The sequence below is a fragment of the Aegilops tauschii genome, chromosome 3 (assembly GCF_002575655.3).
Source record: "Aegilops tauschii subsp. strangulata cultivar AL8/78 chromosome 3, Aet v6.0, whole genome shotgun sequence".
Classification (NCBI taxonomy): Eukaryota; Viridiplantae; Streptophyta; class Magnoliopsida; order Poales; family Poaceae; genus Aegilops; species Aegilops tauschii.
Window position 1 is genome coordinate 506,375,739 of NC_053037.3, and position 63,986 is coordinate 506,439,724.

At 45.7% G+C, this 63,986-nt stretch overlaps 4 protein-coding genes and 1 non-coding gene across 6 annotated transcripts; 1 reads left to right on the forward strand and 4 right to left on the reverse strand.

The window, feature by feature from the left end:
* The first annotated feature begins 37,223 nt into the window (after positions 1–37,223).
* LOC109752881 (uncharacterized) lies at positions 37,224–43,819 on the forward strand. 2 transcript variants are annotated; one of them, XM_020311795.4, is made up of 6 exons: positions 37,224–37,687; positions 37,890–38,022; positions 38,886–39,030; positions 39,432–39,468; positions 41,733–42,006; positions 42,430–43,819. In XM_020311795.4, the coding sequence occupies exons 1-6, from the start codon at positions 37,505–37,507 to the stop codon at positions 42,453–42,455; spliced, it is 798 nt and encodes a 265-aa protein (XP_020167384.1). In that variant the 5' UTR covers positions 37,224–37,504; the 3' UTR covers positions 42,456–43,819. The 2 variants fall into 2 exon arrangements, with proteins under 2 accessions (XP_020167384.1, XP_020167383.1); XM_020311794.4 differs by having other exon boundaries at positions 42,450–43,819.
* A 1,201-nt stretch (positions 43,820–45,020) lies between these two features.
* On the reverse strand, positions 45,021–47,506 carry LOC109752934 (DNA repair RAD52-like protein 1, mitochondrial). Its single transcript, XM_020311857.4, has 4 exons — positions 46,695–47,506; positions 45,932–45,969; positions 45,742–45,836; positions 45,021–45,378 (listed from the first exon to the last, which is right to left on the reverse strand). The coding sequence occupies exons 1-4, from the start codon at positions 46,982–46,984 to the stop codon at positions 45,235–45,237; spliced, it is 567 nt and encodes a 188-aa protein (XP_020167446.1). The 5' UTR covers positions 46,985–47,506; the 3' UTR covers positions 45,021–45,234.
* Positions 47,312–47,506, reverse strand: LOC120962268 (U2 spliceosomal RNA). The gene has a single exon (XR_005753108.1). It is a non-coding gene; the product is annotated as a U2 spliceosomal RNA (small nuclear RNA).
* Positions 47,507–48,104: 598 nt separating this feature from the next.
* LOC109752933 (uncharacterized) lies at positions 48,105–53,468 on the reverse strand. The gene is made up of 7 exons (XM_020311856.4): positions 53,283–53,468; positions 51,173–51,262; positions 50,982–51,095; positions 50,381–50,659; positions 50,163–50,276; positions 48,531–48,603; positions 48,105–48,425 (listed from the first exon to the last, which is right to left on the reverse strand). The coding sequence occupies exons 2-7, from the start codon at positions 51,233–51,235 to the stop codon at positions 48,388–48,390; spliced, it is 681 nt and encodes a 226-aa protein (XP_020167445.1). The 5' UTR covers positions 51,236–51,262; positions 53,283–53,468; the 3' UTR covers positions 48,105–48,387.
* Positions 51,604–53,275, reverse strand: LOC141042479 (pentatricopeptide repeat-containing protein At5g61370, mitochondrial). The gene has a single exon (XM_073510915.1). It carries the CDS (start codon positions 53,192–53,194, stop codon positions 51,719–51,721), a length of 1,476 nt encoding a protein of 491 aa, XP_073367016.1. The 5' UTR covers positions 53,195–53,275; the 3' UTR covers positions 51,604–51,718.
* Positions 53,469–63,986: the final 10,518 nt, after the last annotated feature.

Here is a 63,986-nt window from a genome sequence, read left to right on the forward strand (position 1 = left end):
AAAGCAATAGCAATAAACTGAACGATCATATGCTAAGCTAACGGATGGTCTTGTCCATCACATCAATCTCCTAATGATGTGATCGCGTTATCAAGTGACAACACATGTTTATGGTTAGGAAACTTTAACCATCTTTGATCAACGAGCTAGTCTAGTAGAGGCTTACTAGGGACACAGTATTTGTTTATGTATCCACACATGTATTTAAGTTTCCGATCAATACAATTCTAGCATGAATAATAAACCTTTATCATGAATAAGGAAATATAATAATAACAACTTTATTATTGCCTCTAGAGCCTATTTTCATCAAGATAACTATTGGGTTGTCTCCCAACAAGCTCTTTCTTTATAGCCATTAAGATATGCTTGAGATTTCAATGATGCTCACATGAAAGATAATAATTTAAACACGAATAGAGCATCATGTAGCATCTGAAGAACACATTTATGTCTAACATACTTCCAATGCATAGGTATTTTATAAGTAAACAAATTATCAAGGCAAGCAAAAACTAGCATATGCAAGGAAGAAGAAAGAAACAATAGCTCAACATAACGAGAGGTAATTTAGTAACATGAAAATTTATACAACCATATTTTCCTCTCTCATAATAATTACATGTAGGAGATCACAATCAAATTCAACAATATAGCTATCATATCAAATTTTCTCTTTATGATCCACATGCATAAAAGTTTTATAATCTTCCAAGATAGTGGGATTAACATCAACTAAATTCATGACCTCTCCAAACCCACCTTTATCAAAAAAACTTAGGGATAAGTATATTTTCATCCTCGAACTCTTCCAGGAGTTTACAAATCATCCCTCAACTCAAAACCGGATAGTTTTCATCCCTCAACGATCAAAACCGGATAGTTTTCGTCCCTCACGCAGCTTCAGGCGGTTTTCGTCCGTCATGAACAGTAAACCGACGAACAGTAAATTCGAGAAAAAAATTGAAAAATTTGTGGGATCAAAGTTCCTCGGGTGCGCAAGGTGCGTACAAATTTTCATATTTTTTGGACATTCCAGGTGCTCATGACAAAGGAAAACTTGTAAATATGTACGTCGGTGAACAGTAAATTAAAAAAATAGCAAAAAAATATGAATTGTTTTGGCATCAAAGATGCTTGGGTGTGCAAGATGCGTGCATATTTTCGTGCTCAAATGACATAGGAGGAGCTCTAGCCAAAGAAACAAAATAGTGCACTTTTTCAAAGTTTCTTTCCCAGCCAATTTTTTTTGCCACGAGCTCCCACAATGTCCAGACACCATGAAATTTTGCAGGCACATTGAGCACCCGAGCATCTTGTATGTCAAAAAATTTCATATTTTTTTTGAATTTTGTTTCTATTTTTTTCGAATTTACTGTTCACCGACATACATATTTATGTTTTTCCTTTGTCACGAGCTCCTGGAATGTCTAAATAGCACAAAAAATTTCACGCACCTTGCGTACCCGAGGAACTTTGATCCCACAAATTTTCAGATTTTTTGTCTTTATTGCTATTTTTTTTAATTTACTGTTCATGCGGACGAAAACCGCGCGAAGCTGCATGAGGGACGAAAACTATCCGGTTTTGATAGTTGGGGGACGAAAACTATCCGGTTTTGAGTTGAGGGACGTTTTCTAAACTCTCGGAAGAGTTAGAGGACGAAAAATATACTTATCCCAAAAACTTACAAGGTTGATAATTCTCCAAAGTAGTGTGATCATTATTACCTAAAGTTAACGCTCTTCCAAACCCACTTTCAATATTATTGCAAACATTATTATCAATAACATATTCATCATGAGGCTTAAATAAATTTTCAAAAGATCATAAGAAGCATCATCACCCCAATCATGATCATTGCAATAAGTAGTGGACATAACAAAATCATCATCCCCAAGCTTGGGCTTTTGCATATCATTAACACAATTGACATTAATAGAATTTATAATAACATCATTCAATCATGCTTTTTATTCAAGGAGCTATCATGAATCACCTTATAAATTCCTTCTTCTAACACGTCATCACAATTTTCGGATTCACGATCTTCAAGCAAAAATTCATAGAGATAATCAAGTGGACTCAACCCACTAGCAATTGGTTCAACATAATTGGATCTTTTGAAAAGATTAGCAAGTGGATGAGGATCCATATGTCTTTAATTTTCCTATTTCTTTTTCTGGTATTTGGGGTGTTGACATGAAGGCAAAAAGCAAACAAACGAGCAAAGAAGCAAAAAGGCAGACGAAAAATATTTTTGTATTTTTGTGAAAACGTTTTAGAAGTGGGGGAGACTAAAACAAGAGGCAAATGGAAAATAATGTAAATGCAAGGAGATGAAAGTTTATGCAATGGTACTTGATAGATGTTGATGATGTCTCCCCGGCAACGGCGCTAGAAATTCTTCCTGCTACTTGTGAGCTGCGTTGGGATTTCCTCGAAGAGGAGAGGATGATGCAGTACGGTAGAGATAAGTATTTCCCTCAGTTCAAGAACAAAGGTTATCAATCTAGTAGGAGAACCATGCAACACCTCGTTAGCAGTACCTACACACAAATAACAAATACTTGCACCCAACGCGAACAAGGGGTTGTCAATCCCTTGGCGGTTAATTGCAAGGATCAAATCTCATAGTGATAGATAGATAGCACAAAAATACAAAATAAAATAAAGTAAATAAAATTGCAGCAAGGTATTTTTGGGATTTTAATGTATGATAAAAAGTAGACCCCGGGGGCCATAGTATTCACTAGAGGCTTCTCTCTTGAAAATAGCATATGGTGGGTAAACAAATTATTGTTGGGCAATTGATAGAAAATCGAATAATCATGACGATATCCAAGGCAATGATCATGTATATAGGCATCAGGTCCAAGACAAGTAAATCGACTCCTGCTTGCATCTACTACTATTACTCCACACATCGACCGCTATCTAGCATACATCTAGAGTATTAAGTTCATAAAGAACGGAGTAAATGAAAGGATCGAGATGGACCTAGAGAGGGGGTGAATAGGTACAATTACAAATTTTAATTGCTACTTAGAAATTTTAGGCAATAATGCGGAATATGAAAGTGAGCCTAACAATTGCAAGTATGATGCTAAGAGCTAAGCAGGGTAAACAAGTAACACAAGTATGTGAGTAAGCAAGCACAATATGATATAAGTAAAGACTAAGAGACAAGTATCCACAAGTAGGAAGTTAGGGTTAGGGATAACCGCAACTCCGAGAGACGAGGATGTATGCCGATGTTCACTTCCTTGTAGGGAAGCTACGTCACCGTTAGAGAGGTGGATGTTACAACGAAGGCTCACCCTATTCTCCCTTTGAGACAACACCACGAAGGCGTTTCTCAACCACTAGTGGTAGACCTTGGGGTGGTCTCCAAACCATCACAAACTTTTTGGGGGTAATCACAATGGTCGATTCCTCAACGAATGACTCCTACCGCCTAGGAGTCTCCAACCTCCAAGAGTAACAAGAACGATGGGGAAAAGCTCAAGACTTGATCAAATCACGAATTCCTTTGGTGCAAGGATGGGGAAGGAGTGGATCTATCACTTGAGTGGACAACTTCTCCCAAATGCTCTCAAATCCCTTGGGGATCTAAGATTTGGTGTAGGAGTGTGTGTGTGTGAGAGAGAGAGAGTGAAAAGTGTTCTTGAGGATGTTCTAAGTCAATGGTCAAACCTCTCACGGGATAGGAGAGAGGTATTTATAGTATCCCTCAATAAGTGGTTGTTAGAGCCGCTTGGGAGCAGCAGTTGTCGGACGTCCGAGCCCTCAGCAGACACCGAACGTCCGGCAGGGACCGGGCGTCCGACATTTTGGCTTGGTAGAGAAGCTACCGGACGTCCGGTGGATACCGGACATCCGACGTTTTGGTTCTGTTAATGAAGTACCGGACGTCTGGTGGATACCGGAAATTCGAGGTTTTGGCTTTGTAAAGGAAATGCAGGATGTCCGGTAGACACCGGAAATCCGACGATTTGGCTTTGTATAGGAAGTACCGGCCGTCCGACATGTGTTGGTCGTCCGACAGAGACAGTGTACAGAAGATTGTTTTAACAAAGATCATTTGAGCAAGACTTTCGCGAGACCCCATGTTCCCCTCTTAATAGTGCAGGATACCTATACTCAAGAACAAACATAAAGGACCTAAGCCAGTAGACTTGTTTCTTCGTTCTTGAGGAAGCTAAGTTTTCCGTAGTCATAATCCACACACATGATCCCGAGGGGACTAAACCTGAGATATACTTGACAAACTTTTCAGTCCCCTGTGAGTATATTGTCATCAACATCAAAATATGATTAAGGGCATGATTGCACTTTCAATCTCCCCCTTTTTGGTAGTTGATGACAATATACACATAGTACAAAAAATAAGGTTGTTCTATACTTAAGCCATATTTGTCGAATAAGGTTGTTTTATACTTAAGCCATATTTGTCGAAAAGCATTTCAAGGCCTTGATACACAAATATGAAGAGCTCCCCCTTACAGTGATAATCGTAAAAATCATAAGAGCGTAATATCACAATATCATAATATCTCAATCATAACCATTGTCGGTGTGAAAACCGGCAGATCTCGGGTAGGGGTTCCCGAACTATGCGTCCGAGGATCGAAGGGAATAGGAGACAGGGACATGATGTTTTACACAGGTTCGGGCCCTCTTGATGGAGGTAATAACCTACTTCCTGCTTGATTATCTTGGATGAATATGGGGTTTACAAGAGTTGATCTACCTCGAGATCGTATTGGCTAAACCCTAGATGTCTAGCCTGTATGGTTATGTTTCTGATTGCCTCTATGGACTAAACCCTCTGGTTTAACAGACACCGGATGGACCTAGGGTTGTACAGAGTCGGTTTACAGAGAAATGAATCTTCATATCCGAATGCCAAGCTTGCCTTCCACGCAAAGGAGAATCCCATCCGGACACGAGAGGAAGTCTTCCGTCTTGTATCTTCACGGCCCATTAGTCCGGCCCACGCCACATAGCCCGGACGCCTGAGGACCCCTTAATCCAGGACTCCCTCAGTAGCCCCCGAACCAGGCTTCAATGACGATGTGTCCGGCGCACAGATTGTCTTCGGCATTGCAAGGCGGGTTCCTCCTCCGAATACTTCAAATCATTTGACCCGAAGGGTTATACTCGGCTTTTCATTTAATGTCATACCCTTTGTCTTCTACACTCCTGTTGCTTCTGCTTCCACGTGTCGAGCGAATAGAAAAGGTCAGAGTATTTTTTGCACATAACACCCTAGCCATGTAAAAATGGTGTCTATTTAAAGGGATTGGATCTCAGATCCGATTCCACACCAGGCAGAAAAATCCTTAGAGCTCGCTAGGAGAAACCATCCAAACATGGCTAGCTCTCCCAGTTCTTCCTCCCGCCCCCATGGCTCTGAAAAAGGCGATTGGGAGAGATGTTCAGTATCCCATGACCAGCTGGTTAAGCTCCAAACACAGGGATTCCTTCCCCCCGCGGATCTAGTCCCCGTTCGGGCAGGATTAGCCTCTTTCACTGGCGAAGCTCTGGCGAAAATTTCCCCAGTCCAACCAGGGGGGAACGAGTGTGTTTCGTCCCCTTTTTATTAAGAGGTGTCGGATTTCCAATCCACCCTTTCCTCCGAGGTCTCCTGGAGTACTACAGCCTCCAACTGCACAATCTAACGCTGGCCTCTATCCTGCACATTGCGGGTTTTGTCGCTCTTTGCGAGCTATTCCTGGGATGCGAGGCCCATTTTGAGCTATGGAGGAAGCTTTTCTACCTCGTCCCTTGCACCCAAAAGGGATATGTATTCGAGGTGGGCGGCGCCGAGATATGGCGCATAGCCGGGACCGGATACCTATCCGGCACGCCGAAGAAGGCGTCTGAAGCGTGGCCCTCAGAGTGGTTTTATATTGAAGATGTTGCTCTCCCTGACCCAGTCCGAATGGGCCTTCCCGAATTTTCCAGCACTCCATTGAGGAAACGGCACAGCTGGCGCCCTTGGAGCCTCGAGGAGGAAGGTAGCGCGGAAGTTCAACAATTAATGGGCAAGATAAGGACACTCACCCAGTCCGGATTATCAATAATCAAGGTAATGGCGACTTCCATAGTGCGAGGTGTTCATCCACTCCAATTCAAAGGGCTCCCTATGTGGCACTATAATGGGGAAGATGACGCCTCACACTACGGACGAAAGGGTCCGGACACCCCCGCCGCCCTGGCCACAATATTGGCCGATCTGTACAAAGGGGAGAAAGAGGAGTTTACTCGCTTTAAGTGCCGAGAGGGATTCTCCATGTACAACCCCCCCGGCTGGGTGAGTTTTAATCCCACCACCTTACTCAATCATCTCCTTAAATCATATTTAGTCGATATTAATCCGTCCATTTTTTTATAGGAATGGCGGAAGGTTGTCGCGGGGATCCATAGCCCCGCTCCACAGCCGAAGGACCATAACTGGGACCTCGATCCGGGATTCGCAGAGGATCCGGACATATTTGTAGAGCTCCAGGAGGGAGTCTTCTACCAGGTGAGCTATGATGGCACAGAAGTGGCGATCGTGGCCGATTATCCTGGCCTCCTTCCTGCCTCGCACATAAGTAATCAGGAGACATCTCCTCCGAAAGAGCCTCCTCATCATGCCTCACCCACCGCACTGTTTTGTGCTCCAAAGGGGAGGCGCTCGGCGTGCCACGCTGCACCAGAGGCATCTCGTAAGAGAGCGGTGCCTGCGCCGGACGGGTCTTCAAAGAGGAAGGCAAATGACAGCACGGTCGAGCCTTCATCAAAGAGGTATGACTTTAAATATGCCCCATGGCAGTCACATCGAACCGTGACATTGTCCGTTGTGTTTTACCAGGAAGAGCGTTCGTCGGACTATGTCCGGGGATCCTGACGGTCGCGCCTCTACCAGTCAGGTTTCAGACCCTACCCTTAGGGCGGGGGCTGACACGAGTGTGACGCCGGATTGTCCTCCTTCAAAGGATTCGGATGATGTATCTGTCACAAACTCTGAAGTAGAGAGCGCCATGAATCATCGGCGCCGGAGGGCCGCTCTTCGCGACCCTAGTTTTACTAAAGAGGCGTTCAATGCCTTCAGCTCGGCTGATGCGTACCCCCGAGCTGCTCGGGATGGGCTTGCCAGAGCTACTGACCAGCATTTGAAAGATATGCGGGTAAGTACGCATTTGTATAGATTCGGTAATCATATATACCGGTAGCCCCCAAGACTTGAAGCAGTTGAAACAACTGATTTAAGGATCATTGTGTAATCAGGCACTCATGGAGAAGAACAACATTCTGTCTCGTGAGCTGGAAGAGTATCGGACCCAGCTAACCGGCGAACTGGAGAAATCCAAGGAGGCGCCGCCTGGTAATGTTTTCCTCCATCCAGAAGAATATAATCATATACCAGTAATGTTAATAATGTTGTATTTTCCCTGGCAGGATCGTTAGATCAACTGAAAGAGGAACTAAAGGTCGCGCTGGTGGGTAAACATCAGGCCGAAAAGCAACTGGCCGCTGGCAAACGTGTGTTGACACGAACCAGGGATGAGAAGAACAAGCTGCAGGATTCCAACACCCTGCTGGGCAAAGAGCTAAAAGACGTGCGAGCCCAACTAGCGGATGCCGTAAATGAGAACAGGAGGCTACGGGGCAGCATATTTAGTATGCTTTTAAACCTACCTTCGTGTAGTGCAGTAAAGAAATGAGTTAATAGATTTATGTCTGCAGGTATGCTGACTGGCCGGCCCGAAGAGGAAATGTCCGGATCTCAAGGCGATCTGCTGCAAGAGCTGTCCCAAGTGTACGAGCGAGCTCGGAAGGCGATGCGGAGTGTTGCCCAGGCTTTATGGCCATCCGCGTCCCCTCCAGGAAGTATGGAGGAGCTTGTGAAGCTATTCAAGGGAGCTCGGCGCCGCTTTAGATTATGGAAGATATCGGCTTGTCGGGAAGGCGCGCGAGAGGCCTGGGCCATGGTGAAAACGCAGTACACCGGACTTGATCTGAATCATATGGCCCGAGTCGGGCCTGTAGGATTAGATGGACCAAAGATTCTAGTGAGCTTGGTATATGACCAAGTAAAGATAGCCGCCAAGTTTTCACAACAGGATTGTAAGCTAGACAGCCCGTTAGACGGTATAGAGGAAGAAGCTTTTGAGTCTAAGTGACTATGTACTTCAAGTGACAAATTTGTCCCTAGCCGAATTGTAAAATGATTGTCATGGCAGACCTTTTCGCTTCGACCTCCGGACCCGAAGGTGCGGAGTGTTTCTGAATACCAGACCGGCAATGAAAACCGGGACATGCATGGAAACCAGGCGTAGGGGTCATAGTTGCTTGAACAGACAAGTTGTATTCGGCTAGCTATGTTATATTACTTATTGATTGTAAGAAACATCTTCCAGAGAGAATAGTTCTGTTAAGGGTTCCTTTCCCTGGGTGAGCGTGCGTTAGTATGCATGCCCAAACCGTGATTCAAAAAATCACAGTACACATAATATCTGGGGGTTCATAGTACAACGAGGGTAAAACATCTTTAGTCCGCCGACCGATTATTCCCTTAAGAACGCTAGCTTTCGGCTTCACCAGTCTGAGGTACAAGTCCGGATGACCCGGCTGTAACAATCGCAGAGGTGCTCCCTTTATGCCCTAGCCGAATAAACGAGAACGTAGGGCATAAGCACAGGAGCCAGGCAACCCAGCTTGGCAAAAACTTAAGTCATAAAGGTGCATATAATGGCAAAGAAAAGGTATATGTGAGAAAAGGACACATATGTGGTGAGCTTGACGCTCGGAAATTGATAATGAGCTTCTGTAAAAGAAGCCCCCGGGTATTATGGGCGTATATATTTAAGGAAGTGTACCTCATAAGTGTGCGTTTTAACTGCACAAGAGATATAAAGCTAAAGGAAAAAATTTAAAGAGAGAGAAAATGGAAAAAGGAGAAAAAGGAAATCGAACAATGAGTCTGGCTCTAGGCATAGAATCTTCGGAGTCTGGCGGCATTCCACGGGTTCGGCTCTAAGCGATTATCCAATGCATCACGCAGACGATACGCACCTCCAGTGAGAACTTCATCTATAATGAAGGGACCTTCCCACTTTGGCTTGAGTTTGTCCTTTTTCTTCTCTGGCAAGCGTAGAACGAGTTCACCAACATTGTAAGTCTTGGCCCGCACTTCTCTGCTTTGTTATCTGCGAGCTTGTTGTTAATAGAATGTGGAACGGGCTTTTGCAACATCGCGCTCCTCCTCCAGGGCATCTAGACTGTCCTGCCGATCAAGCTCGGCTTCTCTCTCTTCGTACATGCGCACTCGAGGTGAGTCATGAATGATATCGCAGGGCAAAACAGCATCCGCGCCGTACGCCATGAAGAATGGTGTGTAACCGGTAGTGAGATTGGGCGTGGTCCGCAGCCCCCAGAGTATGGAGTCGAGCTCCTCGACCCAGTGTTTGTCTGGCTCTTTTAAAGATTGTACTAATCCAGGCTTAATGCCGCTCATGATAAGACCATTAGCCCGTTCGACTTGACTGTTTGTTTGGGGTGGTAGACGGAGGCATAATCGAGCTTGATGCCCAGGTTAGCGCACCATGTTTTTACCTTGTCGGCTGTAAAGTTGGAGCCGTTATCAGTGATGATGTTGTGTGGGACACCATAACGGTGTACGACATCGGATATAAAGTCTATCACTGGTCCGGCTTCGGCCGTTTTAACTGGTTTGGCCTGTATCCACTTAGTGAATTTATCTACCATGACCAGCAGATATTTTTTCTTATGGCTTCCCCCTTTAAGGGGTCTGACCATATCAAGCCCCCAGACCGCGAAAGGCCAAGTAATGGGGATTGTTTGTAGGGCTGTAGGCGGCATATGGCTTTGATTGGCAAAACGCTGGCATCCCACACAACGTTGAACAAGGTCCTGTGCATCTGCTCGGGCCGTCGGCCAGAAGAAACCGGTACGGAAGGCTTTACTTACAAGAGCCCGAGCCGCGGCGTGGTGACCACCGAGACCAGCATGGATTTTGGACAGGAGCTGCCGTCCTTCTTCTTCGGAGATATATCTTTGAAGTATTCCGGTAGCGCTCTTCTTGTAGAGCTCTCCTTCATGAACCTTGTACGTTTTCGAACGCCGGACGATGCATCAAGCCTCATTCTGATCCTCAGGGAGCTCTCGCCTATTGAGGTAGGCCAAGAAGGGTTGGGTCCATGGGGCAATTACTGCCATTATTAAATGGGCCGATGGTGTTATTTCGGTGGCTGAGGCCCCGATGATATCGGTATTGTGTTCGGAATCTGGGGGTATAATCGGATCCGGACTAGTGTTGCCGCTCTCATCCTGCCACACCACGGATGGCTTGAAGAGCCTTTCCAGAAAGATGTTAGGTGGGACGGGATCGCGCTTGGCGCCCATGCGAGCAAGGACATCCGCCGCTTGATTACTTTCTCGAGCCACATGATGAAACTTGAGACCCTCGAACCGAGCTGATATTTTGAGTACGGCGGTACGATAGGCCGCCATCTTCGGATCTTTGGCGCCGAAGTCTTCGTTTATTTGGGATATTGCGAGATTTGAGTCCCCGCGCACCTCCATGCGTTGTATACCCATGGAGACAGCCATCCGAAGACTGTGCAATAAGGCCTCGTATTCGGCTGCGTCATTGGAGTCTCTGTATAATATTTGGAGTACGTATTGGATCGTGTATCTTGTGGGGGACGTTAAGACAACGCCCGCCCCTAAACCGGCCAGCATTTTAGAGCCATCAAAGTGCATAACCCAGTTGGAATATGTGCCATACTCTTTAGAGAGTTCGGCCTCTGTCCATTCGGCGACGAAGTCGGACAATACTTGGGATTTAATGGCTTGGCGTGGTTTGTATGTTATATCGAATGGCAAGAGCTCAATGGCCCACTTGGCAATCCGGCATGTAGCGTCGTGGTTGTTTATTATGTCATTGAGTGGTACTTCGGAAGCCACCGTGATCGAGCACTCTTGGAAGTAGTGCCGTAGCTTCCGGGATGCCATAAAGACCGCATATGTTATCTTTTGGTAATGAGGGTACCGGGATTTGCATGGTGTGAGGATAGTGGATACATAGTATACCGGTTTCTTAAGCAGAAATTTATGTCCGTCCTCCTCTCGTTCGACAACGAGCACCGCACTCACCACCTGGTGTGTTGCGGAGATGTATAATAACATGGGTTCGCCGACGTCTGGCGCTGCCAGGATTGGGTTGCTCGCTAGAAGAGCTTTTATTTCCTCCAGTCCGGCAGTTGCCGCGTCCGTCCACTCGAAGTGGTCGGTGCGTCGGAGCAGGTGATATAGTGGCAATGCCTTTTCTCCTAATCTGAAGATAAAGCGGCTTAAAGCTGCCACGCATCCAGCTAGCTTTTGGACCTGTTTGAGGTCTGTTGGTGTAGCCAATTGTGACAAAGCTCGGATTTTGGCTGGGTTGGCCTCAATTCCTCTATTGGAAACGATGAAGCCCAACAATTTTCCGGCGGGGACGCCGAAGACACACTTTTCCGGATTGAGCTTGATGTCGTATGTACGGAGGTTGTCGAATGTGAGACGCAGGTCGTCTACTAGTGACTCGACGTGCTTAGTTTTGATGAAGATGTCATTCACATATGCTTCGACCGTCTTGCCGATTTGTTTCTCCAGGCATGTTTGAATCATGCGTTGGTAGGTGGCTCCGGTGTTTTTCAGCCCAAAGGGCATAGTGTTGAAGCAGAAAGGCCCGTATGGGGTAATGAATGTCGTTGCGGCTTCATCAGACTCCTTCATTTTGATTTGATGGTATCCGGAGTATGCGTCGAGGAAACACAGTGAGTCGTGTCCTGTGGTAGCATCAATGATCTGATCGATGCGGGGGAGGGGGAAGGGATCCTTAGGGCAGGCCTTGTTGAGGTCTTTGAAATCGACGCATAGGCGCCAGGATTTATCCTTCTTTGGTACCATCACCAGGTTTGCTAGCCAGTCCGGGTGTTTTATTTCTCTAATGAACCCGGCCTCAATTAACTTGGCTAGCTCCTCCCCCATAGCTTGTCGTTTGGCTTCGGAAAAGCGCCACAGTGTTTGCTTGACCGACTTATATCCCTTCAATATATTGAGGCTGTGTTCGGCCAATCTGCGTGGGATTCCTGGCATATCAGAAGGGTGCCAGGCGAATATGTCCTAGTTCTCGCACAGGAACGCGCATAATGCGACGTCGACCGCCGGGTCCAGCTGTGCCCCGATGGAAGCTGTCTTCTTGGGGTCTGTCGGGTGAACTTGAAATTTGACTATTTCGTCCGCTGGTTTGAAGGAGGTGGATTTGGGCCGCTTATCGAGGATTACGTCATCCCTGTCCACCGTGGAGCGTAATGCGGTTAATTCTTTGGCCGCGAGGGCCTCGGATAGTGCTTCGAGGGCCAGTGATGCGGTTTTGTTTTCGGCGCGGAGCGCTATGTCCGGATCACTAGCGAGAGTGATAATACCATTGGGCCCGGGCATCTTGAGCTTCATATACCCGTAGTGAGGTATGGCTTGAAAGCGCGTGAATGCGTCTCGCCCCAATAGGGCGTGATATCCACTGTTGAAAGGGGCCACCTGGAAGGTTATCTCTTCGGACCGATAGTACTCTGGCGTGCTGAATACGACGTCGAGTTTAATTTTTCCCGCACATCTTGCTTCCCGGCTGGGAATGATTCCTCGAAAGGTCGTATTACTTTGCTCGATGCGGCTCCAATCCATTTGCATTTTATTAAGCGTGTCCTCGTAGATGAGGTTTAGCCCGCTGCCACCGTCCATAAGTACTTTACTGAGCCGAAAGCCATCCACAATTGGATTGAGGACCAAGGCGGCTGGTGCCCGGACTGACCAGAATTTTGGTTCGTCCTCAGCATTAAAAGTTATGGCCGTGTCGTTCCAGGGATTTATTGCTGCGACTTGGAAGACTTCGGCAAGGTCACGGAATGCCCTTTTGCGCCGATTGTTTGAATCGAAAGTCTCGAATACCATCAATACTCTGAGGTCGTTGTCTTCTGGAAAGTATTGCTCTGAGGTGTTTTTGGTGAGGATATCCTCGCCGCTCTTGGTCACTTGCCGGAGTATCCAACATGCTCTGAGGTTGTGGGTTGGTTCGGTATCCAGTGTAGTGTGTATTTTGCATGGCTTATCGAGCCATCCTTCAAGGACGGTTCCCCATCCCGTAATGGATTTAATTTTCTGGCATACAGGGTCGGGTGCCCCGCGGGGGTGCATCCTTTTTGCCCGCCAGGGAGGTGGCGTGAAGGCCGGTGGTTCCCAGCGAGCTGTTTGAGTTTTCCAGGTGCTTTCCATTGCGCAATACTTCTGTACTATGGTTGCCAAGTTTGCGAAGTGTAGTACGCGACGGCGGTTGAGGGCGTTGAGGATTCCTTCGTCCACGCAATTATTGCAGAATACTGAAATCGCGTCCTCATCGCAGCAATCTTCAATCTTGTCCTTGACAAGGAGGAATCTGGCCCAGAAGTGATGGACTGTTTCCTAAGGCTGCTGCCTTACGTACATGAAGTCGCATATATCTGGGGGACCGGAATTGCTTGGCGAATATTTCTTGTGGTCGGTGGGTGGCGTTAAATCCGAACCCTGACCCAATGTGGAGTCTAGAGTTTGAGAAACTTCCGAGTTTATCAGTTCGGGCTCCGGGGTGTCCAGCGATTCTTTAGGCTCAATGCCTGATTCTAAGTTCGGAGGACTGGGAGTGCCACCCTGCAGACAGGTATCCAGCTCTCCGATCTTGGAAATCCGAATGTAGCTTGTTTTCAGCGTAGGGGAAGAGTTGTTGTTTTGCTCCTCTACGACCGCTATCTGATGGGTGACCAGCGGAGATTTGATTTCTTTCTGATCGGGTTTAAGCCCAATCCGATCATAGTCTGAAGCGACCCCCAGGGCGGCGATGAGATCCAGGAGTTCGTTTAAAGACGACAAATCCGCCGGATCCATCCGTTTCGAGTATTCGGGGTCAACCCGGAGACGATTTTTGATGACTTGAGAAGTCATCGTCGGCTTAAAGGCCGAAGGGGCGTCCATGGTAAAGCTGCCCAGCCGGAGAGTTTGGCCTGAGGCCAGGGCTTCTCCGGAAGTGATACTGTCCTTGATAACAAGGCGAGCCATCAATCCTGTTGTCGACGCCATAGAGGAACTCTCAATGAAAGCACCAATGTCGGTGTCAAAACCGGCAGATCTCGGGTAGGGGGTCCCGAACTATGCGTCTCAGGATCGAAGGTAACAGGAGACAGGGACACGATGTTTTGCCCAGGTTCGGGCCCTCTTGATGGAGGTAATACCCTACTTCCTGCTTGATCATCTTGGATGAATATGGGGTTTACAAGAGTTGATCTACCTCGAGATCATATTGGCTAAACCCTAGATGTCTAGCCTGTATGGTTATGATCCGATTGCCTCTATGGACTAAACCCTCTGGTTTATATAGACACCGGAGGGACCTAGGGTTGTACAGAGTCAGTTTACAGAGAAAGGAATCTTCATATCCGAATGCCAAGCTTGCCTTCCACGCAAAGGAGAATCCCATCCAGACACGAGAGGAAGTGTTCTATCTTGTATCTTCACGGCCCATTAGTCCGGCCCACGTCACACAGCCCGGATGCCCGAGGACCCCTTAATCTAGGACTCCCTCAACCATCGTAAGAGCACAATATCACAATATCATAATGTCTCTTCATACATAAAGTCATAGATAAAGTCATACACCCACTCAAAGCATAATGGTTCAACATAAGACAAGTCTTAACATAGATAGAACAGGAACAATAACTAGCTCTCCCCCTTGGCATCAAGTACCCAAAAGGGATAGAGAGAACCCAAGAGACAATCACAGGTCATCATCAACATCATCGTTATGAGCTCCACTACCACCAGCATCATCTAAGAAATCAGCCCACTCAGGCCCCGAAGGAAAACCAAAATCTAAAGGAGGAGCCACCGGAAGACGCTCATCGTCACTAACATCGGGAGCCCCAGAGTCCTACAGACGAGACTTCAAGGCATTCTTGGAGGTGATCAAATGAGTGACAACATCATGGTTTTGAGTGCAGGAGAAGGTGAAGGCCTTCATCATGGCAGAGTGGGCCTTCCCGAGAAAACGGGCAAGACGCCCAACAGACACAGAGTTGGAAGTGGAAGGATGAGACTGAGCAGCAGACCTACGAGCAGGGGCAGACTTGGAGGAACCCTTGGGAGCCCAATCATTGGCCATGTGAGGAGGAATAATCCACTTTTCATGCACATGAGTTTGGTCAAGAGAGAATGGAGCTACACTCTCAATGAGAGCCTGAATGAATGGGGCATGAGGGAAGGCATGCTTATATTGAAAGCTAGCAAGACGGATTTCATGCCATAGAAAATGAGGAACATTGATCTTCCCTTTGGGGGACTCATAGAGGCGAGACATAAGATCAATGCAATAACTGCTGCAAGATCCCTTGTCACCCATCTTGGGATAGACGGTGCGGATGACACATTGGTAAATGATGTAGTATGGAGATCTCCAAATAGAAACTTAATTCAGATCCTTCATCATTTCCTCCTTAGTAAGATCATCCAGCTCCTTAAGACGATAGCCACAAGTCTCAACGGCTTTGGGTTTGTGGTTGGGGTCATCTTTATGGATCTTGAATCCAATATCAGGAAAGCCAAGAGCAGCGACAAACTGAGCATAAGTGGCAGTGAGCTCGGTGTCAGAAGTCATCCAGGTGACTTTCTTGTTAGGACCAAAGAAGCAAGTGGCATAAAACTGATGTATAACGGCACTGTTAAAGTCATGCTAAAATGCAAATGGAGCGGCAAGACCGGATGACTCAATGAGATCAATAGCACCCGGGTACTTCACAGGATGAGCCCGAATGTACTCCAAGTCAATGAAGTGGTGCAGAGAGAGTCCCTTTGGGAGGACAACGGAGGTGTAGATATCTACCTGAACATTTGTGCGAGAACATTGATCAAGAGAGTCTTGAACCACCTCGAATTGATCAACATCACGACGGAACTTAAGATATGCATGCTTGGGCACTTTGGTGAAATCCTTGAGGACACGCCCATGAAGTTGAGGAGCCTCAAGAGATATGCGACGACCATCCACATTTGGCTGAACCGGAGGAGGAGTAGGCGTGTAGGTGGCCCTCCGAGAACCTGAAGGATGGATTGGAACAGCCACATACTCAGCGCGCTCTTCATACTGCAACTCCTCTTCATAGTCAGAGCCCTCAGAAGAAGTGTCCTCGACCACAGGACGTTTCCCAGCACGCTTGCGCGGACGTTGATGCTCTTGCGAGTCATCAGACCCACCGCGACGAGAGGCTGAAACCAAACAAGGACATGGGCATGGCACAATGAGCCCCGACTAGAAATTGAAATCGGAAAGATGAACAATGGATCGGGTAAGTCAAATTACTGCGAGCGGAGACACCTCTGGAACTCTTGTGGGCAGTGTGTTTCATCCTTGGCATCGAGGGAACCACCCCTATGAGATTATCCAAGAGAGAACAGGGGATCACAAACCGCATAGAGAAGAACGACGGGAGAGAAGAAGAGGAATGGACAGGGAAGTACCAAATCCGCACGAGGAAGGAGGGGGCGACGGAGAGGAGGCTGGAGGCGCGGTGATGCAGCTCCCCCGGTGACGTCGAGCGAGATCCACCCCCTGGCGGCGTGGCGGCGGACACAGACGCGGGGTGAGGAGGGGAGAATATAGGGCAACTGCCCGGTCAGGCCCGTCCCCGGAATTTATATGGGCTACGGATTTCATCAGACGACCGACAGAGGTCGGACGTCCGGGGACAGATGTAAGTGCCAGGCGACGGACGACCGGAGAACCTCTGACATCCGAGGCCTGGGGAGAAAATGGGCTATGCACGATTTCTGCACAGCAACCGGAGATCCGAGCAATGTCGGACGACCGGAAACTGTGAGTCATCGGATGTCCGAGAAATGTCAGACGACTGGTGGCAAAAGTTTTGACAGACAACGCTTTAGAAGTATCTAGATGAACCAAAATACAAGAATGGGTAAATGACAAAACTATATGGGCAATCAGACATGAAAGATACCACATGATGAGCAACTAGACACACATGTTATGAACCCCAAGCATGATTGGACACCCCTCCTACGAGGAGAGTCGGTGGCCAAAGGCCACCATGTGTGAGTATATGTGTCGTGATGCCGCGAAGATATTTTCCTTGGGCTCAATAACACTACTCCATCATTTAGAGTACCGTAGTTCGAGGAACATGGTAACTTTGAGAGTGTTTGTTCTTTTTATGCATTATATAGGGTGAGATTACTCATGAGTTGAGTGTCTCCCCCTAAACATATGCCTACATCTAAACAAGACATGAAGTAAATGCATGCATGGGTACTAGATTTCACATAATGCTGTCAAGCTCCAAGATACTAAGTTCACGCCTAAGTTAACAAAACCTTGCTTCATCCAATGGTTTGGTGAAAATGTCTGCAAGTTGCATATCTGTACCAACATGAGCAATACCAATGTCACCCTTTTCCACATGATCTCTCAAGAAATGATACCTAATATCAATATGCTTGGTGCGAAGATGATCTTTGGGATTCTCAGCAATACTGATGGCACTTTCATTATCACATAGAAGAGGCACATGTCTATAGGTGATACCGTAATCCTTCAAAGTTTGCCTCATCCATAGTAATTGAGTTGCACAACTGGCAGTTGCAATGTATTCGGCTTCGGCAGTAGAGAGGGCGACACAATTTTGCTTCTTCGAGGACCAACTTACCAAGGAGCGTCCAAGAAATTGACATGCACCGGAGGTGGACTTCCGCCCCACTTTGTCTCCAGCTCAATCCTCATCCGTGTACCCAATGAGATCAAACTTAGCATCCTTGGGGTACCATAGACCCAACTTTGGGGTGTGAACAAGGTATCTAAGAATATGCTTAACCGCCTTATGATGACTTTCCCTAGGGGAAGCTTGAAATCTAGCACACATGCATACACTGAACATGATGTCTGGTCTAGATGCACAAAGGTAAAGCAATGAACCAATCATAGAGCGGTAAATAGGTGGGTCGAAAGGGATAACGTTTGTGTCTTCAGTGAGTAAAATCTTTGTTGGCATGGGTGTCTTACATGGGCTAGCATTTGTCATGTCAAACTTCTCTAGAATATCCTTGAGGTATTTTGTTTGAGATAATAAAATTCCTTCTTGAAATTGTTGTATTTGAAATCCGAGAAAGAACTTCAAATGCGCATTGAGTGACATTTCAAAGTTCTTGGTCATGGAAGCCGCAAACTTCTTGCACAAATGAATGTTAGGAGAACCAAAAATGATGTCGTCTACATAGATTTGGCATAAGTTCAAATCATCCTTGTCCCTCTTAGTAAAAAGAGTGGGATTGATCACCCCTCTCACAAAACCATCATCGAGTAAAAACTTCTTAAGATGATCATACCAAGCACGAGGTGCTTGTTTGAGGCCATACAAAGCCTTGTGAAGTTTATACACATAGTCTTTGTGATCGGGATCAACGAACCCAGGTGGTTGTGGTACATATACTTCTTCTTGTAGAGGACCGTTAAGGAAAGCACTCTTCACATCCATTTGATGTAATGTAAAACCATTGAAAGCAGCATAGGCAAGTAAGATGCTAATAGATTCAAGACGGGCAACGGGAGCAAAGGTATCACCAAAGTCCAAACCTTCAACTTGTGAGTACCCTTGTGCCACTAACCTTGCCTTGTTGCGTATGATTACACCATTCTCATCTTGCTTGTTCTTGTAAATCCATTTTGTTCCAATGACATTGTGTTCCGTAGTTGGTCTATTGACTAACGACCACACTTGGTTGCGTTCAAAACTGTTCAACTCTTCTTGCATAGCAACGAGCCAATCATTGTCCATGAATGCATCTTGTACCTTAAGTGGCTCAAAACTAGAGACAAACGAGAAGTGAGCACAAAAGTTTGTCAAATGTTTACGAGTGACTCTACCTTCCGATATGCCGGTAAGAGTTTGATCAACATCAACATGACCGGCCACTCGGGGCATGATGGAGGTTAGGGTTTCACGAGGTTCAACTTCATGTCCATCATCCACATTCTCAACATATGGATCATTAATGTGTGGCGGAAGATCTTCTTCTTTATACTGCATTTGTTGAGGTTCATCATCAATGATTGCACTTCTTGTTCTTCCTCTTGGTGATGATCTTGCTCTTGAAGATGATCATGGTGAGGGACTTGATCTTCTTCTTGTACTTGAACTACGGGCATCGGTTGAGCAATAGGAGCTTGTGGTGGTATGGGTGTTGAAGTGGTTTCATGATGTGTGAAACTTCCATCTTCTTCTTCATCATCATGAGGTTCTTGTTCCATTGGAAGAAGAGCACCAACACCCATGGTCAAAATATCTTGAGAAGAATCTTCTTCACCTACATCACTTAGATCAACTTGCTCCCCATGGGAGCCATTAAATTCATCAAACACCACGTCACAAGTTTCTACAACACATCCATTGGATTTGTTGTAGACTCTATAGGCGTGAGAGTTTGATCCATAGCCAACAAATATGCCCTCAATTGTTTTGATTGAAATTTTCCTAACCGTTCTCTTTTGTTGAGGATGAAACATTTGCACCCGAATACACGAAAGTACTTGACATTTGACTTGTTCCCGGCTAGGAGCTCATATGGAGTCTTTTCCAATATTGTGCGGAGGAAGAGCCGGTTTGATGCATGGCGTGCGGTGTTGATAGCCTCGGCCCAAAAACTATGTGGCGACTTGTATTAATCCAACATGGACCTTGCCATCTGCACAAGTGTACGGTTCTTCCTTTCGGCTACACCATTCTGTTGAGGAGTGTATGGTGCGGAATATTGATGCTCAATCTCTTCATCACTAAGAAATTCTTCCAAGGTATAGTTCTTGAACTCGGAGCCATTATCACTTCTTATTGCCAAGATTTCTTTGTCAAACTTGTGTTGTGCTTGCTTGGCAAAATCAATGAAGGTGATCTTCGTCTCGTCCTTGGACTTGAGGAAAAACACCCACGTATATCTTGAGTAATCATCAACAATGACAAGTCCATACTTTTTCCGACCAAGACAATCCCATGAAGGAGGCCCAAAAAGATCCACATGAAGAAGCTCCAAAGGCCTTGAAGTAGATACAATATTCTTGGGTGGGTGCTTTGATTGATGTTGCTTCCCATCTATGCATGCACTACACACACGATCTTTCTCAAAAGAGACATTGGTTAGTCCAAGGATGCGATTACCCTTTAAGAGATCTTGAAGATTTCTCATGCCGACATGGGCTAGCCGGTGATGCCATAGCCACCCCTTGTCGGTCTTGGCCATTAGACAAGTTCCATGGAATGTGCTCTCTTTCGAGAAATCAACCGTGTAAAGGTTGCCATCCAATTCTCCAACAAAGGCCACTTCGAGAGTATCTCTCTTAAAGAGTTTCACATTAGTTAGGCCAAATAGTGTATCATAACCAACGGAAGCCAATTGACGAACAGAAAGAAAATGGTATTTAAGGGATTGGACAAGCATGACATTTGCAAGAGACATGTCATTTGTGATAACCACCTTGCCCAACCCGAGTACCTGTCCTTTTGATCCTCCACCAAACATAATGCTCATAAATGGTTGAATAGCTTCCATGAACGTAGAGTAATTTGCTATATCCGGTCATATGATTGGTACATCCACTGTCGATCACCCATTTGACTCCACCAGAGAAAGCAAGCTACACACAATTATACTTGGTTAGAGGCACCCATTTTGCAATGGGACCTCTCAAGTTAGTCACAAGGGTCTTAGGGACCCAAATAGCATAAAACCGGAATGCATTTCGAGGAACAACAAATTTTGCATAAACTTCTCCATCCTTAGTTTTACGAAGTACATAGGATGGAGGCATGAACTCTCGTGGCTTGCTGAGAGTTGGCATGCCCCTTGTGGCCTTCCCACTCACAACCTTACCTTTCTCCTTGTGCCCTTCTCGCACAAACGTTTCTTTAAGAGGGGTGGTGAACTTTTGAGACGAAGTCTTCTTCTTGCTTGTGCTTGGATCAAACCCGAGCCCTTCCTTGGCAAACACCTCATTGTGTTGGCTCAATACCTCATTAAGGTTCTTTTGTCCTTGAGCACATGTCATGAGTCCTTTCTCGAGTTGAGCCTTGAGAAAGCGATTCTCCTCAAGAATAGATGCTAGGTCACCACTAGAGTTAGTAGTACAAGCATCAACATTGATAATAGGAGAAGAGTAAGCCTTGGCTAGAGTTTCAAGATAAGTAAGCTTGAGCATCTCAAAACTCTTTGTAAGAAGGGCGAGCTCTTCTTCCTCAGTCTTGAGGGACACGGATAGAAGCTCACAATCCTTAGAGAGAGAAGAATGATACTTGACAAGCTTACTTTTATCATTCATCAACTCCTCGCAAGAGTCCTTAGCCTTTTTCAAGGAGGCAAGTTCTTTAGCATGAACGTCAATGTTTGCACCAATTTTCAAGCATAGTTCATCATTTCGTGCTTCCTCATATTGGACTTTCCGCTCAAGGATTTCATATTTTTCCTTTTCCTCGGTGACAAGGGTTTCGAGTTCCTTAATGGTGATGGTGTGCTTACTCACCATCTCCATAAGCATACGAAACATAGTGAGCTTCTTTCCTTTGAGGGAGCACATGAACTTATTTAGTTTAGCAAGCATAGGATCATCTATATCATCATCATCATAATTATCCTCCGCATCAAGATACTCATCACAAGGAGTAGAAGGAGTGAAAAGAGGAGGGTTTGACCGTGGAGTTACCTTGACTTTGTCAGGAGAGTTTTGGTCCTCTCCATCTTCTACCACGGCCTTTGCCATTAGGCACTTGTGAGTGTTGCCCTTGTAGTCTTTCATGTAGTTGTAGGTGACAACATCACCACTCTTGTTGACTAGCCTCAAGGTGTTTTGAGAATCTTGAGCTACTCCGGCAACACCACTAACATCATCCGGATCGGGTTCTTCATGAGCAACCATTGCTTTCCCATCTCTCTTCTTGAGCTTGGAGTTCAAAGGATTTGGTAACTTCTTCTTTGGAAAGGTTTTGGGAAACCTTGGTTTATCTTCTCTCTTCTCATAAGGGCAATTGTTGGAGAAGTGGTTGGTTTCTTCATAGTTGTAGCATTTTCTCACTTTCTTCTTCTAGAATCTTCCCTTGAATTTTCCCGTGCTAAACTTCTTGACAAAGCGGGCAATGTCTTCATATGAAGGGCTCTCATCGGAGCCAATCTCATCACCATCTTCATCCTCATCATCTTCTTCTTCTTCACTTTGCTCTTCCTCATATACATGCTTGGCCTTCAGTGCAAGATTGATTTTTGATGTTGAGGTACCATGCATGGCAAGATGTTTTGTAGCATTTGCCTTTGACTCTTCAAATAGTTGGAAAGTGGATATGATGTCATCCGGAGTCATTTCCTTGAATCCATGGTGTCGTCTTATGTCCCACGCCATTTGGTGATGATATGGAGCAAGAGCATGAAGCAACTTGTCCACGAGAAATTGTTTAGTCAAGTTGAATCCATCTTGTGTCTTTTCACAATCACAAGACTCGATGTCGGCGGTGAGAGTCATGAGACACTTAAGGAGCTGCTTGGGAGATTCACCTTTCTCCATACAAAAGTTTTGCAATTGACCCTTGGCAATTTCATATTGAGCAAGCCAGAGAGTGGAGGTACTGGTCTTGGTCCTCACAATGCTATCCCATAATTCCTTGGCACTTGTGATGTGTATGTATGGTCTCCTTTGCTTATTAGTCATACCTCTTCTTATGCACATGGTTGCTGTGTCACTGAGATTCTTTTCATATATTTCTCTTGGTGTAAGATTCTTCGGGTCAACAACTTTATAGCCATGCTCCAAGATATCCAACATGTCATCATTTCCATATCGAAGATGATCCTGCATAGCAACTCTCCACAAGGCAAAATCGGTAGTGCCATCAAGTAAAGGAGGTTTTCCTTGAGGGTTATACTTTCGTTTCTCTATTTGAGGTCTTGCATAAAGCCAAGGAACACTGGAGTGATCATTACTAGGAGGTTGTTGGCCAAGTGAAGGAGTAGGCACAGTTGGCCTCGAGGCCGTACCACCCGAAAGTGGTGCAAGCATCGTGGTTAATGTGGCTAATCTCATTTGGACCAAGGCCTCGAGAGAAGCATCATGCTCCTCCTTTTGCTTAGCAAGGGGTCATTCCAGATCCTCAGAAGTAAATTACTTGGCTTTCGTGGAAGCCGCGCCCTTATCCTTCGGATCCGCAACAAGGGGAGTCCCATCGGGGTTCATCTCGCTCTAGGGAGGTTAAGCCACAAGAATAGAGCACGAGGCTCTGATACCAATTGAAAGGATCGAGCTGGACCTAGAGGGGGGTGAATAGGTACAATTACAAATTTTAATTGTTACTTAGCAATTTTAGGCAATAATGCGGAATATGAAAGTGAGCCTAACAATTGCAAGTATGATGCTAAGAGCTAAGCAGGGTAAACAAGTAACACAAGTATGTGAGTAAGCAAGCACAATATGATATAAGTAAAGACTAAGAGACAAGTAACCACAAGTAGGAAGTTAGGGTTAGGGATAACCGCAACTTCGAGAGACGAGGATGTATGCCGAAGTTCACTTCCTTGGAGGGAAGCTATGTCACCGTTAGAGAGGTGGATGTTACCACGACGGCACACCAACGCCACGAAGGCTCATCCTATTCTCCCTTTGAGACAACACCACGAAGGCGTTTCTCAACCACTACTGGTAGACCTTGGGGTGGTCTCCACACCCTCACAAACTTTCCGGGGGTAATCACAATGGTCGATTCCTCACCGAATGACTCCTACCGCCTAGGAGTCTCCAACCTCCAAGTGTAACAAGAATGATGGGGAAAAGCTCAAGACTTGCTCAAATCACGAATTCCTTTGGTGCAAGGATGGGGAAGGAGTGGATCTATCACTTGAGTGGACAACTTCTCTCAAATGCTCTCAAATCCCTTGGGGATCTAAGATTTGGTGTAGGAGTGTGAGAGAGAGAGTGAAAAGGGTTCTTGAGGATGTTCTAAGTCAATGGTCAAACCTCTCATGGGATAGGAGAGAGGTATTTATAGTATCCCTCAATAAGTGGCCGTTGGAGCCACTTGGGACCAGCAGCTCTCGGACGTCCGAGACTCACCGGACGTCCGAGGCCTCGGCAGACACCGGACGTCCAATAGGGACTGGGCATCCGACGTTTTGGCTTGGTAGAGAAGGTACCGGACGTCTGGTGGATACCGGACATCTGACGTTTTGGTTCTGTTAACGAAGTACCGGACGTCCGGTGGATACCGGAAATCCGAGGTTTTGGCTCTGTAAAGGAAATGCCGGACGTCCGATAGACACCGAAAATCCGACGATTTGGCTCTGTATTGGAACTACCGGACGTCCGGTGGGTACCGGCCGTCCGACATGTGTCGGTCGTCCGACAGAGACGGTGTACAGAAGATTGTTTTAACGAAGATCATTTGAGCAAGACTTTCGTGAGACCCCATGTTCCCCTCTTAATAGTGCGGGATCCCTATACTCAAGAACAAACATAAAGGGCCTAAGCCAGTAGACTTGTTTCTTCATTCTTGAGGAAGATAAGTTTTCTGTAGTCATAATCCACACACATGATCCCGAGGGGACTAAACCTGAGATATAATTGACAAACTTTGTTAGTCCCCTATGAGTATATTGTCATCAACATCAAAATATGATTAAGGGCATGATTGCACTTTCAGTAACACCTTAAGCAAGATGACATGATGTAGACAAAGTAAACCCACGCATGAATAAACCCCATATTTTTATCCTTAATGGCAATAATACAAATACGTGTCTTGTCCCCTTATGTCACTTGGATATAGATCACGGCAAGTTTGAACCCATCAAAAAGCACCTCTCCCATTGCAAAAAAACCAATCTAGTTGGCCAAACCAAATCAATAGATCGGAGAGAAATAAAAAGCTATAATAATCATGGATAATCTGATCATAAACTCACAATTCATCGGATCCTAACAAACACAGCGCAAAAAGTCATTATATCGAAGAGATCTCCAAGAACATCGAGGAGAACATTGTATTGAAGATCAAAGAAAGAGAAGAAGCCATCGAGCTACTATCTATGGACCCGTAGGTCTGTGGTAAACTACTCACACATCATCAGAAGGGCAGCAAGGTTGATGTAGTTCCCCTCCGTGGTCGATCCCCCCTCTGGCAGAGTACCAGAGAAGGCCTCCAGATGGGATCTCACGAGAACAGAAACTTGCGGCAGCGGAAAAAGTATTTCGGGTGGATCTCTAATGTCACGGGAATATTTGAGAATTTATAGAGGTGGAATTAGGTCAAGAGGTGCCACGAGGTGCCCACAAGCCTGAGGGCGCCCCCCTGGGGGGCGCCTCCCGAGCTTGTCGCTCCCTCGTCGCTTGTCAGGTCTTCTCCCGAACCTTCTAGGATCTCTTCTGGTCGAGAAAAAGTTAATCCAACTTTTTCCTCTGTTTGGACTCTGTTTGATATTGATTTCTTGAAAAGCCAAAAACAAGCAAAAAAAACAACAGCTGGCACTGGGCACTAGGTTAATAGGATAGTCCCAAAAAAATGATATATAATTGCATAAAAAACATCCAAGATTGATACTACAATAGCATGGAACAACCAAAAATTATAGATACATTGGAGGCGCATCAGTATTCTATTGAGTCACTTGATATATATGTTTTGGTAATCAACTTGGGGATTCCCGTGGTGACATTTGGGTAATCTAGGCATAGAGATTAATACAAGTTTACCTCTTACTTTCTTTGATAGGAACTTTGAAGTGATTCTTTATCGCACGTTGATTGATTGTTATATGATTCAATTATGTTAGTGATGTCGCTTGAAGCTACATCGGTATTTCCCAAAGAGGAAGGGATGATGTAGCACAGCGGCGGTAGGTATTTCCCTTAGATGTGAAACCAAGGTTATCGAACCAGTAGGAGAACCAAGTAACACAACGTAAACAACACCTGCACACAAATAACAACTTCTCGCAACCTGACGTGTATAAGGGGTTGTCAATCCCTTTCGGGTAGCGGCGCCCCCAAGATGGGCAAACGGACGTGAGGTAAATTTGTAGTAGATTGATAGATCGAACGCCAAATAAAATAAATAAGAATAAATTGCAGCAAGGTATTTTTGTATTTTTGGTTTAATAGATCTGAAAATAAATGCAAAAGAAAAGTAGATCGCAAAGGCAAATATATGAGAAAGAGACCCGGGGGCCGTAGGTTTCACTAGTGGCTTCTCTCGAGAAAAATAGCAAACGGTGGGTGAACAAATTACTGTTGGGCAATTGATAGAACTTCAAATAATCATGACGAGGCATCACGTCCAAGATTAGTAGACCGACTCCTGCCTGCATCTACTACTATTACTCCACACATCGACCGCTATCCAGCATGCATCTAGTGTATTAAGTTCATGGAGAAACGGAGTAATGCAATAAGAACGATGACATGATGTAGACAAGATCTATCTATGTAGAGATAGACCCCATCATTTTATCCTTAGTAGCAATGATACATACGTGTCGGTTCCCCTTCTGTCACTGGGATCAAGCACCGTAAGATCGAACCCACTACACAGCACCTCTTCCCATTGCAAGATAAATAGATCAAGTTGGCCAAACAAAACCCAAATATCGGAGAAGAAATACGTGGCTATAAGCAACATGCATATAAGAGATCAAAGAAACTCAAATAACTTTCATGGATATAAAAAGATATAACTGATCATAAACTCAAAGTTCACCAGATCCCCACAAACACACCGCAAAAAGAGTTACATCATATGGATTTCCATGAGACCATTGTATTGAGAATTCAGCGAGAGAAGGAAGCCATCTAGCTACTAACTACGGACCTGAAGGTCTACAAAGAACTACTCACACTTCATCGGAGAGGCACCAATGGAGGTGGTGAACCCCATCCGAGATGGTGTCTAGATTGGATCTGGTGGTTCTGGACTCTGCGGCGGCTGGATCAATATTTCGTCGACTCCCCTGGGGTTTCTGGAATATTGGGGTATTTGTAGAGCAAAGAGGCGGTCCGGGGGCACCCGAGGTGGGCACAACCCACCAGGGCGCGCCTGGGCCTCCTGGCGCGCCCTGGTGGGTTGTGCTCTCCTCGGAGCGCCCCCCAGGCGCAACCAGGGCCCATTATGTTCCTTCTGGTCCAAAAAAATCTTCGTGAAGTTTCGTTGCATTTGGACTCCGTCTGATATTGATTTCCTGCGATGTAAAAAACATGCAGAAAACAGCAACTGGCACTTGGCACTATGTCAATAGGTTAGTACCAAAAAATGATATAAAATGACTATAAAACATCCAAGATTGATAATATAACAGCATGAAACAATCAAAAATTATAGATACGTTGGAGACGTATCAGTTAGCACTGTTGAGAGATTGCACTAGTGAAAGTATGAACCCTAGGCCTTGTTTCTAAGCATTGATGTACTGTTTTGCTCGCTGTTTGCTACTTGTCACCTTGCTGTTTTTATTTATTCAGATTACAAAAACCTATATCTACTATCCATACTACACTCATATCACCACCACTTCGCCGAACTAGTGCCCCTATACAATTTAGCATTGTATTGGGTGTGTTGGGGACACAAGAGATTTGTTGTATTTGATTGAAGGGTTGTTTGAGAGAGACCATTTTCATCCTACACCTCCCATGGATTGATAAAACATAAGTCATCCACTTGAGGCAAATTTGTTGATGTCCTACAAAACTATGTGCTCCGAGGCCCAACAGAGTCTACAGGAATAAAGTTACGTAGTATACATCAATCATGTCATGCAATAATAGGTTCCTTCAATGCATCAAACTTCGCCAAATATAAGAACACACTTGTGGGCAAGATGCTGACATCATATTCATGTCCTGAAAATAACGAGCCTTAAGAACTTAGGCACAAAGAGAATTTGGTGCCATGATGATACGCCAAACTTGTTTCGCAAGAAGTGCCTGGTTGAACATCTGAAAATCTTTGAAACCCATGCCATCTTCCCACTTTCTCGTACACATTTTTGTCTCATGCCACCTAGTAGACCTTCTGTTCACCATCAGCTACCCCCACCAGAATTGAGAAGAGATAGATTTCCGATTCCCACACATGCATCTTCTTGGAAGTTGAAGAGTAACTCCTGGCCGGTTGTTGGCTTTGTTAATTCAAAGCCGAGCTCTTCATGAGTCTTCCTTTGAAAAAAATATGGCCTTAGTGTTGGAAATATGCCCTAGAGGCAATAATATTGTATTATTATATTTCCATTTCCATAAAAGAAAGTTTATATTTCATGCTATAATTGATGTGCTACTGGAATATGTGATTCAGTGGAAAACTCATATGCATGTGGGAAACGATAAGCAGTAAAAGAATAGGTTCCCAACCTTGCCTCTAGGACTGGCTCAGTTGTTGTTGGTGATCATGTTTTCCGGGTCTTAGGATATTGTTAAGTGTAACGATAGTCCTAAAAGAACATTGAGAGTATGACGTTAGAAGAACGATCATATTGAATCGTCCCAATCTTGTTTGTTATACTTTGAGATAATATCGTCTGTAATCAATTGTTATAACATGGAGAGTTAGCATGTGTTTTAGTTCCTCAGACCATCAGAGCACCGTAGTCACTTACTACCATACAGTGGGCTTTGGGGTTGCTCAAATGTCATCTGTAATAAGGTGATCATAAAAACAACTTATGGGTTCATCGGAAAGTTTGACAAGGGACTAGATAGCTCGAGAGTGGGATTTGCTCCTCCGACGATGGAGAGATATTCTTAGGGCCCTCTTGGTGTGACGGCATCCATCATCGTCTAGTGCTACTTGTGAGCTGCGTTGGGATTTTCCCCGAAGAGGAAGGGTGAAGCAATATAGTAGCTGATAAGTATTTCCTGCAGTGAGGACCAAGGTTATTGAACTAATAGGAGAATCACACAAAGCCTAGTGAACAGCACCTACACACATAAGAGCAAATACTTGCACCCAACACGAGCAAGAGGGTTGTCAATCCCCTTGAACTCGTTACTTGCAAGGATCAAATATGGTAGTTGTAGATATACAAATTGCAAAGTAAAATAAAAGTAAATAAATTGCAGCAAGGTATTTTTGGTTTTTGTAATATGATAAAAGTAGACCCGGGGGCCATAGTTTTCACTAGAGGCTTCTCTGTCGAAACATAGCATACGGTGGGTAAACAAATTACTGTTAGACAATGATAGAAAAGCACATAGTTATGATGTTATTCATGTCAATGATCATGTATATAGGCTTTACGTCCGTGACAAGTAGACCGACTCTTGCCTGCATCTACTACTATTACTCCACTTCGAGAGCACTTCTATGCTTGCCTCTCTACGTATTAAGTTCATAACAAACAGAGTAATGCATGAAGTATGGTGACATAATGTAGACAGAATAAAACCAAGCAATATGATTAGACCCCGTCATTTTACCCTTAATGGCAACAATACAAATACGTGCCTCGCTACCCCTTCTGCCACGAGTTGAGGACACTGCAAGATTGAACCCATTACAAAGCACCTCTCCCACTGAAGATAAATCAGTCTAGTTGGCCAAACCAAACGGATAGATCGGTGAGAAATACAAAGCTATAACAATCGTGCATAATAAAGTTCAGTAAAGACTCGATTAATTTTAATGAATAGTTTGACCATAAACTCACAATTCATCGGATCCCAACAAACACATCGCAAAAGAAGATTACATCGGATAGAACTCCATGGAGATCATGGAGAACATGGTATTGAAGATCAAGAGAGACAACAAGCCATCTAGCTACTAGATATGGACCCGTAGGTCTGTGGTAAACTACTCACACATCATCGGAAGGCAGCAAGGTTGATGTAGAAGCCCTTCGTGATCGATTCCCCCTCCGGTAGAGTACCGGAAAAGGCCTCCAGATGGGATCACCAAAGAATAGAAACTTGCGGTGGCAGAAAAATTGTTTCGGGTTGCTCTCTGTAGTTTTCTCAATATTTGAGAATTTATAGAAGTGGAATTAGGTCAAATGGAGCCACGTGGAGCCCACAAGATAACAGGGTGCGCGCTGTTGCGTTGCCGTCTCCTCGCTTCGCGTCTGGTCTCCTCCCAAAGCTTCCAGGGTCTCTTATGTCCAGAAAAGATCATCAAAAAGATATGTAGCGTTTGGACTCTGTTTGGTACTGATTTTCCGAAAAACCAAAAACAAGCAGAAACCAGCAACTGGCACTAGGCACTGGGTTAATACGTTAGTTCCCAAAAATGATATGAAATTGTATAAAAAGTATTTAAGATTGGTAATATAATAGCATGAAACAATCAAAAATTATAGATGCGTTGGAGACGGATCATCTGGGCAGACACACGTGACTACGTTACGGGGATGGTGGAACACTTCAACGAGAAAGAAGAACAATACCGGCAACGGGATCAACGATATAGTGAGCATGTGCATGACTCAGGAGGATACCGATGCACCCCAAGTGTTGTAAAATATTTTGAAGCAAAGGGAACATCACACGATAACCCAAGGTTCACTCAAATGACATTCGCGTAATCATAGGGATCGATATGGACGTCCACGGTTCCGCTATCGGTCATTGAACAAAGGGGCTTCGTTCATGTCTATGATTTACCGAACCTGCGGGGTCACAAGCTTAAGGTAATCACGATCTGCTGAGTGTTAGTAGGGCGAGAGTATTGAGTATTTATTTGTGTAATTTTTTCATTAATATTCAGAATAGTTCCAAGAGGAACAGGAAGCGTTTCGGGGTCACCGGAAGGGTTTCAAAGTTTATCGGGTAATACCCGTATTCCCCATAATTAATATATAGGTGGGAAATGTTTTCGGTGATGTTAAAGTGTATATAAAAGGGTCTAGTAATTATTAAAAGGCTTTTATATTAATTTATATATCAACGGACCTTAAAAGGCATAGAGGTGGAAGGCAACTTGGGCCACAAGGGCCCAAGTGGGGAGCCCCCCCCCCTTCCTCTAGGGAGGCCGAATCCTTGTGGGAGGAGGACTCATCCTTCCCCCATTGGTTGGCGCAAGGGGAGGAGAGTCCTCCCCTCCTCTTGGCCGCCCCTCCTCGCCTCTAAACCTATATATACATGAGGTGTTGGCACTTTTCTATACACAAGTTTTGCAGCCTCCTCTAGGTCATCTAGCCCTAGTTTTAGTTGGTCCTAGTTGACTAATTAGAGATTTGGTATAGTTCCTCAAATCCTCATAATTAGAAGCCCAGTGTGGTTCTATTCTCCTCCCTCTAATTCTCCGGCGACAATTAGCTCTGCATGGCGAAGCGCCGTCAGATCATGAAGATCGTATGCTTGCAACCAATTAGAGAGGATGTGCTTTCTGTCTTCCATTTGAGGGATCGTTCGAGGGTGGTTCGTGGGATCGTCATCAACGGTTCGAGGGACTCCAAGTACGATCCAAACCCTATATGCATCTTCACATTGTTCCTGGATGATCGTAGGGCGATTTTTTTTTCTGCTACGTTTCCCGACGCTTAGGGCATCTCCAATGTTGACCCCCAAATTAGACACCAAATGCGTCCACGGACCGGTGGGGACTAATCCGTGGACAGTGATGCGGGAGCCGGCCATCCAATCGTGCCTGCATACATTTCAAACCGGACGAACTACATCAAACATGACGGAATTCAGCAAAGTTTGGAAAAAATTTACATAAAACAAACGATATTTCGTCTGTTTAACTAAACCAAGCCCGCAACACTCAAAGTAGTTATAGAAAATAGCACAATTCATCCATAAAATAACATGAATATCTCTAGTACAACAATAGTTTAAATTCAACGAGATAACCAAATGTTCAACAAGTTTTTCGAATTCACCGATTCCAAATTCAACGGTACTAGAATCAGAGCCGGCATATGTCGTCCCACACATGCTGCTCCTTGAGCTTATCCTACAACTTATGTGCGTGAATGCCCTCGATCTTGTAGTACATCACGGAAAAGTGTGCAGGATATACAATGTGCAGAGCAACACTGAGTGAATGAACGAATTAACCAACAGTAGAGCAACAATAAGCAAAACTTACAACCTCCATGGTTGATGCGCCCACTGTACACATTGTCTCCACTCATTCAACTGCGGCGCAAAACTTCATGACGGAGTTACACATGGTGTACCATCAATGCAATCTCGACCTCACATTGCGTTCATGGATGATGTGCATGTTATAGGGCGTGAAGTGCTCTCGCACATGAAATGAACCATGCACGTGCCGCCAAAAGATTGAGCCCCTTGAGTTCATGCCTATAAAGTCCGCGGATACGACCAACCACGCATCATACAACAACTTATCCTCCTTCACCAAGTACCCCCGCCATCGTGCTTACTCTAGAAAACAACAAGTAGTTAAAAAAAAAGCTCTATGGCATTGACCAAGCATCTGTCGGGCATGATGTTCGGCATGGGCGTCGTTGGCAGGGGTGTGAAGTGTACCTGGCAGCAGGGGGATCATGGGTAGACGGCGGACAGAGAGGTACACTGGCGGCGTCGAACGAGGAGGCGCAGATGCAAAGCAAGGGGACAGCAGGGGCGGAATGGAAGAAAAGTGGACCGTGAGGAGGATTTGAGTGGGCCGGGGGTGTCGGAGTCCTACGCGGCGTCGATCGCACTCCCGTAACCCCCCTAGTTTGGTTCCGGTTTGCGGGAGAACGGTCTTTCGGACCGCCCCGCAGACCGATAGGGGTACCACGTTGGATGGCAAAATGGGTCCGGACAGCTCGGTCCGGTCGGATGCGGGCGGTTTGAGGTTCAGCGTTGGAGATGCCTTTAGGCCTTTCAAAAAAAATGCATAACATATAATATAGCGTCGGTATTTTTCAAAAGAAAAGTATGTTTTTGGTCCCTTTAGTTCCCCAAAAGTACAGATTTTGCCCATCAATATTTTTTGGTAAACATTTGGCCCTTCTAGTCCCAAAGCCGGGTAAGTTCCGTCCAAAACCAAATTTTGAGCATGTTCACCGGGTTTGACTGCCACGTAATCTATACTTGATGAACCGTAAATTCGAAAACAAATAGCAAACAAATTCATATATGCTCGGTGTGTGCAATTTTTTGTGGCGTTTGGACACTCGAGGAGCTCGTGAAAAAAATGTAAATATGCTCAAGGTGAACAATAAATTCAAAAAAATAGCAAAAAACAATTCAAATAACTCTGATATATTTTAGCATTCAAGATGCTTCGGTGCGCAAGCCGGGTGCAAAATTTCTTCCTCTTTGGACATTCGAGGAGCTCGTGGCAAAAAAAATGGCTCACAAAAAAAGTAGCCATTTTTTTGCTAGAGCTCCTCGGATGTCATTTGACCACTAAAATTTGCATGCTTCTATCGCACCATGGAATCTTGGTTTCCACAAATCTTCAATTTTTTCTGAACTTTTTTGCTATTTTTTTAAAATTTACTGTTCACCTAGAGCATATTTACAGTTGGTTTTTTGGTATAGCTCCTCGAGTGTCCAAACATCACAAAAAATTGTAAGCACGTTGCGCACCCCAAGCATATTGGATACCAAAAAAAAAATCTGTATTCTAGGTTTTTTTGCTTCTTTTTTTGAATTTACTATTCATCAATCACAGATTACGTTGCGGTCAAACCCGGTCAACGTTGTCAAAATCTGGTTTTGGACGAAACTTGCCCGGTTGAGACTGGAAGGACCAAATGTCTACCAAAAAATCTTGAGAAATCAAGTCTATATTTTTAGGAAACTCGAGGGAACAAAAACAGACTCCTCTTCATTTTTTAGCGTGGTATCATTAGTCTAGTTGGTGGTCAACGTTTACGCTTGAGAAACGTGTGGTTCTATTTTGGAGTCGGAGGGAGTAGATGATAGAGATGAGCATGTTTTATAGGATCTCCTCTTGTGTTTTTCTATGAAAAAATTGGCAGGACGGAAAACGCCGTCCGTCCTTTGGATCGGCCGTTCCTACGCCCCAATCCATGGTCCAATCCTCGTATCCAAATCATAGTAACGTGGACCAAACACCCCAGCTGTACCAGGCAACAGAATTGGCTAGACCAGACGCTGACCGGTGCTAGGCCATCCGGGTGCTACCAAATGAAAGGGACAGCCAAGAATTCATTGCTCCCCCTACAGAAAAAGTTCAGACGAATCTGTCTTCGAACAAGGAAGGCAACCTTTTCTTTCGCCGGGAAGACTATCATTCCCGCCGTTCCTAGTCCTACGTCAGTGGCACCGCCCAAAAATCGAGCGCCAGTGGAATCCGAAGCGCTGCGCATGCGCAGCATGGACGCATATGGTGTGCCACCTTTCCCCATGCTGCAGGGCTGCAGACTTCATTGCCGCCGAGCGCCGGTGCCCCTTTTTCCTTGTTCACCGGCTGAACGGTGACCAAATTCCACAGCCATAAAAGATGAGCAACAATCAAAACCACGTTTCCAAACGGAAAAAATGCATGCCGGTAAATATAGTTAGGACTTAAGAGTCTACTCTATATGATATGCATATCTGACCACAGGGAAAATGTTCATCTCATGCAAGACGCCGGGGAGTTTTTGAGCTCAAAAGGCGGCCTTGCGTAGCACGCGTGCATCGCGCCGGCACCGATGATGCAACCACACGAAGATGAACAGTGAGGTGAGGTGAGGACCCTGCTTTGCTTGAGGCTCAGAGCATCCAAAGTTCCAAGCTGCTGCAAAGAGATAAATTGGGTGCGAAGCAACAGTCCAGTCCAGTCCAGTCCAGTCCGGTCCAGCCGCAACCGCAACTGCAGCAACAGCGCGAGCAGCACGCAGAAAATTACGCCGGGGTCCCTGTTCCTCCCAGGCCGGTCCCGGTCAAACCGGTCAACAAAAGACGTAGTGCAGAGCAGTTAATCCAACACTCTGAAGCACGTCAGAGGTTATGTAAACTTGGACCATTAACCTAGTAGATTCCTCCCTTGCTCCGAGAGGGGGGAAAAATACTCCAGCCGATTGCGTATAAAAAGATTCCCTTTGCAGTGAAAGCAGGCGGCCAAATGATTAGGCGGGATAATAAGCATATATACAATGGGTGGACGAAAAGGAGTCTCTAGTTTCTCTGGAATACTACAATTGTCGCCGTATCCTAAATGCGGTACCAATAAGCACTGCATTGATAACAACATAACACACACAAGTACGTAGTATACTTCCCTGATTTAGGCTGGGAGGACAAAATGATTAATTTTTCTCCTCCACTGCTTTGGCGTTCTTAAATCAAAAGGACCATGATTGCCTTCCCGGAAAGAAATATTTGCCACCAAATGCAGTCCCCAAATAAGGTGTGCACTTTGTACCGAATTGTAAGCTGAGCGGCCACGAGTCACTCCCAAGTCTACACTCTCCGTCGGCTAAAAGCCAGGCCATATATATATATATATACATACATCGCCGCCAGAGCCAGACTGATATTCATATTCATATCGTCTGCCAACCTTCTCAAAGCAGACAAGGACTTTCCACCTTTCCTCATTGATTTCCGTAATATTCCCAATCAGCCACTTTATCATACGTATATACATTCTCTTCTCCAACTGAGCGGAGAATCTCTCTGTCTAGACACAGTAATTGGTCATTTCTGATCAATGCAGGAGTTGCACGTCAAATGATTCAATAATTCAACTCCTACTACTGTAACCAACCACAAGCAACAAACCGTCATATTTCCTTGTATTCTCCCATAATTCGTCTAATCGTCTGCGAAAAGGAAGGCGCAACTATTAGTCGGCAGCGATCAAGATATTGCATGGACAGGTACATATATGTATACACACGGGCGTCGGAGATTGTATCGTTGCTGTCTGAGATATTGACACAAGTGATGGATGGACAGCGCTGTTGTTATCAGGGGTGGCTTCAAGGCCAAGCGAGATAAATAGTCAGTAGGAGCTAGACACTAGAGAATAGAGATTGATAGGCCGCGCAAAAGCTTTGGCACAGCGTCCTTGTCCCCGGCCACTCCAACTGGTCTGGGCAGCCCCAGCCGTCCATCTCCAGATCAGATCTGATGGCACATCATGCGTTCCCCCTCGGGCTGCCAGCCAGTGCACATCATCAAATATCCCCCCGTGCTTTTGCATGCGCTTTATGTGCACAATGAGAAGAGAAAAACAAACAAATTAAAGGCTCCACCACAGCTCGCTAGCTGCTCTTGCTCTCGGAGTGGCTAGGACTACGAGCTCTGGCGATAATTCCCAATCATTTGTTCTAGTACTGATTTTCATTCGCGGATGGATGGTACACGTCGATTAAACAGTAACTGAAAACAACCTAACTTTGGACGATTGGTGGACCAATGCTATGTGTGTAGTGGATTAGGATATTGGCGGGTCGGAGAGACGAGCCAAGGGCGACAACAAAAAGAACTACTAGTAACACGGAAGCAAAGCATTACTTATAAACATTAATAAAGGAGTACTCATAAATGATACTTCCTCTGTCTCAAAATAAGTGTCTTAAACTTAGTGCAATTTTTGTACTAAAGTTAATATAAAGTTGAGACACTTATTTTGAAGCGGAGGGAGTACGTGCATAGCATAGCATAGCAAATAACAAACCTGGAGCCGCAGACATGTCGTTGTCGCAGTGGTGAACCTATGCAAACCTCTTGTGTTGTGTCACAGAACAGAACGGAATTTCACATCGGCCAACCCCACCCACCCCGCGCCCTCTTCTGTTGGACGCGAGCAAGAACCCTGCTAAGTTTGCTCCCCTCACGTTGGTGTCACCGGCCGATCACCCATGATTATCCTCCATCTAGATAGCCATGACGACGCACGTAGCTAGTCCAACCAAATACTCCCAAAAAGAAGAGAATCGGATAAGTTCGCAAAGACCAGCACCTCCAGGTACCGATCGGGCGGGCGAGGCCCCCAAATTCCCGTCAGAATCCCGCGCCCGAGCCGCTCCGTTCCGTTTCTGCCACTCCGTGGACAGGGACAGCCTAACGACACCCTGTAACAGCTGTTCACTCCGGCGGGGGCGTTCCGGTCATTCCGCCGTCGGCTGGCTGGCTGGCGGGCGGGGGTGGGTGTGTCTCCCGGCGCGCAGTATTATTATACTGGGAGGGAGGGGCAGCATGGCTTGGACCAAAAGGACAAGGATGGATGGATGGTGCATTATAGCCAGCGCCAGTATATATTTGCCCCTCCTCCCCTGTACACCCCCTTCCCCTCTCTCTCCCCCACCCCACCCCTTTCTCCCTCTAACCTTTAGCTTTTCCTCGCTCCTTCTCTCCACCTCTCTCCGTTCCTCTAACAAGAGCCGCTAGTGTCCTAGCCCAATTCAGATCCTTAGCTGCAGCTGGTTTAGTTGCCTCCCCTCTGGTGCTGAGGTAGAAGAAGAAGAAGGAGGTAGCAGCATCGCCATGAGCCCGCCGAGTGTGATGGGGCAGTTCGGGGACACGACCTACACCAAGGTGTTCGTGGGCGGGCTGGCGTGGGAGACCCAGAAGGAGACCATGAGGAAGTACTTCGAGCAGTTCGGGGAGATCCTCGAGGCCGTCGTCATCACCGACAAGAACACGGGCAGATCCAAGGGCTATGGATTTGTAAGCTTCTTCTCTACTTTTACTATGCACACACACTCTCTTGCTGGTTTTCCCTACCCTTTCAGTTTCAGTGCAGTTTAGCTTGGAAGCAGAATTAAGCTTCTAGCTAGTGCAAGTGTTATTTTTGCCACACTGCACATACTTTTTCTGTTTGCCTGGGCTGCAATATGAACGGACGCACTGTGAATTGGTGGTTTTGTAGGTTACCTTCCGGGACCCGGATGCGGCGATGAGGTCCTGCGTCGACCCCGCGCCGGTGATCGACGGGAGGAGGGCCAACTGCAACCTGGCTTCCCTTGGGGTGCAGAGATCCAGGCCTCCAACCCCACAGCACGGTTAGACATTTCCCATTCTCTCTACCAGCCAGCTACATACACAAAGTCACATTAGAGAAGAGTTAATAGCTAGGTATCCTAATTGAAAGCCTTTCTTTGATGACACCCTCTCTTTAATTAGTTGAACGCAGTTCAACTATCACTAGCTAAAAGCTTTTGAAAAAGAGAAGTAATCGTCATCATTATAGATGCACTGCTAACTCTTTCCATTTCTCTGTGAGCTCTAGCTAGTATATAGTTTCATGATAACCAGCTTAGCTGTTATGATTTTATGCGCAAAAGCACCTTCGTGCAATTAGTATAAAGGAGCTCAATTAGGTCCATAAGGATCTTATTTTGGCATTTAGTAGAGAATAAGTGGCTTAAAATGGCTACCTTTAGCTCGGTGCAACCTGATTTTCCCAAGCACAACAACATCGCTGCCATTTGCTTTGCAGCTGCAAAACTAAATAGTGGCCTTGACAGGATATCCTCTGAGCATTTGCTTGCTGCAGAAAGTAGATAAAGGCGAAACAACATTAGAGGCGCAAAGTTGTTAGTTATCCTCGGAACAAGTGCCTTGTTTCGGATAATGCATGTGCAACGGTAATTAGAAAACCCTAGGGTTAAATAATAAAATCCGACCGAGATGAATGCCAGATTCGAGAATCTTTTACTTCTATTATGTCGTCTTGCAATTCTGAAGACCGAGCCATGGCATGACCGTGAATATATATTCATCTTCATCAGAGGTGCATAGGAACAAGTGCATGCATCCCTTTTACAGCAGTGTGTCTTTTTGCTGATGATGTTAGCGAGTAATGTGGGTGATTAAAAAAAGTTAGGGCTACTAACCTTTGTTTTGCTGATGATTTTTACCACAGGGGGCGCTAGGAGCTTTCGAGTGATGAAGTCCTTTGGGCAGCAGCAGGCTGCGGGGATCCAAGGTGCGCTGGGCGCAGCTTTTCCTTCGCAGGCCACCTTCCCTCATTATGCCATCCCACAAGGCCTCCCTTACCATGTCTATGGGTAAGTTTCTCTCTCTCTCATCTCTCTCTCATGTGGCGAGGAACCTATGGAAAGTGTCTATGGACCAGCTGTGACGGAGGGTTAATCACATGCATGACATGTGCATTGTGACATCCCATCTTTGTTCAATGGCGACTGGAGTGTAACTTTTTAGCTTGCATGCAACACATCTCTCTCACACATATACTCGCTCATAAAAGTGGCAGAGCGTGCTCTAGTGCCACTGCACGTCTGCACATGATCTCTCAGTCTCACACTCTTGCTCCTCACTCTCTCTCTCTCTCTCACACACACACACACAGCTAAGCTAGCTGGTTTTATCAAGTACAGTACATAATTTAATGCATCATGATTAATTTGTAAAAACATAACTAATGCTTCTTTCTCCTTCACTGCTGCAGGTACTCTCCTTATTCACCAGACTACGGTTATCCCGCAGTAAGTTCAGTCTTTGCATACGCAATAAGTTATATTAAATCAAAGTTTTATCATTAATTTCAATGAGGTTGATTTGTGAAGACGAGAAAAAGAAAAGATAAAGCACATGGCTTTATTATTTAGTTTGCATTTCATAATACCAGTATATGTAACTGTTTCCTACTCGTAGAATGCATTCATCATACTCCCTCCGTTCGGAAATACTTATCATTGAAATGGATATATCTAGATGTATTTTAGTTCTACATACATCCATTTTGATGACAAGTAATTCCGAACGGAGGGAGTACATTTTATCATAAGAACCATGATACTACTATATGTGATAAAAGGATGCATGAAAAATAGCACTACATAAATGCTATTTGGCTAAAAGTGAGCATCATGTATTCATGTTACATAAGATATGCTTCTGGATCATAAAATGCAATGATGTGCAATAACCAAAGAAAGAAAGAAAAATGCTGACCATTTTGCCTCTGCAACTGCTAACTTTCAAGCCAACCTGGAGGATTGGTGTTCGCACTCTTTGTCTGTGCTGCAAATAAGCCCTGCACAGGTTTAACTGAAAACAGAATGCTTGCTTTGTTTCTATATTAATGGAAACCACAAAATTAACAGTAAGCTATCACCAGCAATGGCTTGAACATGCATAATAAATTCTAGTAACCCTCTACCACTAGATAAATATCTCAATTACCTGGAGATAAAATAACAGTGATGTCATATCCACAGTCATGTCTCAGCTTTCCTATTGGAAAATCTCAACCCTCCTTGTGATTTGGATGTTACTGAACCATTACAACTGTCACATCCTCAACATAAATGATGCATGGCCTACTCGTTTTGTTCTGTTGCTGATCCTGATTTCTCTTTCTTCCTTTGGTGAAAATGAGAAGTATAGATTTCCTTTGACCCAGGAGCACAGTAAAATGAAAAGCATAGGCTAGTACAAGTGTACAGCCAGCACAGTGCTACTGAAGTAGTAATTTTTAGTTGCAAAAACTCTTGTGACAGAGAGTACTTCTTAGCACAAACAAACAAAGATGAGGCAACTGCTCTTAAAAGATCTCCATCTTATGCCTAGCTGCCCTTCATATTGTTTGACAGTAATACACCCAGATAGCCTCTTAACCACCCTTCCAAAGCCATTCCCTTTCTTCAAACAGATATAGTTGCCATGCTAAGTATAATTTCTACACAAGGATAGATGGTTGTTTTTCTATTTTCCCGCCAAAAATGGCTGCATATGATCAAAGGTGCAGTGCTAAAGGTACATATAGTGCTTTGTGGTCCTATCAACTTCCATCTTACCTTGTACAGCCGCACATGGCATGGGCCCTGGCTGTCTAGACCGAACCTGCTAAACACTTGATCCATCTTTCCATCAACAGCGCGCCCTGTTAACCCAATAAACTTATGGCGGCACATGCCTGTGTCCCCATCCCCCGAGTCTATCCAAACCGCAACCTCTTACCTCTGTTTGGCTGCATATAAAGGACCCAAATTACCAGCTGGGACTCTGAATCTTGTGAATCTTGGACCGGCCTGTAGGCCAGAGCACACAGGTTTACAGTTAGTGCCTGCGACACTCAGCTATGGCTCTGGCCCAGTTGGATCCAGCGCAGATGGCACATGCAGAGGCAGGCAGCCAGCAAGCAGGCCCTCTGTTCTACAGGCCAGTGTTTTTTGTTAGTTTGGAGTCAAATAAGAAGATTTATAAATCTAGGAATATCAATAGGTGTGAGGTAGACAAAGATCTGGGGTATATCACTACAGCAATAGAACTAGAGGGAGATGGTACTGATTTTAATATAGCAGGATAGTATATATACTGGCATAGTGTAACAGAGCATGGTTTATGAACAACTATTGAGATTGCAGGAATAAGATTCCTTGGTAATTATCACAGGTCACAGCACTATTGGCCTACCTAGACAGATATACTGAGAATGCTTAAAGTTGGGAAAATAGACCACAAATCTTTTTTTCTAATCAACAGATGCTATACTAATGTTATGTGTCAAATGCGACAGTATCAGAAACACCAACACAAAGCACTATCTGGTGAAACTTTGGGCAGTAAGCAAGCAAATTGACAGAAATGTAGCAGCATGAATACTTAAATTAACATCTATTTGTAAGCTAAACAGATGCAAACTGCATACAAACATAACTCAAGAGTAACTTAACCTGTACATAACAGATATCCTAAGAGACATCATGGCATAATACTTATGTATGTTTCTCCTTCTGTTCATCAGAACTACTACAACATCTATGGAGGAAACCAGTACCCGTTTTACGGAGGAGCAGGAACTGGCATGGTGACTGGAACCAGTCCCTTCTATCCATATTTCCAGTTTGGCCAGTCCGGAAGCACTACACCCAACTATGCAACTGGACAGGGCTACAACATGCAATTCCCACAGATGTTCCCCTTCTCAACTGTGGCTTCTACAGCTGCTGCTGTAACTGGCTTTGCACAGCAATACGGAGGGCCATTGTCACTTGCAGCGAGTCCTCAAGCCCAAGCAGGTACTACTAGCATCTTGTATACAACTAGTACTTTACTACTTTCTAAATGTTTGGCTTTCATTATTCAACCCCCTACCATGGCTAGCTAAATAAAGCTAAGTAGAACTATATAGAGTTAATGGCATATATCTATTGATAAAGAAAATGCTACCCAAAATATTACTACTCCCTCCGATCCAAAATAGGTGTCGCAGTTTTGAACTGGGGTTAGTTCAATACTGCGACATTTATTATGAATCGGAGGTAGTAGCTTATATTGCAATATAATATATCTCACTCTGCTCTAGCGAATTACTAAGAACAAATTAGCTTTTGGTATGGATTTCAGCAATATAATCCATTTGCAAAGATAGCCTATTATATTCTCAGCAATTAGTAGATTTTCTTTCTTTCTGCTCAGTTCTGGTACTAATATCTTGACAGTGTGTATCCCCATTAAACAGGCATGACTATGGCTCTCACAGCACCAACCTTGCCAAGTCCAACTCAGGCTGCTCATCCTTACCGGCTCGTCCCCTCGCACTTTGCTGTGTCTGCTGCTCCAGAGCAATCCTTGGCCTAACCATGGTCTCCATCCTCATCGTCACCGTCTCTTTTTTATTTCCTATGTGTTAGTCCATGCATCCATCTCTAACACCAAAGGGTGTCACCAATGTCGATCCCATGTGGATCACGTAAGTGCCCCTCTCTCCATATCCCACATGGTTATGTGATGAATGGAGACCAGCTTGAGCCCCAGGATGGGCTCAAAGCTTGATGCCCCAAGGAAGGGGATGTACTAACAGTCGGGCGCAAAACAGCCGTTTAACCAGTCCAAGGAAGGACTTCATCCAAGAGAGTTAATTTGAGCCCTAGCAAGAGATGGCTACGGGAAAAAGCGACCCTAACAATCAAGCATGACCCTAGGGAGGGTTCGTGCTGATACAATCCAAATTGGACAAAACTGACATGTAGACAACCAATTGAGCTAGCATGCCACTCCAAAACTTCATCAGTGGAATTCATACTGTATTTAGCTTAGGCCAAGTGCTTCTGGATGAAGCATGAGGCATTTAGCAGATCCTAATATTCTATTCACGGGTGTTATCTAGAGCAAATAAAATTTGACATCTGACCAGTCTATAACTTCATTTCCACGCATACTCACACCCCCCTCCCATCACCACCAGCAACTTCACAACAACATCCTGTGATAACTTCTTGTGTAACCAACCACTCTAACTTTTCTATGCACTGAGTAGATGCACCAACTAACAGTTCTTTATCCTTCAGTTTATAGCTTTGCATCTAGGTGGCTCAGGCTCTAAGGAGAGCCTGTGCCCCTCATCAGAGACAGGTTCAGGAGTGCTAATGTTAGTTTTTGGCACTTGGCACTACCTCCTGCCATTTGTAACACAGTGATGGGACTCCAAAGAAGGCTTTGGAGATACCAAAGCACTGCTGTGCAACTCAATAACCCCAATGGACCCAGGCATATTTTTATTGTCTTGGGTCACCCACTCATCTAGATGTTCATCTTCCCCAATGTCATTACCATGGTTAGGTCCAGGACCCACTCTCTTTCTCTCTCTGGGCAGAGAGGCTTTGATGCTTTTTAATGTAATATTATCGGTCACGATGGTTGTAATAATAAAGTAGTACTATGCCACTTCTAGGGCAGGAACTCTTTACTGTTTTATCAGTCGGATCTAGCTAAATATTCTGTCAACCTATAATCAGTACCTTCTCTATCGACATGGTAGCTCGCCATATAATGCAATGTAAAATCTACCTGTTCTGTTGCACATTTCTTATTCAATGATCTTTTATCTAATTTTGTCACAGTATACTTAGTAAATGAAAGAAGTAATGTGAAATGTGTGTTAACAACATTCTCCCTTCACTTTATATGATGCATCAGATGCAGACTTGACGGTTGAGAGTTTCAAAGCAAATTTCGTACCTGTCCAGTAGTAGTTTAGATGTATGAATTCCAGACATTGGGTGGGCTAATCGTTTGGTAATAAATCAGTTCCTTTCGAAGAAAATCAATCCAGGCGCCTTCTCTGCTATAGAGATCGTACCAACGTTCCCACAAGAGTAAGGACTTTACAGGAAGCCATGCTGAATAGACAATATGTTCAGAGTACTACGAGTCTACGATATAAAGAAAACATATCCATTGACAGCTACCAAGTACCAATGTAGACCATTCATGTGCCCAATTCAGTTTGAAGATGGCAATAACCAGTTTATAATAACTACAGTACATGCCAAATTCTACAGTTCTATGACAATGACGCAAAACAGCTTATAATAACTACTCCATCTGTTCCTAAATATAAGTCTTTGTAGAGATTCCACTATAGACCACATACGGATGCATATAGATGCATTTTAGAGTGTGATTCACTCATTTTGCTTCATATGTAGTCCATAGTGAAACCTCTACAAAGACTTATACTCCCTCCGTTCCTAAATATTTGTCTTTCTAGAGATTTCAATAAATGACTACATACGAAGCAAAATGAGTGAATCTACACTCTAAAATATGTCTAAATACATCCGTATGTTGTAACCATTTGAAATGTCTAGAAAGACAAATATTTGGGAACGGAGGGAGTATTTAGGAACTTAGGGAGTACATTCTTAGCAACCTGTAGGGTGCTAGTTAAGACATTCTGAAGTTATATGTTAAGATGACAAGTTTAGACTATTCACTAGTCAGACAGCATGGCCCAGAATGGCTTCATGTTATATCATGAAACAAATTGTTTTTTTTTTAAGGAAACAAGTCACCAGTCCTTAATATAAGGTCAACGAAAATATAAGCTTTGACCTGACAACAAATAGAACATATGGCCATAGGACAATGTGGGATCAAATAGTTATTTAGCAACTAAAGGAGCAACGAACAACATGCATAATGTATCCCCTCAATAAGCAACCTGCTAGCACGTATAAGAACATCCAGATAAAGAATATTATCAGAAAACGTAGAATCAAGCTTCCCTGAAAATTGGTGGAGAAAGAAATTTAGAAGATGAAACATGCCGGTTCACTCATAAGCATACCATTCAGAGCAGCAACCACCTTAGTAGCTTACATTAGTCACCTAAACGATAACCTAGAATACTTAGTTTTATATGCTGGCACATTCATATCATGTTCAGCACAAAAGGGTAGCCTACTGAACGACAAGTGTCTGCGCACTAAGAGACATGAAGCAGAAGTCCAGACCACAAACATCTATGACATATCTTCATGATAGAGATGAAGCCCAAGACCAAGGCGGGCACAAGCTCGGCGAAAAGCCATTCCTTCAGCCTTCTGAACAGGATCTCCAAAGCCTTTATCCTCAACAGAAGCAGTTCCAGTAGCCTCTCTGTAGATCTGAAAATAAGCACATCCAGCAAAAATACATTAGATGTAGCCCTTACTTGAGAAAAACCACGTACATCTACAGCAGTTTATCACCAGAATCTGTCACCAGCTGGAATGTAGAATACTTAAACTATCAGTTTATGTAATGCAAAAACAGAGATGAGTTGTATCAACAATGGAACATTGAGTGATAGCTAGGCCGCTCTACATCACTCCACATACAAATCATATGATCCATCTACACATTTTCAGCATGCATAGTCCATGATCAAAGAACTGATTATACACTCCAATACTGAGTACACAAGATCAGCGTACACCCAAACCAAGATCCAACTGAACCAATTATGACTCCCAGGCAAAGAAGGGTACCTCTGCATCAGTTCCATAGAGAGTCACACGATAGACAACAGATACAGATTTCCCATCAGATGAGTAGACAATGTTGCGAACCTCCCCAGACCATTCTGCAAAGGGTTACAAAATGGTAGAAGGAAAATAGGGAATGCATTTTAAGTCCTCCTAAAAAGGACATATAGATATAGTCTGTCGAGAAATTTACCTGGAGCGTGTGCATTCAGAATTTTGTTAGCAAGGTGCCTGTAGAAGGCATAAAAGGTGAGGTCACAAGTACACAAGATTAAAAATACATATACAGCATGTATGTTCATGATCATGTGAATTGAAGCAATTTCAGCAAACAATAAACAGAAAAATGACGGATTAAATTAGTCTTCCAAGGGTTCTAAGGTTCTCAGGAGGGCAAACAAACACCAAAACAATGCAACGTTCAGTTTATTTATCTGATAGGAAATGCTCTCCAGTTATATTAATACAGTTATCAGTCTATAAACTGAAAGGCAGTGTTATGCATAACAGTTCCCTTGAATTTCTGCTGCAAGAGAACCCATTTGGGTGACAACAATAGCCAGTGCGCATTAATATAGACCCAAAATCAATTCAGTAAACCAATTGATCACAAGTGTTTCTGATGGACTTCGTCGAAACTAGGCTTTCGTCGGCATCCAAATTGATTTTACCGCTATTGAAAAATCACCAACTGCAACACTGGGAAAATAACTACAGATGTAAGCAACGCTTTGAGTTGACCTTAGATGCAATTCCATATCTTAACACAAAACTGCGGAGTAAAGGACAGTGCTCAACATAACCTAATGATTATGCATAAATTTGCATATACCACTACCACCAAATCATCATTCTAGAAGCAAGCAGGAATCCCCAAATTAACCAGAGACCTAAATCGCACCGCACACTAAAAGCTAGAGTCCGGTGAACGATCACTGGTGACGGAGGGGGCTCACCATGGGATGTACTTGAGGGCAAAGCCATTGTCCTCGAGGCGGGTCTTCAGGAGGGACTCGGGAACCCTCTTCCCGAGCTCCTTGAGGATACCGGCGAGCGGCTTGCTGATGCCCTCGGTGGGGATGGGGGCGGCCTCCCCGCCGCTGGTGAAGTCGTCGTCCTCCTCCGACAGGGGCTCCGGCTCCGGTGCCCGCTGCGGCGCGCGGGCCTTCGCGGCGAAGGGACGCGCCAGGAGCGGGGACGCTGCGCGGCGGCCGATGATGAGGCGGGCTAGGGCACCGGGAGCCATTGTGGGGAGGCGGAGGGGAAGAGGGGTTTGGTTGGGTTTTGGGAATGGGGAAAGAGGGGTCCCAGATATATCGGAACTTGGAAATTCCCCACCAAGTTTTGTCTACTATGGGGCCAGAATATGATTTTTGATGCCAAATCTTGGTGAGATTTACAAATACAAATAGTTTTTGAACGAATTTGGCCCAGGTATTTGTGCAACAAATTAAATTAAACCGACTGAAACTGTAATGCCAAACTTCAATCCCATGATATCCTAATGCTGCTTAATCACCACTAGATAAAAGTTTGTGTGTAATTTTCAAAGAAGATAAATTGGATTGATTTGGTGGGGTGCGCCAGCCCAGGCTGTAGTGCAACGCCTGGGCGACACCCGAGGGTCCCAGTGGCAAGCCACTGTGGTGGGCCCTCCCCATAAAAAATAAATTTAATATCGTTGTGAACACATGGCCCACATATCAGATATTAAACTGATAAGAACAGATACTACACTTGATCTTAGCCAAAAGGCCGAGAAAGGTATGAGTTGGAACGGTGGCCACCCCAGCTCTTTATAGCCTCGCGGCGCTGCGCTTCCTCCTCGCTAGGCGATGTGGTACTAAACGAGTCGCGTAGAACCAGCCGAGAGGCGAGGATGGTGAACTGGCTCCGCGTGACCTCACATGGGCCTCCGGGTTAGGCCAATACCCTGCTGAATTGGGCCTTTCTGGACACCAGTAGTTGCGGCCACCTCTTCTAGTCTAGAGTTTCGTAAAAAAAAAACCTCTTCTAGTCCATCTAGAAAGAAAAAACAGTAGTTGCGGGCCCCGGTGGCAGTCAGGTTGGAGTAACTTTATAGGCTTTTATAACAATTCAGAGTATGCCTAAAAAAATTCAAGTGATGATTTCCTGTGTCTCAAAAAAATTGATGATTTCCTGTCCCTCAAAAAAAGTGATGATTTCCTCGCAGAAAAATAGAACAGTTGAAGTGGTGCGGAAATTTTTCTCTGACGCAGAAAATTCGTGGGAAAATCACTATGATTCAATCTGCTGCTCGGCGCAAAGTGATTTGGCAGTATAAGACTGGTGCGACAGAGTTTATGTTTCGTTCAAACTTCTGCCAATGCGGAGAACACACATGGTTGTAATTTCAATAAATTACATCAATTCACATTTCACCAGATGCACCGCAACAAAGTAAATGTATCAGTTCACTAAGATACACAACGATCATCCAAAACTCACAAGTTAAAAGAGTTGGGAGATATATGATTCCTAACGGAAGTACAACAAGCAGTGTTACAAATGATTCACTTGACATCCATTTCAATTCTGCAAGAGCCAATTCCGCTGAACCGCTATAACACACACAATGGATGGTGATGCAAGTTCAATTCGTAGCATTCAGCAACTGCGGGTCAAGTTTTACCCAACCATTGTTCGCTTTCTGCCCCGCTGCCTGACTGAAAAATCCATGCGAAGAACATAAACAAGCCAAGGGATTAGGTTAACACAAGACAGCAAATGGACATCATACTTTGCAGAAGGGCCATGACCATGTATCATACCTTGAGCTAGCTTGTTCGTAGTGGCACACCACTGCCTTGATGCTTTTCGGTACGCAGCGAGGATCTTCTCCATCTAATTCAAAGCAAAAATGGGTGACTGTTATCCACAAAACTGGAACAGTAATAATGGCAGTCCATGTCAGTCCATGTCGAGCACCGAAAGTCCCATGGCATCAGACTAACTGCTAATATATTCTGATTTGTCAAAACCCATGTTATTTTGGAATACCATTCTTCTAAGGCAGGGTGTGAAAACCAGCTAGGAAGTCACACACAGACACACCACATAAATATCTCCCGAGGATAAATGAAGTAGATGCACTAACAATCGCAGAATAACAATTATGACAAATTAATTTAACCTTACTGTCAAGTCAGCCTACCACCTGCGCATAGCAAAGAACCGTGTTAAGACTGGACAGCCGGAATCTTCCTCGACAGTCGCCAACCACAAGGAGTGGCTTGCCCTTTGGGACACGGGGACTCCGAATAAAACAAAAATTCATACTTGGCGACTAATGCGCAATGGGCTCACTGTTGGAGCCGAGCTACTTCATGTCCAGAGGAAACGCCATACTGGAAGTTCATGCGCTCCGAAGTCCTCATTCGGCACTGTTCTGGAAGTTCGTGCTCGGAATTGGGAGCTCTGGTGGCGATCCCGCCGGTTTCGGCAGGCTCTCAGAGCATACTATCTAGATGGCTGCTATCGTGGTTTGCTGACGCTTCAGAAGAGGAAAGAGCCACAATGGTGCAGAATGTTTATGCAATCTAGCTAGCAAGGAATGATATGCGTGAAGGCAAGAAGATCGCAGATGCACATGCGATAGCAGGTTCGGTGATGGCCTATACGGAGGACTGGAAGTCGGTCCATGGAAACAAAGAGAGGAAAATGCATCAGGCGACGGCGGAAAGATGGCGACCACCTGAGATCGGGTGGACGAAAGCTGATGTGGATGGTGCAATGTCAAAAGCTGGGGACAAAGGGGCAGATGGCATGGTCTTCAGGAATCACAACGGCACATTCAGAGGGGGTGCCTGCCATGTCTTCCCTTCGGTTTCCAACCCCGAGTGAACTTCTCACATGCCGGCATGCTGTCAAGCTTGCAGTGGAGATGAACATTCTGAAACTTCATGCCGACATTGATTGCAAGGCTGTGGTATGTATGCTAAATGATCCTATGAAGAACTTGTCAGCCACTGGGCCAATCGTTCAGGAGGTGAAAGAGTTGCCGTGCACTCGAATGGAGTTCAAAGTTAGCTGGGTTCGGCGACCGGCTAATGGTACTGCTCATGCTTTAGCAAGAGAGGGAGTGAATAATGATTTGTGAAAGGTGTGGGCTCATGCTCCACCAGACTGTATTCTGGGTACTGTTTCTGGTGAGATCCCTGAACTCTTTGAATAAATAGCATGAATGGTGATTTCAAAAAGAAATCCAAAAGGTGGGCTGCACCATATACAATTATATATGGAGGGGCTACTTGTAAAAATGGCCCCCTATATACCTTTTGCTCCACAAAAAAGTAATTTATTGTTTTTGGACACATTTAGGATATCATTGATATGGTAAGAGTCATGACTTAGTAAACAAAGACACAAAATATTCTAGTACATGATTTACACAATTCGCTTACCACATCCCCACATGAAGAATGCATGGAAATTAAAGCTCTCTCAAGGACATAGAGGTCCACTGCCTTGTCCTCTGGAATAGTTGATGTAAAGCTCAGACCAAAATCAATAAGAACCTGCAAAATGAAAATATAACATGGTAAATTGATAGCCAGACTTTTAAGTTAACACCGTGATAGATGAATTAAAACAGGGGGAAAACAAAGAATATTGTGCGCACCAGTTGATTGGTGCTGTTCTTGATCATCATATTTGAAGTTGTCAAATCACCATGAACAAGACCTCCATCGTGTAGTTTGCCAACTGCATTCCCTATCTGTGTGGCAATATCATTAAGACGTTCTTCATTTATCCCATTTGACCCAAATCCAAGAAGAATATCTTTGACGCACAAGCCATCCACATACTCAAAGGTTAATGTATGTGGAAGAGGGTCCACAGCATACAGAACTGGTGTAGGAACACCAAGCCGTCTTGCTTTTGTCATGCATCTAGCTTCCTACAGATGGAAGGGAGACTGAGGTAAGCCGAGTTTTAATACTATCATTTGTACATGTTACAACCTAACACGTGACTACAGATCACTCTATGGTTCTATCTTCTTCATTCAATATGAAACTGGACAAGAGTTATAATTCTATCCTTAAAAGCATATGAAACCCTTTGCTGCTTGATAAACAAAATAAGAAAGAAATTTGGTACCAATACGGCAATACTATACATCTTTGAAAGAATGTTTGTACAATTAATCTTAACGTAAAGAAAACTGGAAAAGGGGTAGATTATCTCAAAAGAAAAGCACATAGGTTAAGGAGACTGACAGCATTTAAGCGTTTTAGAGTCAACTTTGAGTCCAGCACTGGGTGTCGATACTTCTTTGAAAAACGCTCTTTGATTACGCATTTTCGTCCAACAAATGTCGAAACAAATACCCTCTGCAAACAAGCAAACAAACTATTGAAAACAGGTAAGGGAGAAATAGAAACTATACAAGTCTGGAGTTTTGACTCACTCCTTCAGCCCCCTGCTTTAGTAGCACACCAAAATCTTGTTGTTGCTCCTCAGATATGTCCATAAAGTTCAATGTGCACTCAAAACAGAACTGTAACGGTGACAATAAAGAAAAAGGGGAAGGTCAGCAAACAGATAAAAACTAACCATAACAATATAATTTATGATAGAGAACTTCGAGATAAGGAGGAGAGTTGCTACACCATACTGCCAGAGTGCCAGTCATTTTTGCAAACTAGAGTACTATAATGGGCAGATGGCAATAAAATACTAAAATCAAAAGTAACAGCTTCACTGAATTATAGTAAGTTCACTTGACTTTATTAAAACAGTAGTCATGGAACGGACTCCACATAAAAATAGGGTAATTGCATGTAGGTTCCAGGAAAGGTTTGACAACTGATTACTTGAGTTTACTAAGTAACAACTAAAACAAGGGTCATCATCACATAGTTCCAAACCAAAGGGTTAGAAGCAAATATGCTCGGATAAGTTGACTTAGTCCCATAGTACCTAGACTCCCTGCTTTGTCCTGGGACAGAGTATCCTACTTATTTATTGCTCCAGCAGCAGTACCCTTCTTAGTTGGGATCAAGCTCTTACAGTTCTGAGAGGTCTGTCTTTGTGCAGGACGAACTGGTCTGAATACTTCTGTCTTCAAGGGATCCAACAGATCCGATGAGCACCCTAACACAATGCCATTCTTAGTAGCATCATCCCATAACTCCTTTGCAACCTCGAATCTACCACTCCTAGAAAGCTTTTCTATAAGCAGATCATATGTATGAGTGTCCACTAACCCACAACTCTTCATAATTTTGAACATGTCAAGAGCATGATCAACTTTCTCTGTTCCACAAAGGATGCCGATGAGGCCATGGAAAAACTTTGCTGTCGGAAGCACCCCACTTTCAAGCATATCTTCTACAAGCCTTTTCCCTCTGATAATTCTATCGGTCAAATAGAGGACCTTAACTACAAGATAGTAGCTAACCCAGTCAGGTGAGCACCCTTCTTCTCCTTCCCTCATCAAATAGAGGATTTTGTATGCCTCTTTCACTCTTCTTGCTCGTCCCAAACAAGAGAGTAAAATGTTGAAGCTGGAGGAATCAGGGGTAACACCATAGGACCTCATCTCAGTTAAGATATCCATGGCCTCAGAAACAAGCGCAGAAGGATTAAACTTGAGATTTCTGTGGCACACGCAGTTTAGAAAGTCGTTGAACGACGGCAATCCCAATGGGCAGCCTGAGGACTTGATATCATCAAGGACTCTCCGAGCTTCCTTAGCATTTCCATGGACACACCATCCATGGAGGAGGCTACGCTGAACGATGCTGACCATGGGCTCCGCTGAGAGCTCGCTCTTATGGTGCCACACAACACCCTGCGCCTCGCGAGCATAGCCCTTCATGCACAATGTCTGGACCATGGCAAGGCTGCTGCACCATATGCCTTCCCCTCCAGCACCCGGGCCTTGCTGAGGCAGCAATTTCTGCCTCTCCAAGCCTCTGAACAACCTAACAGCATCATCCTCCTTCCCTGCCTTGACAAGAGCCTCGACCACGGCGGTGAACGTCTCCGGGGCCATCCTCCGCCCATCCTTCTCCCCATCTCCAACGGCGATTTTTATCGCAGTGAGGTCACCCATCCGTGCAAGCACCGCAATCGCCCTGTCGTGCTCCTCATCCCCCAATCCGGCGGGGTCCTTGGAGCGGCACCACGACAGGAACCGCAGCAACCTCCTGCCCGAATCACTCCTCTCGCTACACGAGTCGATCACCCGCCTGACCAGGGCCGGCGATATGGCAAAGTTCAGGCGATCCAGCCTGCTTCCCACCTCGTCCAGGCTCCCGGAGCCGAAGCACACGACGTCGCGCACCGCCGCCTCGGACTCCCCGTCCTGCCACGCGCCGGAGCACATGGCGCGACGGATTCGGCAGCGTCCCAGCCTCGAGCTTGGCGCGAGGGAGCTCTGGCTCAGGCTAAGTGCCGTTACTGATCTCCTCATCACCATCGCCATCACGGCCCGGTGAATCCCCAACCCAATACGGTCACAACTTGGTCTGGAGCAGAGAGGAAGGGGGAGTGGTGGGTCGTGGAGAACTGACCTTTATGGGTTTACACGGCCTCCGCCGCCAATGACGCTGCTCCGCGGCGAGGCTGACGGAAGAGGAGGGCGGCGGCGGCGGCGGTGGGGTTCAGGGTTCGGAACAGAAGCACTGCTGGCCAACCAGGAGAACCTAGGCCTCAAAGGCCACACGGCCTTTGGGTGAGTAACTGGGCCGGTAAGCCGTAGCAAATCCTACCACGTGCAGAGAAAAAATAGAATTCACACAAGAGTTTCAAATAAACAAGAGTTCATAATTTCCTAAAAAAGTTCATGAGACTTAAAGAAAACTTCAGGTGAGTTTATATTAAACTAAAAAATAGTAGAAAAATCACCACATTTGTGCTAACGATTGCCATAAGAGCCATTGCACATATGATGTAAACATTGACCAGTTAGGCCTACTTGTTGGGCCACGCTGTGATTGTAGCCTTTACGTCACTAAACCTGTGACGCTCCCGATTCAATCGTACACTAATCATACACGCAAACGTGTACGATCAAGATCAGGCACTCACGGGAAGATATCACAACACAACTCTAAAAATAAAATAAGTCATACAAGCATCATAATACAAGCCGGGGGCCTCGAGGGCTCGAATACAAGTGCTCGATCATAGACGAGTCAGCGGAAGCAACAATATCTGAGTACAGACATAAGTTAAACAAGATTGCCTTAAGAAGGCTAGCACAAACTGGGATACTGATCGAAAGAGGCGCAGGCCTCCTGCCTGGGATCCTCCTAAACTACTCCTGGTCGTCGTCAGCAGCCTGCACGTAGTAGTAGGCACCTCCGGTGTAGTAGGAGTTGTCGTCGACGGTGGCGTCTGGCTCCTGGGCTCCAACATCTGGTTGCGACAACCAGGTAGGATGGAAAGGGGGGAAAAGAGGGAGAAAGCAACCGTGAGTACTCATCCAAAGTACTCGCAAGCAAGGATCTACACTACATATGCATGGGTATATGTGTAAAGGGCCATATCGGTGGACTGAATTGTAGAATGCCAGAATAAGAGGGGGATAGCTAGTCCTATCGAAGACTGCGCTTCTGGCAGCCTCCGTCTTGCAGCATGTAGAAGAGAGTAGATTGAAGTCCTCCAAGTAGCATCCGCATAGCATAATCCTACCCGGCGATCCCCTCCTCGTCGCCCTGTTAGAGGGCGATCACCAGGTTGTATCTGGCACTTGGAAGGGTGTGTTTTATTAAGTATCCGGTTCTAGTTGTCATAAGGTCAAGGTACAACTCCGGGTCGTCCTTTTACCGAGGGACATGGCTATTCGAATAGATAAACTTCCCTGCAGGGGTGCACCACATAACCCAACACGCTCGATCCCATTTGGCCGGACACACTTTCCTGGGTCATGCCCGGCCTCGGAAGATCAACACGTCGCAGCCCCACCTAGGCACAACAGAGAGGTCAGCACGCCGGTCTAAATCCTATGGCGCAGGGGTCTGGGCCCATCGCCCATTACACACCTGCACGTTGCGTACGCGGCCGGAAGCAGACCTAGCCCCCTTAATACAAGTGCGAGCTTACGGTCCAATGTGGCGCGCGCCACTCAGTCGCTGACGTCACGAAGGCTTCGGCTGATACCACGACGTCGAGTGCCCATAACTGTTCCCGCGTAGTTGGTTAGTGCGTATAGGCCAGTGGCCAGACTCAGATCAAATACCAAGATCTCGTTAAGCGTGTTAATTGAAGTATCCGCGAACGCTGACCAGGGCCAGGCCCACCTCTCTCCTAGGTGGTCTCAACCTGCCCTGTCGCTCCGCCACAAAGTAACAGTCGGGGGCCATCAGGAACCCAGGCCCACCTCTACCGGGATGGAGCCACCTGCCCCTTCAGCCCCCATCTCCGAACAGTATCATAAGTAATGTAACAGTATAAAGTATATAGCATATGCCCGAGATCACCTCCCGAAGTGATCACGGCCCAGTAGTATAGCATGGCAAACGGGCAAGAGTGTAGGGCCACTGATGGAACACTAGCATCCTATACTAAGTAGTAGGATAGCAGGTAAGGGTAACAACTGTAGCAACAATGACAGGCTATGCAGCAGAATAGGATTAACCGAAAGCAGTAACATGCTACACTACTCTAATGCAAGCAGTATAGAGAAGAATAGGCGATATCTGGTGATCAAGGGGGGGGGCTTGCTTGGAAGCTCAGCCGAGAAGGAGGGGTCGTCAACACCGTAGTCGTACTGGGTAGCAGCGGCGTCGGTCTTGGGGTCTACCGGAGAAGAAGAGGGGAAGAACAGTAAATACGGAGCAAACAAAGCATCACACAAAATATAACAAGGCAATACGCGGTGCCAGGGGTAATCTAACGCGGGGATAGGTGATACCAACGAAGGGGGAAAACATCTGGGAAAGTATCCCCGGTGTTTTGCGTTTTTGGACAGATGAACCGAGGGGGAAAGTTGCGTGTTCGCTATGCTAGGGATGTGTGGCAGACGAACGGGCTGCGTATCCGGATCCGCCTCGTCGTTCTGAGCAACTTTCATGTACAAAGTTTTTCCATCAGAGCTACGGTTTATTTTATATTGATTTTAAAAAGGATTTAATCAATTTTCGGAATTATCAGAATTTAATTAGAAAAGGCAATTATGATGTCAGCGTGACATCAGCATGATGTCAGCAGGACCAAAGGTTGACTTGGTCAACCCTGTAGGTGGGTCCCGTTCGTCATGGTCACAGGTTAATTAATTAAACCTGGTTAATTAATTTAACCAAAATAGTAGGTTAATTAAACAGCATTAATTAAGTTAATTAATTAATTAACTAATTATTTTAATTATTATTTTTTAGACGTTTTGGGCCGTGGGGCCCCATGGTCAGTGGCACAGGGCCAGTGGGCGTGCGATTACGGGCGAACGTGCAGTGGGGTTCGGGCGCTGGGCGTCGGATGCCGGAGCGCTCGATGCGCGCGGTCGGGGCGCTTGAGGCGATGGCGTGGTGGCACAAGGGCAAGCCAGAGCGGGGAGGGATGCGGGAGGCCGGGGCGAGGCTAGGGGTCGAGCGGAGCAGGGGGAAAAGGGGCGGCCGGCGCGCTGAGCGCGGCGCTACAGCGGCAGCGACCGCGGCCGCGGGCGAGGTCGCAGGGAGCGAGGCGTGCGGGCTGCGGGGCTGGCGGCGGCCGAGCGCGACCACGGCGGCTAGGACGCAGAGGAGGCATCGGCCACGAGCAGAGAAGGGCAGGGGCGCGGACGGCACGCACGGGGCTCAGGGGGGGCGTGGCCAGAGCGCGACGCGGACGGTGACGGGCGCGAGCGTGTGTGGAAGGCAGCAAAGAGGGGGGTGCGCTCACTTTCGTTGCAGGGGAACAGGGGGCGGCGAGGCTGGTTGTAGCCGTTGGGGAGGATGGACGGGGACGGCCGGCGCAAGGGAGGAGGCGGCGACGTAGAGGACGGCGGGGAGGCAGTCCAACGACGGGGGGGGCTCCGCGCGGCGACATCGGCCTCGGGGCGCCGCGGGTGTCGGGGGCGAGGCGGGGAGACGACGGCGATGAGGCCCGGCGTGTCGAGGCCGTGAGCCGCAGCGGCGGCGGGGCAGCGCCGGGAACGGGCGCCGGCATCGTGGGGGAGCGCGGGGCGCGGTCGTCGGGGTGGATCCCTGATCCAGATCGGGGGGAGTAGGAGGAGTGAGGGGGGGTCGTGGGAGGGGGCGAGTGGGGCGGTGAGGGGTTAGGGTTTCGGTCGGTCGGACCGGGGGGGTTAGTAGGCTAGGGCGCGGGGTGGGCCGGCCCATTCGGGTGGCTCAGGCCAGCTGGGCCACTTGGCCTAGCTGGGGGGCTTTCTATTTTTTTCTTTTCTATTTTGTATTTTCCTTTTCTTTGATTTTTTTTCTTCTGTTTTGGTTAATTGTTTGGGCACCAAATGAGTTTTGTAAAATATGACAGCTGGCCCACAAATCACAGCACAATATATCCTACCACGAAAAACTAGTTTGGGGTAAATATCATTTCATATTTATTTTGTATTAATAAAAAGGTTATTAAATAATGTTTTCAGCCACTGTTTGAGGTTGTTTAAGTCACTTATCAAATTTCAATAATGTCGCTTACAATTTTATCATAGCCTCTGACTTATCTACTATTTATTGAACATTTTAGTTTTAATATTTGAAAACTTTTATTGTTTGCTTGATTTTGAATTTGAATTTGAATCGGTTTCGAACTAACGCGAGATTAGCAACAATAACAGAGGTGGCGTGGCATCGTTAACATGGGATTACTGTAGTCTAATTATCCGGGCGTCACAATTCTCCTCCACTACAAGAAATCTCGTCCCGAGATTTAAGAGGTAGAGAAGGGGGGGAAGGTCTAGTTACGAAATTCTAACGGACCTTCTCGGTCTTGGTTGCTCTTCTCAAAGAGTTTGCTCCATGATGTTTATCCATCCATTCCTCTACTTCTGTGCGTCGGGACGAAGTTGTCATCCTTTCTTCGAGAACTCCATCATACTTATGTAAAATGACAAGGGGTAACTCGGAAGAACGAAACTCTGCATGGTTGCTTATCCGGTAGATAACATTAGGGAAGGTGGCGAAAAATAACTCTTGAATTGAAACTTAAGAAATTATCGAGAGCAAAGTAAGAATGTGCAAAGTAGAAGTTTCAAGCGCATAGGCAATCGTTCGTTGCCTGATACGAAATGTGAAAGGGGTTCAGAGCAATGGGAATATGTATTGCGTCTGATACCAGAATAGATCACTAGGCAGGTGGCCCGTGAACTACATACGAAGTCAAGCTCTAGGAATAACTTTAGCAACAGGGTGTACAAGAGAGTCAGGTTTCGATCCTGTGGAACTCTGGGTTATGGGCCCACCATGTGTTAAAAGTAGAAAGAGCGGTGACATCTTGCGTGATCATGCAAGCAAGGCATGTCAGAGGGTAGCCTGTCGATTATGTCGGCAACAACGTCGGTACCAAGGGCGAGGGACGAAGAGAACCATTTTCCTGCTCGTTGAACGAGGCGGACCAATAGGCAAAGTTCTCGTCCATCGGTGGCTACCAGAATGTCATCAAAAATAGTAACAAGGTCTTGCTGACAGAATTGTACACCGGGGTGTTTACATAAGCAGGAGAATATTACTGCTTAGATCATATAGATCACAAGCAACATTAAACCAACCAATGGAAAGGAAAATATGATTATCAGATTAAACAGAACAATGGAAAGGAAAATGTGTTTAAACACATATTTCAAGGGTATATCCTTCCCAAGGACAAGCAGAGCAAGATATCCACGACAGGAGATAATGTGGAAAACCCTTTAGGTAAAGGGAGAGAAATTTCATGACATTACCCATACAACGGTGTTTGGATAATTGAGCAAAAAACATTAGCATTGGGCTTCAAATGTTCTTGTTGAAAATCGGAGTACCATAGGCATGCTTCAAGATAGCATTGACATGGTCTTCAAGCAAAGGTCGGACTTTGCATACACAAGGGATCCATCAGGAACATTTTATAAGATAAGTCTTACGATTTCCTCATGGAAGAATCGCTAAGCTTGCTAAAAAGGAAACTATAACAATAGGTCCTCCGGCCAGGTGTGCTAGGCATGACATCACCTTACCGGGTCATATAAATACCAATGTTATAACTCTTGAAAATATGTTCCAACCATCATATCTGACCGAGATTCAGATCTGATTGGAGTCAGGATATCTCAGACTCAGGATGCCTGAGAAGAAAAGGTGCAACACAAATTGACGAAATGGCATGGTAAGATTCTCGGGGAATGAACTATGGGAGTGAGTTCCAAAACAAGAGTTCATCATTAAACTAAGGAGAGGATGAGAGGGTGGCTGATGAACTAAACGACAATTCATCGAGATTTCCAAAAGATGGATTTCCACAATCATGTGAACAAAAGAGATAACATTTGTCAGATCAAATGATATAAGGAGATATGCTCGAGGAAAACATACCCAATTTAAACATTTGTTGAAAGGTGCACCCGAAATAGGGGCTTAGGTAGCATGACCGATGTTATAATGGTGATTCAATAACCAATGGTCTAAGAATGAAATGTCGACCATTTACTTCAAAGCAATAGAGTTGCTAGAAGGAAAGAATCCAAACAACACCGTTCACTTGTTGGAATCAACACGGGGACCAAGAAAGAATGGTGATGGTGAGAAGTATCACTATACCAAGAATTCTTAAGAGGTGGAGTAATCCTTATGACATTCTTGACATAAAAGATGGTAATACTCCAAGGTAAAGAAGAACAAATGCTGGATAGCAAGGAACTCAAGGTACTACACGAGGCATGAACAAGTTTGTGTTGGAGGGAAGGCAATAAGTTGCCGATGATAACACAAATCATCGAGGGGGCAAGGAGGGTATTTATCATCAAGAATTCGATAGAGATCTCGGAAGAACCCAGAATGTTGATGATGATCACGACACCTTTGTCGAGAGATTTCATGAAGAAGTAATCGATCGGCGATGACATCAAGTCAAAGGGATGATCAAGCAAGAGGTTATTGGAACCATAGATACGACACAAACTCGAAATCAAGCTTGTTGTTCAAGGCGAAATGGTATGACGAGGAAGATCGACGTAAGATTAGCTTACCTCTAAAGTTGTGCTCCGGGATTAAGGACCAGGTAGCACAGTTAAGGTTTAGCATGATAATGATATAGCCGATCAGGATAGGAGTGACGTGAGGGAGTATTAAACTTCTCAACAAACAAAGTACTGAGAGTACTGAATCTCAGCATTGATTCGATTCACAAATCGGTGTTCTCGGTTGACGACAACCCAGAACCCGTGGAGTGACTAAGATGGGAAAAGGTACTACTTCATCAGAATTTCATAAGATGAAGTGCAATGGGTGGATATCCTTGAGATACCAGGGGGTAATACTCGAAGGTAGAACAAAATAGAGGTTGGAAAGGCGTACTGATCTGCAGAAGGCAAGTACTTTAACTTGTCCGAGAAATAGAATCAAAGGAGAACAATCATGGTCGAAACCACGGTTGCAAAGGATCAATTGGCAGATACCAGATGATATTTATCAAGGAAATATTTATTATTACAAGAAGTTTCCATGATAGGATCTACATCATGTCCATGGGCATGAACACAAAGTTCAAGGTCGACTCCCACTTCTTTGATGCATAACCTTTCATTCACTTCTCGCCTTCAACGAAGTTGTGGTGTTGAAATTTTATCTGTCATAACACCACTAGAGTATGACCCGTAGTAGTTTCCGGGTTTACACAGATTAGAAAAAGGCATATGTCCAACCCATCGGGGCCTCTTAGGAACATATACCACAAACTTCAGGAGTAATTATCACGAGCTCGAAAGTAGAGCATGGTTGACAAAGCAGAGGATACAATTTACCAAAGGCATTATATACCCGTGGAAAGGCTCACAAGATTATTGAATATGAAGGACGATGTCGAATAAAATCCAACAAAGGATCTGGTGGTCCACAAGGGATCTGATTTGAGCATCGGTACTCAACTAGAAGAAGGAAAAAGGTAAGGAGATCAGACTATAGAAACAACTGACTAATTTAAGCTCAAATGCAGAGGAATTATGATTTTCAAATCAAGGGATCGGAAGCAACGCTCTGATTAGGGTTGGATAATTTGAATAGCCTTAGGGGTACCATCGACAACAATTTGATTGGTCGAGAACCAGGTCATGTTCGGGAAGACATCCGAGCCGGAAAGATAATTTATAAGGATCAACTGATGATTGCGTGCATTTGCACACATGTTGAATCAATACGGTCAGAATGTTCATCATAAGGATTTTAATGAATATTGCTAGACATATGGAATTAACCATAATTCGGGCAGGCAAGAAGAATCTCAAAAGCAGTCAACTGTGAGGATTCTCGGAAGATCAGATAGTTTTAAGAAGTATTTTGTGAAACATATGAACAACCGAGGATGCCCGAATACTCGGTAAGTGCGAGGAATTATCCGTAAAGGTACATTTGGCAAAGAACTGCAAGGCAGTAGAGACAAAGTATTCTTGGAACAATAGAAAGGATTTCAAGGTATCTTGTAATAACAAGATCAACTGGGAATGAAGTTATGGACGACAAGTGTATGTAGCTTTCCATAGAGATTTATCGGTGGTATGGAATTGCAACGGCAAAGGCCACAAGGGTCTCGGGGAAACATCGGAGAGTATTGTCAGAATCTTCTGTTGAAGCGGTCGATCATCTGTAATGAAGGGGCTCTCCGGCAGGAAGTGGTAACGAGAACCTAGAGTTAGATTTCAGCAAAATCATTTAACCCGAATAGAAGAGAGATTAGAATCCTAGAGTATAGACGAGGAATAAAAGATCCTAATACCACCCAATGGCGACGTGGGCCCATGGGCGCACAGCCATGTTAGTAAACGTTTTGTAAGGTCTAGACTCAACTTCGACCAAGGAGTTGGAAAGGGGGATTCCTACAGGCAGTCGGCTCTGATACCAACTTGTGACGCCCCCGATTCAATCGTACACTAATCATACACGCAAACGTGTACGATCAAGATCAGGGACTCACGGGAAGATATCACAACACAACTCTAAAAATAAAATAAGTCATACAAGCATCATAATACAAGCCGGGGGCCTCGAGGGCTCGAATACAAGTGCTCGATCATAGACGAGTCAGCGGAAGCAACAATATATGAGTACAGACATAAGTTAAACAAGATTGCCTTAAGAAGGCTAGCACAAACTGGGATACTGATCGAAAGAGGCGCAGGCCTCCTGCCTGGGATCCTCCTAAACTACTCCTGGTCGTCGTCAGCGGCCTGCACGTAGTAGTAGGCACCTCCGGTGTAGTAGGAGTCGTCGTCGACGGTGGCGTCTGGCTCCTGGGCTCCAACATCTGGTTGAGACAACCAGGTAGGATGGAAAGGGGGAAAAGGAGGGAGAAAGCAACCATAAGTACTCATCCAAAGTACTCGCAAGCAAGGATCTACACTACATATGCATGGGTATATGTGTAAAGGGCCATATCGGTGGACTGAACTGTAGAATGCCAGAATAAGAGGGGGATAGCTAGTCCTATCGAAGACTATGCTTCTGGCAGCCTCTGTCTTGCAGCATGTAGAAGAGAGTAGATTGAAGTCCTCCAAGTAGCATCGCATAGCATAATCCTACCCGGCGATCCCCTCCTCGTCGCCATGTTAGAGGGCGATCACCGGGTTGTATCTGGCACTTGGAAGGGTGTGTTTTATTAAGTATCCGGTTCTAGTTGTCATAAGGTCAAGGTACAACTCCGGGTCGTCCTTTTACCGAGGGACACGGCTATTCGAATAGATAAACTTCCCTGCAGGGGTGCACCACATAACCCAACACGCTCGATCCCATTTGGCCGGACACACTTTCCTGGGTCATGCCCGGCCTCGGAAGATCAACACGTCGCAGCCTCACCTAGGCACAACAGAGAGGTCAGCACGCCGGTCTAAATCCTATGGCGCAGGGGTCTGGCTGTAACGCCCCGGATCCGTTGCGCCATGTGTCTGCCAGTTATTCGCTGTCATTGCCATGTCATCATCTGCTTTTCATATCATGTCATCATGTGCATCGCATTCGCATACGTGTTCGTCTCATGCATCCGAGCATTTTCCCCGTTGTCCGTTTTGCAATCCGGCGCTCCTATCCCCTCCGGTGCACCCCTCTTGATTTCTTTCGTGTGCGGGTGTCAAACCTTCTCGGAATGGACCGAGGCTTGTCAAGTGGCCTTGGTATACTGCCGTTAGACCACCGGTCAAGTTTCGTTCCATTTGGAGGTCGTTTGGTACTCCAACGGTTAACCGGGCATCCGCGAAGTCCGTTTTGGTCTTGCAGCAAAAACCCCCTTCAAACAGCCCCAAAACCCCTCTAAGTCTCTGCCATGCTCTCGGTCGTTCGATCACGATCGCGTGGGCGAAAACCGCTCCTCATTTGGACTCTCCTAGCTCCCTCTACCTATAAATATGCCTCTTCCCCGAAATCCCGCAGTCCAAAACCCTAAAATCATCCCCTCACCGCACCGGACATGTCCGTCCGCCGCCGGACGTCCACCGCCGCCGCTCTGGGCCAATCCGGCCTCGCCACCTGTCCCGCGCGCCGCCCCGCGCGCTCCCTCCGCCGCCGGCCCACCCAGGCCCGGGCCAGGCCCGCCCCGACCGCGACCGGGCCCGAGGCGCCCGCCTCGCCCGCGCCGCCGGCCGTCTCGCGCCGCCGCGCGCCGGGACCCCGCCGCTGCGCCTCTCCGGCGTCTCCCTGCCTCCTCCCGTCGGCGCCCGACCCCGCCGAGGCTCCTCCCCGCCGCCGGACTTCGCCCCGCCGCCGTGCGACCTCCGCCGCCGCCCGCGACGGCCCGCGTCTCCGCCGCCCATGGCCGCCGCCCGGCCGCGCCTCTCCCTCCGCCGCCGGCGCCTCCCCTCGTCGGAGCGCCGCCCGCCGCCTGCCCTCACCCCGCCGCCGGCCGCCGCCTCCTCCGGCGCCAGTCACCGCCCCTTCGCCGGATCCGGCCGGTTGGATGAGATCCACCGGTCCGGCGAACCAAACGCGCCCGCGCCCCGTCCCGGTTCCCGCCGTCCCGCGTTGACTTTTCGCGGAGGTGATTTTTCCCTAAGTCCCCAGTATTTCATAATTTATGCGCATGTTCAACTGTGTGTTACTTTTTGCATGTAGCTCCGATTCGCGCGTGTGATATGTCAAATTGTTCGTCTCGTGATGATCTTC

What these genes read in the sequence shown, in the direction of transcription:
- LOC109752881 (XM_020311794.4), top strand. Translation starts at nt 37,505, where the DNA reads ATGAGCCCGCCGAGTGTGATGGGGCAGTTCGGGGACACGACCTACACC. An exon ending in CAGACTACGGTTATCCCGCA is followed by an intron (nt 39,469 to 41,732) that starts GTAAGTTCAGTC and finishes TCTGTTCATCAG; the next exon opens with AACTACTACAACATCTATGG. An exon ending in GAGTCCTCAAGCCCAAGCAG is followed by an intron (nt 42,007 to 42,449) that starts GTACTACTAGCA and finishes CCCATTAAACAG; the next exon opens with GCATGACTATGGCTCTCACA.
- LOC109752934 (XM_020311857.4), bottom strand. Translation starts at nt 46,984, where the DNA reads ATGGCTCCCGGTGCCCTAGCCCGCCTCATCATCGGCCGCCGCGCAGCG. An exon ending in GCCCTCAAGTACATCCCATG is followed by an intron (nt 45,970 to 46,694) that starts GTGAGCCCCCTC and finishes TGCCTTCTACAG; the next exon opens with GCACCTTGCTAACAAAATTC. An exon ending in TCTATGGAACTGATGCAGAG is followed by an intron (nt 45,379 to 45,741) that starts GTACCCTTCTTT and finishes GCTTATTTTCAG; the next exon opens with ATCTACAGAGAGGCTACTGG.
- LOC109752933 (XM_020311856.4), bottom strand. Translation starts at nt 51,235, where the DNA reads ATGGACATATCTGAGGAGCAACAACAAGATTTTGGTGTGCTACTAAAG. An exon ending in CTCTAAAACGCTTAAATGCT is followed by an intron (nt 50,660 to 50,981) that starts GTCAGTCTCCTT and finishes TTCCATCTGTAG; the next exon opens with GAAGCTAGATGCATGACAAA. An exon ending in TACGAACAAGCTAGCTCAAG is followed by an intron (nt 48,426 to 48,530) that starts GTATGATACATG and finishes TGGATTTTTCAG; the next exon opens with TCAGGCAGCGGGGCAGAAAG.
- LOC141042479 (XM_073510915.1), bottom strand. Translation starts at nt 53,194, where the DNA reads ATGGCGATGGTGATGAGGAGATCAGTAACGGCACTTAGCCTGAGCCAG.